Raw genomic sequence first — 72,089 nt, forward strand, 5'->3', positions numbered from 1 at the left:
TTGAAGTCTTTTTAATGACTTATTCTCTGACAAAATATAAGCCCAACTTAATATGTAAGGTTGAAGTAAAGGATAACATATAGCAGCCAAAGACATAAAAAAAGTTGTAATCAGGAGACTTTTGAAATAGCAGTTGCTATGGAATTTGATTTTGTAAAGCTTTCATGGGTAAATTATTGATAATAAAAGTAGTACAACAAAAAGAATCTTACTAAATATATCAAAGGCATATGAGCATGAGCAAGCAAACTAAAACGTACTTCAAAAATATGTTTATGTTTGTGCTCACCATGACCATTTTGAGAATGCAAATGGTAATGAAATTGAAATCCAGTTTTGGTAAGATAAAGCATGAAGGAACAATACTTACTATCCTAATCACCTCAAACAATCTTGATTTTTTTGTTAAAGTGTCGTTCAACCATGTTTGAAATTGAATGAACATAAGTAAAGCTTTCAATTTGAGTTTGGGAGGATAAAGTCATATATAATGAGTATGATCATCTAAAAATTAAATGTAATAACGAAAACCATCAACAGACTTAACAGGAGCTGAGCCCTATAAATCTGTACGTATCAACTTAAAAGGTGTCGAGGCTCTAAAATTAGAAGAGGGAAAGGAAATAAAATGCTATTTACCAAATTGACAAGCATCATAAAAAGATAAATTATGAGTGGTAAAGGCATAAGGATGCGCACAACGTGTTAAAATTTTGGAAAGATGGATGTCCATATAGTCGATGTAAAATATTAGTATTAGCATATACGTTAGTTGTTGAAAACGAGACCTAAATAATTTGAACTAATAGATGAGGAAATAGTAGGTAAAATTGAATTAATAGTATTTGCATTGATGTTAACAGAATTACATTTTTTAGGAGATTTATCATTATCATTAGACTTTGAAGAAGAAAAAGTATTACAATGTGAATCAGAGAGTTGATTACAATGAAATTTTGAACTAAAATTAGACATAGAAAAAGAAAATTTTGAACTAGCAGTAGACTTAGAAGAACGAGAATTATAGAACAAAATTTTATTGGAATTCAAAGTAAAAGAAGATTTTGTACGACAATTAGTAGCTACATTAGTGAATGTCTTGGTATCATTTCCAGAGGAAATGAAACTAATAGTTGAAGTTGGTGAAGAAGAAATTGATGAGGAATAGAGAGGATAGCCTTGGTCACAAGAAGGTAGAGATGATGAAGAAAACAAGCTCGAATAATGACCTTTTCTAGGAAGAATAAGTTTGTATAAGCCCTCATCAAGCACTCGTTGGAGCAGTATAGTCCTTTGATGATCCTTAACAACACAAGAATCAACAGTAAACTCAATTATCAAATGATTGTCTTTAGTCAATTTAGAAACACTAGGCATGTTGTTTGCAATAGAAGGAACAAATAGAATATTCAAAAGCTTCATGGGAATAGTACTAGTTGGAAGATAAAAGTTTCCAATATGAAAAATAACTAATCACTTCTAACTATTAACTTGTTGTTGCCTATATATTCAATTTGCTCTAAAAGGGCATTTGCATCAGCTGTTACATGATTTGTAGCACCACTATTGAGATACTAAGTTGGATCAAGTAAAGTCAGTAGTGAAGTAGACTGACAGTGTCCAGCAAATTTATCTGACACGACCACAAGTGGAGCAGAAATTTGAGGTGTTATGATTATTGAAATAAAGTATACCACATGGCTTTGGGCTGGTAGTGAAGTTGAAGAAGGTCTACTAGGTGGACCAACAAAAGTTGCAAAAGAAGAAATGGTTATTGCTATAACATCCTGCCTCCATTGTGGATTTGTCACTCTCAACCCCATATTGTTCCTAATTTGACCACCGCTCTCGGTATGAGATATTTTGTTCAAAGCTTCCGAAGAAATCACCCATATTAGGATTGCTCTCGTCTGAGCATGCTTAACTTTGGAGCTTCCTTAAACCTTGAAGTCAATCTCTCTAAAAAGGCCTCGGCGTTATGAGAATAACTATTATTATATTTAAATTATCCCATTATGAGAGTGATTATTATTATATTTAAATCATCTTTAATTATTTTGAAAAGGTTTCAGCATTATGAAAGTGTCTATTATTACATTTAAATCATCTCTTGATCTACACCTAAGTGATGTGGGATTGGATATCACGTAGCCTGTTAGTGTCCCGTACCCGCCCATACTGATCATCACAATCTAACCTCTTAGGGCTCAGTAGACCTTCAAGGTAGATATATTTCTGTTCCATTATATCTTCAAGGTAGCACTATATACTATTGGTTTTGCTAATAAATCTAACCCCTTAGGGTCTATAAATAAATAATCTTTTATATTTTTCATCCATTCTGCTTCTCTGAAATCTTGATGTGTAATCCGTTAGGAAATATCAAACCAGGCATTCGAATGGTGTCCCCTCCTTTGATCACTGTCCACCTAACAAAGTTTTGAAACATGTGAACAAAAATTAGAAACTAGGATAATAATTTTAAGAATTGCTTCAAACAATATTAAAATGAAAAATTAGAAATGAAGATTAATTATAATTTTGAAAATCTTAATGGCGTTTTGATATATATATATATATATATATGATTGGTTTATCTTTCTGCACAATTAATGTCAACTTTATTTGATTTATTTATTTAGATTGTGGTAGACTTTGGAATCAATGAAATAAATGTTATTTTGTGAAATAAATTATTAAAAAAAATTAACAAAATTATATATGTTTTGGAAAATTAATTGATATTTTCATGAAAAGATTTAAAATATAACTACAAGCACATGCTAAAAAATAATAATTTATTGAGACCTGTAATTTAAAACCAAGTAGTGAAGAAAGATGGCCATTTTGAGCTTTGCAAAGTCAGCCCCCACACAAAGTCTCACACCCCCACCAAAGGCCATGAAAGTCTTTGATCCTGCATGCAATTCCTTTCCCTATATATATATATATATATATATATATATATATATATATATATATATATATTTTTTTTTCAAAATAAACAAAGTTTTGAAATTAAATATTAATTTTATCTCTAAAATAAATTATATAAGAGAAAGATTTAATTGACATGGTAATTAAATTAATTACCTCCCATCGCCATGGATTAAACAAAAGAGGATCATCATATTTATCAGGATCCAAATGAGTAATTGCAGGAACTACCATAACCAGCCAACCTGCTGGAATTGTAAATCCTGCAAAATCCACACGTTATTTTTTTACCATCCTTCTTATGAAATTTAATTCGATCATATAATTTGGAGCTCGAAAAAATTAAATAATAATTAAATGTCAAGGCAACTCATCTTATTAGTAAAAGTCTATTTTAAGGACAATAACAAATTCTAATTTTGCTATCTAAAATCTATATGTTTGAACTATTAACAAATTTTTTCTATAAAAAAAATGTGCATATTACATTAAAAAAAAAAAAGTTTTCTGCTTTATCTCTATAATTTTGAACTTGCCATTCATCTGAACATCTTTCACAGCTTTTCTGAACATTCCGGGCACGATATTTGCGAGCCTGAGTGTTTCATTGATTACCTGCATAATTGAAATAAGTAAAAGGAACGAGTTAATTAGAAAAAAAAAATTAAATTTTCTAATATTTACAAAAACCCTAAAGTTTTTAAAGCAAACCTAACTCACCATATGAGTAAAAGTCATGGATTTGTATTCCTGCCATGTAATCTCTGAGTTCTTGCTCTCACGGCTTTTAAGAATTGCCTCGTGCTCTCTCTGCAAAATGAATTAGTAACTTAGTCTTTTCACTTTTTTTTTTTTTCTTTTTGTTTTATTCTTCTAATATATATATTTTTTCTTTTCATGGTGAAACATACAATATATAAACAAGAAAAAAAACTAAAACAAGTAATAAATATAATTAATTAATTGTTTGAATCTGCTGCCTACCATGAAAACATACAAATTCCCTCATTTTGTGTCAAATTCCTGATTGGTTTTCTACAATTTTTGACATTTTTGCCCTTGTAGATTTTATAATTTGCACACATAAACGGTTTTCGATAAGGTGACAACTCCATGAACAAGTACTAATGAAGAAGGTAACAACTCCATGAACAATTACTAATGAAGAAAGATAACAGACTGTGACTGCATCCACGTCGCCGAAATAATAACATATCATTTAAATATGTTTTAATTTCTTAATATATAATTTAAATGAAAAAAAAAACAACCCATAAAATTTCTTTGTGATCCACTAATAATTTTTATTAGTGGTTGATTAAACGTATAATTTTTTTTCTTCTATATATCTACATTTCCATAAGTTTGATTGAAATTCATCTTCATAAGTTCTCATAGCAGTCTTTAATTTTCATATCTAAACTGTATATAATTATATAAGTATTACTATTAAATGAATTTATAAAAAAGGGAAAATTTCGACTGTTCTAATTACAAGTAAACCTCACGTTTTTTACAAATCATTGCTTAAACTTATTTATTGTTTTTTACTAGTTAATTTTTAACAATTAAATGTTATAATTATATTTTAAAAATATTATTCAATCATCATTTTTTTTTTGGCCTACAATAAATAAAAGAACTGACAAATAATTTTTTTGATAAATATAGAAAATTAAAAGAAAGTTAATAATAATTTCCTAAAAATATGGAGTTTAAATGTCGTTATAGCAAAATTGAAAGGATTTATAATTGACTTTCCTTCTTGTTGGAAGATCTGGTAATTGATTTCGGGATCCACTGAGACTACCACTTTCCTCCCAACCAAACTTGTCCGAAACAACGATCCATACCTGAAAACAAACAAAAATATTGCCTAAAAAAAATAAATAAAGAGTTTCTAAGATTCAAAAAAATCAGTAGTCCCTTTGATCAGATCTTAACTCATAGATATAAGCATAATTTTAGCTATATCTAAACATACAGAGATTCAAAATTAAAAAATTAAAAATAAAACAAAATACAGAGATTCTCTTTATATATTCAGGAGGACGAGGACACCGGACAAGAGAGTTTTTGCCTAAACATGTAAATTTAATATGTATAATAATATAATAAATATATATATATATATAATCCATTTCCATTGAAGATGTCCATAGTTTAATAAAATATAAATATGATTTTGAACAATGATTTTTTAAAAAATTATTATAACTAGAATATTTTAAATGATGATTTTTTTAAAAACTATCATTTAAAGTGATGAAAACTGTCTCTAAAATGATGTTTTCATTTTAATAAAATATAAACATCCATATTAGAAAATTCTCAAAGATAATATATATATATATATATATATATAAACTGTACTATAATGTTGATGCATAGTTGCCCACAACATTCCAGATATATATCCTGTGAATTGCATTTAATTAAAATAATATATCCCATAAATTACATCTAATTGAATAGATTATCTACCATCTTATAAGTAACAACACTTATTATGGCAACTCTATATATATAAATATATAAACACACACACACACACACACACACACACACACACACACACACACACACATATATATACATACCTAGCCATTCTACTTCTGATAAAAGGAGGAATATCATAGAGTGAATTATTAGGGATGAAGAATTGGATGGTTTCCCCAATAAAGGGAAAACCCATTGAACCAGGAGGTAATTTGCCATGACACTTTGGATTCTTCCACCTATAAACACAATGACTCACCCAAACAACCAGTAAAGCCACTAGGCACAGTAATACCTCCCGGGTAATCATCTTTGCCTTGCTAGCTCTCTGCAACCTTCAGATTTTGAGTAGACCATCAGAATACATGGAAGCACTATATATATATGTAAGGGGAGTGTTTCAATCTACTAAGATATTTAACAAAGACTTTTTAACAAATTATCTTATCCAATTGAATGGCGTACACCTTTTTTTTTTTTTTTTTGGGGAACATTAATTCATACACCTATAGTATTAGAAAAATAAGGTTTCTACTGCATAATAATTCTTATTTCAGTCAAATCATATAAACATTAAAACACATAAAGCCGCATTATAAAAATAATAATTATAAATATAAAGTAGAGATTATAGAAAAAATTAATATAAGTTAAGATAAGAATTTAATTTTTTGGCTTTAAGATAATTTTTGTCCTGCACATATGCTAAAAAGTTTTAGAAATCTAAAAATAATGAATGTTTCACAAGCTACAACGATTTTCTTTTGAAAATAGTAACATTTCAAATCTCCATAAAAAGTGAACAAATTTTGTACACCTCTCTTTACGTAAACAAATAAATGTGAACGAAACTAATTATTTTTTCTATTTATCTTTTAATTAGAGAAAATCAGACATACACATAGATAAAGTTTGCACCTATTGGTGAAGAAGTACAAAGCTTCATGTTTCAAACCTTTGCCGTCCTAAAGTTGTCTTCTTTCATAAAAACAATATTTTCCGCTTTAAATAAATAACTCAATTAATTGGCAACCAAATAATTAATTAAACATAATAATTTTATTCACATAAAATTCTTGTATTTGGATCCATAAATTCAATGGACAAAATGATATTTGTCAAATATCTTTGTCATGCCACTAAATAATACTTTAGGCAATTCCAACTGTAGCTTTCGTTCCTAATATTGCTCACCGAGTGCTCAATGGCCCCTACAAGGAATATCATAGAGTGAATGATTAGGGGTGAAGAATTGGATGGTTTCCCCAATAAAGGGAAAACCCATTGAACCAGGAGGTAATTTGCCATGACACTTTGAAAGGTTTACAATTATTGTTGGGGACTGAAATGGTACAGAATACCCTTTAGGGAATTAGAAAGAATTCCAATCAGAATCCAAGTATGAATGCATTCTTCTTACTATAAACACAACGACTCACCCAAACAACCAGTAAAGCCACAAGGCACAGTAATACCTCCTAGATAATCATCTTTGCCTTGCTAGCTCTCCACAACCTTCAGATTTTGAGTAGACCATCAGGATACATGGAAGCACCATATATATATAAGGGGAGTATTTCAATCTACTAAGATATTTAGCAAAGACTTTTTAACAAATTATCTTAGCCTTCGATTGGATACATTCAATGGTGGACAAACATTTGAAATTTTTGAATATTTATTTCCATAATTCGTACACCTTTAGTGTTAGAAAAATAAGGTTTCTATTGTATAATAATTCTTATTTCAGTAAAATCATATAAACATTAAAACAGATAAAGCAACATTATAAAAATAATAATCATAAATATAAAGTAGAGATTATAGAAAAAACTAGAATAAGTTGAGATAAAAATTTAATTATTTAGCCTTAAGATAATTTTTACCCGCACATATGCTAAACGGTTTTATAAATCTAAAAATAATAAATGTCTCACAAGCCATTTTTTTTTAGAATAGTGACACTTTAAATTTCCGTAAAAGAAAAAAGGAACAAATTTTGTACACCTCTTTTTATGCATATGAATGAATGTGAATGAAACTAATTATTTTTTCCTATTTATCTTTTAATTATAGAAAATCAGTCATATAAATAGAGTTTGCAGCTATTGGTGAAGAAGTACAAAGCTTCATTTTCCAAACATGAAGAACCTTTGCCGTCCTAAAATTATCTTCTTTCATAAAAACAATATTTTCCACCTTAAATAAATAACTCAATTAATTGGCAACCAAATAATTAATTAAACATAATAATTTCTATTCACATAAAATTATTATATTTGGATTTATAAATTCAATGGACAAGACGATATTTATCAAACATCTTTATCAAATATCATATAATATGGAATGTGCCACTAAATAATATATCAATGTGCCACTAAATAATACTTTTGGATATACATCCTATCAAGAGAGGTAATTCCAACTGTAGCTTTTGTTCCTAACATTGCTCACCGAGTAATCAATGGCCTCTACAAAGTTATGCATTGGAAATCAATTAACCATATGACAGGTGATGAACTGATTGTTCGTATTGTCAATGTTGATGGGACGTATATACGAACTGTTATTTTATGAAATAAATTGTTAAAAATAATTTTTTTTTAACAAAATTAGATATGTTTTGGAAAATTAATTGATATTTTCATGAAAAGATTTAAAATATAACTACAAGCATATGCTGAAAGATAATAATTTATTGAGACCTGTAATTTAAAACCAAGTAGTGAAGAAAGATGGCCATTTTGAGCTTTGCAAAGTCAGCCCCCACACAAAGTCTCACACCCCCACCAAAGGCCATGAAAGTCTTTGATCCTGCATGCAATTCCTTTCCCTATATATATATATATATATATATATATATATATTTTCAAAATAAACAAAGTTTTGAAATTAAATATTAAGTTTATCTCTAATATAAATTATATAAGAAAAAGATGTAATTGACAAGGAAATTAAATTAATTACCTCCCATCGCCATGGATTAAACAAAAGAGGATCATCATATTTATCAGGATCCAAATGAGTAATTGCAGGAACTACCATAACCAGCCAACCTGCTGGAATTGTAAATCCTGCAAAATCCGCAAGTTATTTTTTAATGAACCTTACCATTATGGAATTTAATTCGATCATATAATTTGGAGCTTCAAAAAATTAAATAATAATTAAATGTCAAAGCAAGCAACTCATCTTAAGGACAACAACTGATTTTAATTTTGCTATCTAAAATCTTTAGGTTTTCAACAATTATGAAATTTTTTCTATAAAAAAATGTGCATATTATATAAAAAGTTTTTCATGCTTTATCTCTACAATTTTGAACTTGCCATTTGTCAGGACCCGTCCAGAATTTCTCCCCGGAACCCTAGACAAGCCCTGATCCCAGGGAAATACCACCGAACCTTCCAACGGAAAATCCGGCAGCACCTCCCCTAAGGGATTTACTTACCATAAATTTACCTGCACTGAAAACACACTTCAAAAATATCCCCTTATTCCTCCCACAATACTACAAATTGGTTGGTTCCACAAATTTCAGCACTTCAAAATAAATACAGTAATCCAGTGCATAATAAATACAACAAGAATGAAAGAAATAATACAACTGCAATAAAGAAGAACAGGGTACTTCACGAAGTAAAACAGCGATGAAGATCAAGTCCGCTCCGAATGAACACCGACAACCTGGAACCTAGAGGAACGGAATTTAAGAGTGTGAGATGCTAATCATCTCAGTGAGCGACCCTACTACTATACCATATAATATCACAGTAATAAGTATAAATAATAATTATTTGGAAATAATAATTTCTCTCAAAACCCTTACAATTCTCTCAGTTGGAAAGGTTTCCCTTTTAAAACATTTTCACAAAACCCTTTATTCATATTCCCCGAAAACCAAGACATCAAATAAATATCCGAACAGTAATAATTATATTTTTAATTCCAATACAGTTTCCAAACATTTTATTTTTAAAACACAGTTCTGAAAATCATTTGATGCACCCACTATATACCAGTGGCGCCAGAGTACCCAGCGTCCCGAGGTACTGCCAGACAGGAGGTTATAGAGAGAAACCGGCATACGGTCGCGTGGCGTCCCACTGCGCCGCTGCTAACCTGGTGTCCCGGCCAAAGGGGGGTGGCCACCCTCTCCGATGGCATCCACAGGACACCCTCATAATATCACCTGCGCGCTACTCACACCCACCTGTGCGCTAATCATATCCGTGTGCACAATATCCATATCACATATACCATATCACATAATCAGAACACCAGTACGTGCACGGTGCATCTAAAAATCATAAAATCCATAAATTTAAATCATAAAACAAATTTCACATTTTTCATAAGCATAGCGGGCATAATCCATCCGCTTGAACCGGAAAATTCTCCACAATTTCTTTATAATTCATACCATAAATTCCACGATTTTCAAATCCACCAACTTCCAAATCCATCAATTCAAATATCCATATTTTTTTCCAAGCATAAATAATTTCTCGAAATATCATAATCAAATCTCATAATATTCCATGGGCATATTTTATAAAAATTGAAATCACCAACATAACCAAATATTTTCCTTGAAATATTTGAAAATCAAATCGTGCCCAATTTACCATTAAAATCACACCAATTTCAAAATCCTCAAAACCATAGCATAATTTCACATGGCATAAATTTGTAAAATGCACATGTTCTTAAATCCAATAAATTCATAAATAATTCCACAATAAATTGAATAAATATTTGGCACATAGAAATTAAATTCCAAATATTTAAATCACACATAATATATTCACCAATTAAATTTCCCAAAATTAAATTGAAGGTGGGTCACTCACCTGGAGCACGCAATTAACCCACGATCCACTACGGGATCAATTCTACGACTCACCGGTGCTCCTAGAACAAAATTCACAGACAGTCAAATAAATTAATATTTTAATCGGGTAAATAATACCCGGTACCCGGGGGGTCAAAACACAAACGATATCTAGAATTTACGAGTTATATACCGAATCGAAGCTCGAGTGATGCTAATCACAGATCCGGTCCTAATTTTCGATGATCGTACCCGACGGGGTTTGAATTTCGTCGGGAAGCTTTTCGGGTTTCGGCTTCGCAATTCTCCCAAACCGTCGCGAATTGGCGGAAACGGATGCCGGATTCAGGTTCAGGAGGTCGAACACAGCGGACTGGAGCTGGCCGGAATTTCGGGTACTCGCCGCAATTCTCCCAAACCGTCGCCGGCGGCGGCGCGTGCGGTGGCCGTTGGCTATGAAATTTTGCAGTCTTGTAGATCTTGAGGAGAGCAATCCAAAAGGGACCGACGGTGAGCAAAACGGAGGTCGGACGGCGGAGAAATCACCGTTTGAAGATTTCCGACCCCTCGCCGGAAAACGCTCCGATCCCGGCGCGTCGGTGGTCCGATGGCCGTGATTTTTGGTGGGTAGGCCGGACTTGAGGAGAGGATGATGGGTGTACGGCGCGTGTACTGTATATCGGCCGGAATAGTGCCGATTCGCGGTGGCCGGCGGTGGAGGGGGAAAAATCGCCGCCAAACTTCGGACGTCCGATCCGGGCGCGTCCGGCGGCCGTTCGCCGTGAAATTTGCAGGTTTTGCCGGAAATGAGGTGGGCAATCTGGATGGCCGGCGCGTGTACAGTAACTAGGCCGAAAAACGTGAAAATGACCGGCGGCCGGCGGGTCCTCCCTCTCTCTTTCTCTCTCCTCTCTCTCTTTCTCTCTCTTCTCTCTCTTTCTCTCTCTTCCCCGAGAGTTTTAACAAATAAAAACCCTGTGTGACACTGTTCATGCCACGTGGACCAATCAGAAGCTGACACGTGGCATTTCACTGTTCATCGACCCAAAAACATTAAAATATTACGGTATCCGGTAAACTTCAAACGTCCATAACTTTTTAACCGGATGTCCGTTTTGAGCGTGCCGCTAGTCTGTGAACTCATATCGACGAGCACTTCACAACCATGCATGAGTCAAAGCTCAATTCCCCATAAACAAAAAGTCAACTCCGGCACCCCTTGGACAGTTTGGACCGCAACTTGTTTCGTCCATAACTTTCAAACCGTAGCTCCGTTTTCGACGTGCTACCAGTCTACGAACTCGTGGCATCGTGCACTTCGCCACGGTACCCTAGTCAACTCAAAATTCTCACCGAATCAAAAAGTCAACTTTTGACCCCCTTCGGTCAACGGTCAACCTCGGTCAACGTGCACAGATTCCGGTGCGATTTGGGACGGGGTGTTACACATTCATCTCAACATCTTTCACAGCTTTTCTGAAAATTCCGGGCACGATATTTGCAAGCCTGAGTGTTTCATTGCTTACCTGCACGATTGAAATAAGTAAAAGGAACAAATTAATTAGTCAAAAAAAAAAAATAAGAAATTAAAATTTCAAATATTTACAAAAACCCTAAAGTTTTTAAAGCAAACCTAACTCACCATATGAGTAAAAGTCATGGATTTGTATTCCTGCCATGTAATCTCTGAGTTCTTGTTCTCACGGCTTTTAAGAATTCCCTCGTGCTCTCTCTGCAAAATCAATTAGTAACTTAGTCTTTTCACTCTTTTTTTTTTTGTTTTTTGCCCTTTTCGTTTTATTTCATTATATATATATTTTTTCTTTTCATGGTGAAACATACAATATATAAACAAGAAAAAAAATTAAAACAAGTAATAAATATAATTAATTAATTGTTTGAATCTGCTGCCTACCATGAAAACATACAAATTCCCTCATTTTGTGTCAAATTCCTGATTGGTTTTCTACAATTTTTGACATTTTTGCCCTTGTAGATTTTATAATGTGCACACATAAACGGTTTTCGATAAGGTAACAACTTCATGAACAAGTACTAATGAAGAAAGGTAACAACTCCATGAACAATTACTAATGAAGAAAGATAACAGACTCTGCGACTGCATCCACGTCGCCGAAATAATAACATATCATTTAAATATGTTTTAATTTCTTAATATATAATTTAAATGAAAAAAAAAAAACAACCCATAAAATTTCTTTGTGATCCACTAATAATTTTTATTAGTGGTTGATTAAACGTATAATTTTTTTTCTTCTATATATCTACATTTCCATAAGTTTGATTGAAATTCATCTTCATAAGTTCTCATAGCAGTCTTTAATTTTCATATCTAAACTGTATATAATTATATAAGTATTACTATTAAATGAATTTATAAAAAAGGGAAAATTTCGACTGTTCTAATTACAAGTAAACCTCACGTTTTTTACAAATCATTGCTTAAACTTATTTATTGTTTTTTACTAGTTAATTTTTAACAATTAAATGTTATAATTATATTTTAAAAATATTATTCAATCATCATTTTTTTTTTGGCCTACAATAAATAAAAGAACTGACAAATAATTTTTTTGATAAATATAGAAAATTAAAAGAAAGTTAATAATAATTTCCTAAAAATATGGAGTTTAAATGTCGTTATAGCAAAATTGAAAGGATTTAATTGACGTTTGCCCTTTATAAAAATTATATAAGAGTACAAACCGTTAATTGTATTAGAACTTGAGGATGATCAGAAATAAACTTGATGGCTAAAGTAATGGCTGTAGAAGTCGTCTCATAAGCAGCAAAAAGAAGTAGAAATATCATGTTCACTGCAATTTCTTCACTCAAAATTGTATCTTCTTTCCTCACTTCCTCCACTAAATAATCCAAGAAATCTCCATGGTTAATATTGCAATTTTTCCTCCCTTCCATGGTATCCTTAATCACTTTCAGTGCATTTTTTCGACCCTGTCAAAATTTTTACGTACTTCTATTAATTCATTAAACATATGTAAGTTTTAATAACATATGAAAAAAAATTTAAAATTTATGCTGCCATTAATTAAATATAAAATTATAATTACGTACCTCTAAGCATGCATGGTAAGCAGTTCCTGGGATGTTTATAGGAAACGAGATAAGGCCAGACATAAATGCGTTATAATTATCCTTCAGTTTCTTGGAGGTCTTGCATTCATCATAGCTAATGAGCTTCTTAGCAAAATATTCAAAAACCATCTGCCAAATTAAGACCAATTATATATATATATATATATATAACACTTTTCATTGTCAATAAACAAATTGCAAAAAAAGCATCATTAACAATATTATATATATATATATATATTAGTAACTTCTTATAAACCATAATGCCATGTTTGGTCATTTTTAAGAGAAAAATATGAAATATTTTGGTTGTTTCAAATTCAAGAGAGTTGAGTAATTTTACATTTGAGGTAGCTTCTTTGATATCTACAATATTGCCATGAGAAGCCCATGAATGTAAACGTGTACGTGTTGATTCATCCATTTCATGAATCAATTTTGCCTTCAAGTTTGCAGGACCAACAAGGTGTAGAATGAGGTTTTTTAGGTACTTATGAGCCATTTCATGGTAAACAAGCAGGCTTTTTCGTCCAATAATTTCACTAAAACTCTCCGTGTAACAAATTACAAAAGACTTTCCTTCTTGTTGGAAGATCTGGTGATTGATTTCGGGATCCACTGAGACTACCACTTTCCTCCCAACCAAACTCGTTCGAAACAACGATCCATATCTGAAAACAAACATAAAAATTGTCTAAAAAAATATATATAAAGAGTTTCTAAGATTCAAAAAAATTAGTAGTCCGTTTGATGAGATCTTTAACTCATAGATATATGCATAATTTTAGCTATATCTAAACATACAAAGATTCAAAATACAAAAAAAAAAAAAAAAAAGAAAAAAAAGAAAGGAACATCCAGATATTCTCTCTTATATATCCAAGAGGACGAGGACGCCGGCCAAGAGAGTTTTGTCAGGACCCGTCCAGAATTCCTCCCCGGAGCCCTAGACAAGCCCTGATCCCAGGGAAATACCGCCGAACCTTCCAACGGAAGATCCGGCAGCACCTCCCTTAAGGGTAGGACTAACCAAAAATTACCTGCACTGAAAACACACTTCTATACTCATCCCCTTATTCCTCCCGCAAACTACAAATTGTTCCACAAATTTCAGCACTTCTCAAAAACAACAACAGTCCAGTGCATAAATAAAACATAAGTATCCCAATAGTATACAGAGCTTTAAGAAGTGCTAACCAACAGAAATACAACAAGGTTGAAAGAAATAATACACTGAAATGAAAGAGTACAGAAGTACTTCTCGAAACACAACAGCAGCGGAAAACTTGGTTTGCTCCGGAAGAACGTCTACCACCACTTGCACCTAAGGGAACGGAACTTAAAAACGTGAGATGCTAATCATCTCAATAAGTGACCCTAACTACTGAACACCTTTAGTGATAATAAAATAATATTAATAGCAATTAAGGAATAGAACAAATACCAACAATTAATAAATAAATAATAATAATTGTTGGAAAATAATAATTTCCCTCAAAACTCTTACCAATCGCTCCGTTTGAAATGTTCCCTTTTTAAAACCTTTTCACAAAACCCGATGTACGTACTTCCCGAAAACCAAGGGATTAAACCATTTGATAAACAATAATTAAATAAATACATACCCCAATATATAATTAAAATGTAATAAATTATAGTAAATAATTTTGAACACCTTTGGGGTTTAAAACATTATTTGCAATTTACACCGACGCACCACACCATATACCGGTGATGCCCTCCGATACCCAGCGTCCCGAGCACCGACTGGCGGAGGGTTAAAGAGAGAAACCTACAACGGTACTTCGGCGTCCCGACAGTACCGCTGCTAAAACCATCAACCCGGCCAAGGAGGGGGGCGGCTGTGCACAACAACAAACTTGCCTGCCCACGGTCCAATGCCAACTCACGGGTGAAGTAATAACCGCGGGCTAAACCACATAATAACCGCGCACTACCACGTGTCCATACACCATACACCAGAACACCAATACTGTATGAGTACGTCTAAAAATAAACATTATTAACCAACTGTACCGTTTTCCAAAATTACCGTGGAAAATACATTAAATTCTCACACTTACCATCCCACATATTTTTATTTAATAAACCGGTACGAAACATTGATAACCAACAAACCACAATTTTCTCGAAGTACGAGATGCAACCATAAAAATACCGCGGGTATAATTTATAAAATTTAAACAAATATTTCCGTAAAATATTTAACCCAATTATGCCCGAAAAATTAATACTGAAAACCACGTACAATTAATACCGAAATACACTTTGCTCATGCATAATAAATTAAACCACAATAAAACCATAATTAAATCACACCACATAAGCATAATTTAAATACCAATTTAAATACCAAATAAACATAATTAATTGCCCAAAATAATTTTTTGAAGGTGGGTCACTCACCTTGAGCGCATAAATCAACTAAGGTCCTCCTTGGGATCAACTCCACCACCCGTACGCGCACCTAAACAACCACAGTGTACCAACCAAAAATATTAATATTTTATTCGGATAATTCCCAAATGGGTACCCGGGGAGCGAACACCAAACAATATCTAAAGGTTACGAGTTATATACCGAATCGAAGCTCGTGTGATGAGGATCACGGATTCGGTCTTACTTTCCGGTGATCGGACCCGACGGGGTCGGAATCTCGCCGGAAAACTTTTCGAGTTTTGGCTCCGCAATTCTCCCAAACCGTTGTGAATTGGCGGAAACGGATGCCGGATTCGGGTTCAGGAGGTCGAACACAGTGGACTGGAGCCGGCCGGAAAACTGGGTACTCGCCGGAACAGTAACTTCCGGCGAGCCGCCGCGGTCACCGGCAACCGTCGCCGGCGGCGGCGCGTGCGGAGGCCGTTGGCTGTGATTTTTTGCAGAATTGAAGATCGTGGGGAGAGCAATCCAACGGGACCGGCGGTGAGGAAAAAGGAGGCCGAACGGCGGAAAAATCACGGTTTGAAGATTTCCGGCCCCTCGCTGGAAAACGCTACGATCCCGGCGTGTCGGTGGTCCGATGGCCGTGAAACTTGGTGGGTCGGTCGGACTTGAGGAGAGGATGAAGGCTAGCTGGCGCGTGTGGCTGGAAAATGGCCGGAAATGGGTCGATCGGCGGTGGAGGGAAAAACTCGCCGCCGCTCTTCGAACGTCCGATCCGGGCGCGTCCGGCCGATCGCCGTGAAACTTTGAGGTTTTGCCGGAAATGGAGAGGGGAACCTTGTTGGCCGGCGCATGTACAGTAATTCGGCCGGAAAATTTGAAAATCTCCGGTGGTCGTCGGACTTTCTCTCTCTCCTCTCTCTCTTTCTCTCTCTTCCCCGAGAATTTTATCAAATAAATGCCACTGTGTGACACTGTTCATGCCACATGGACCAATCAGAAGCTGACACGTGGCATTTCACTGTTCATCAACTCAAAAACATTAAAATATTACGGTATCCGGCAAACTTCAAACGTCCATAACTTTTTAACCGGATGTCCGTTTTAAGCGTGTCGCTAGTCTGTGAACTCGTATCGACGAGCACTTCACAACCATGCATGAGTCAAAGCTCGTTTCCCCATATATAAAAAGTCAACTCCGGCACCCCTTGGACAGTTTGCACTTCAACTTGTTTTGCCCATAACTTTCAAACCATAGCTCCGTTTTCGACGTGCTACTAGTCTACGAATTCGGGGCATCATGCACTTCGCCACGGTACCCTGGTCAACTCAAAATTCCAACTGGAGCAAAAAGTCAACTTTTGACCCGCTCGGTCAACGGTCAACGTGCACGAATTCCGGTGCGATTTGGGACGGGGTGTTACAGTTTTTGCCTAAACATGTAAATTTTATATGTAAAATAAATATATATATATATATATATATATCTATATAGTCCATTTCCAATGCAGAGGCATTGTTTTAGAGAATAGTTTTTGAAAAAATTTTAATTAATTATAATATTTTAAATGGTTGTTTCTTCAAAAATTATTATTTAAAGATAAAAACTGCGGTTTAAAATAACGTATGCATTCAATCAAATATGAATGTCCGCAACTAAAAATTCTTGAATATTATATATATATATATATAAACTATACTATAATGTGGATGCGTAGTTGCCTACAATATTTCAGATATACATCCTCTGAATTGTATATAATTGAGAGAATACAATATATCTCATAAATTATATATAATCAAACACCATTATATGCCATATTATAAGTAACAATTTTTAATATAGCGATTCTACATATATAAATATACAAACATATATATATATATATATACATATACATACCTAACCATTCTACTTCTAATAAAAGGATGAATATCATAGAGTGAATGATTAGGGGTGAAGAATTGGATGGTTTCCCCGATTAAGGGAAAACCCATTGAACCAGGAGGTAGTTTGCCATGACAATGTGGATTCTTCCAACTATAAACACAATGGCTCACCCAAAAAGCCAGTAAAGCAACTAGGCACAGTAATACCTCCCAGATAATCATCTTTGCCTTGCTAGCTCTCTGCAACCTTCAGATTTTGAGTGGACCATCACAGTACATGGAAGCACTATATATATATATATATATATATATAAGGGGGGAGTGTTTCAATGTACTAACATATTTGACAAAGTTTAAGCAAAAAAAAAATAAGATATTTGACAAAGACCTTTTAACAAATTATCTTAGGCTTTGATTTGGTACATTCAATGGTGGACAAACATTTGAAATTTTTGACTATTTATCTCCATCATTTCGTACACCTTTAGTGCTAGAAAAATAAGGTTTTTACTGTATAATAATTCTTATTTCAGTAAAATCATATAAACATTAGAAACACATAAAGCAACATTATAAAAATAATAATTATAACTATAAAGTAGAGATTATAGGGGGAAAAAAAAAACCCAGTATAATTTGAGGTAAAAATTTAATTTTTTAGCCTTACAATAATTTTCGCCCATACGGATGCCAAATGGTTCTAGAAATCTAAAAATAGCAACAATTTTTTATGAGAACATTGGCACTTTAAATCCCCATAAAAAGCGAACAACTTTTCTACACTCTCTCTTTATGCATATGAATGAATGTGAATGAAACTAATTATTTTTTCTATTATTTTTTAATTAGCAAATCATATGCATAGATAAAGTTTGCTCTTATTGGTGAAGAAGTACAACGCTTTATGTGTTATAAACATGAAGAACCTTTTCCATCCTAAGGTCGTCTTTTTTCACAAAAATAATATTTCCCACTTTAAATAAAAAAATCAATTAATTGGCAACCAAATAATTAATTAAACATTATAATTTCTATTCACATAAAATTCTTATCTTTGGATCTATAAATTTAATAAATAAGATGATATTTGTCAAATATCTTAGCGTATGAAATGTGCCCTATATAATACTTTTAGATATACATCCTATCAAGAGAGACAATTCCAACTCTTGGCCCCTATAAAGTTATGCATTGGAAATTAATTAGCCATATGATAGGTGATGAATTGATTATTCGTATTGTCAATGTTGGTGGGACATATATAAAAAAAAGAGGGAAAAATTATATTCATCATTGAATTACCATCTTTTCCAAAAACTCAAGTTAATGGGAAATGGACTACTATTTATTTTATATATTTTCTTTGATATTTCCACTCATATGTTGGTTCACATATTTTAGATTTATTTAGCTCTTTATATGTATTTTTTAATTTTTGAATGGAGGTGTTGAGTTTTGAAGCCAAAAACTCTTGTATCGCTTGCTCTAATACCAAATTAAATTATTATTTCTCCTAAAAATTTAAGTTAATGCAAAGTGTATTATTATTTCTTTTATATATTTTCTCTAATATTTCCACTCATATGTCGGTCCACATATTTTAGATTTATTTAGGTCTTTACATGTATTTTTTTAATTTTTGAATGGATGTGTTGAGTTTTGAAGCTAGAAATCTTGTATGATGTGCTCTAATACCAAATTAAATTATTACTTCTCCTAAAAATTTAAGTTAATACTAGGTGTATTATTATTTCTTTTATATATTTTCTCTAACATTTAGTATGCCATGGCTATGCTATACTACACTACCATATGCTAGGTTCTTTGATTCAAAGCTAATTTTAAACTATAGGATAACGGCTCTTCCTGCTCTATTGCATGAGTACTTAGCTTAGAAAGTTTAGTTTGTTGTCTATTGTGGAAATTATGGTTTGCACATGTCATATAAGAAAACGTTCTCTCTTTCTCTCTTTAGGCAAAAAAAACTTAATCCTTTTAAGATAATATAGTTGACAATAACCAGTAATAATGACAACTTTCAAATCTTGTATTTAAGATTTGGTGATGAAATCCTCCTCTCCAATAATACTAATAATAATCATAATAATAATAATAATAACTATGCAAAAACTAAAAATAAAAATAATCGCTTTGATGCACACTGTCTTTTAGGAGATAGTCCAATAGAAGATAATTAATAATTTTCAATTTCATGCAACTAATAAAGCACATTATTTATCCCAAAAAATTATTATTATTATTTTATCTATTTACTTTTGATGTGATGATCTTTATGAATTGTTCATTGCTGTTTTTTAAGTAGGATTATGGATCCCATTAGTGTGTTAGAGGAGAGAGTAGTACTATTCTTGGAAGTTAGGTAGATTTTTTCTATGATAAGAAAAGCTTGAAACTTAAGGGTGACAATTGTGTTTCTGGTCCATATTTGATGTCAACTCATTTTTTTAATGCTATTAATTGTGTTGAGATTTCTCAACCTTTGTCTACACATATTTAATATTTATATCAAACATGTTGACATATTTGGCCTATTTTAATAAAATATTATTATTTTATATTATTGTATTACGAATTTGTTATCGTTATTTTTTATTTTTATTTATAAATTTATCTTACTTGTATCAATTTGTGTCAATTTTGACTTTAATAGGTTAACTTTTTAGAGATCGATTTATGATTATAGTAATTATATTGAAATTAATAGGTTAATTAGCAAGTTGTTTTTTGAATTGAATTTTCGTTTTAAACCCAATTGCCACCCTAATGAAACCCATGTTTTGCTTAATGAAAACACTCAAATTAGTATTGGGTTCATCAATAAAAATAATATTACAAGCAACATCTAATCTATCAATATATCTATTAAGAGTATATGTGGCGTTATTTGATTAATTTATATTTAATAAATTATATATTATTATTATCATTATTTTATATTATTATTATTATTATTATTTTATCTATTTACTTTTTATGTGATGATCTTTATGAATTGTTCATTGCTGTTTTTTAAGTAGGATTATGGATCCCATTAGTGTGTTAGAGGAGATAAGAAAAGCTTGAAACTTACGGGTGACAATTTGTGTATTTTTGGTCCATATTTGATGTCAACACATTTTTTAATGCTATTAATTATGTTGAGATTTCTCAACCTAAACCCTGTACCTATTTAATATTTATATCAAACATGACGACATATTTGGCCTATTTTAATAAAATATTATTATTTTATATTATTGTAACATGAATTTGTTATCGTTATTTTTTTTTTTTTTTATAAATTTCAGTTACTTGTATCAATTTGTGTCAATTTTGAATTTAATAAATTAACTGTAACAACCCGTAATAAAATATTTCTATTGAACAAGTTTGATCAGGTTTGACGAAGTGGACTGTATATGGGTTCCAGGTTGACTTTTTCTATTATTAGGATTTTGATTTGACTGATGTACCATTGTGTAGAGTTCGTCAATACAAGTTTATAGATTGGCAGCACGCCAGATTCTAAGTTACAATTAAAAAATTATGGTTCTGTAAAGTTTCAAATATTAGTTTTATATCAGTATCCAAAGCAGTCCCAAATTTTCGCCTGTTAATAACCCAAGGCTCTATATAAATAATGGAAAGCATGCCTAGTGGGAAACAAGTTCTAAAATACTCATTTTGTCCCCCAAACCCGAGAAATTTCTCTCCAGACCCAAGGATCCGAACTGGATCATTTCGAACCCATTTTACGCTCAATCGAGTCATTGCTGTTTTGTCCAAATCTAGCCACCACCTTGATGCATGCGCTAACCACCCTTGTTAACCACCTCGAGATAACCTTGCCGGCCAAATTTCAAGCCAAACCACTGGCCGATGCGTCGGGATCTGCCGTTTGAAGCCGGCGGCAGAGGTTTTGCATATTCCGGCCATTTGGCTGTTTTTCGGTCGTTTTAGGCCAACCCATACACTCGTCTCCCTATTTTTGGATCCTCTGAACTTATTTCCATGATTCATTTGCCAAGATTCCTCACTGTTTGAGAGATACATCAATGTGGACTTTGACAAAGTATTGCGACAAGTTTTCTTGCCACCGATGACATATTTAGACCGAGGTGAGTACACCATTTAAAGGCTTCAAGTTTATTATTACAAACGAAGATAAATAAAGAATAAAAACTAAGGGTCTTATTTTTTACCGGACAAAAATGTTTACTTACACTTCCATTTTCATGTAAAATTACCAAAAACCTTTTTTTTTTTCCGTATACATTTTATAACTTTTTTTTCCTTTTTTAAACACCCCATTTTCAAACACACAAAACTCCCATTCTACTCTATGTTCAATCCCCTACAGTATCAAAAACCAAACATCAAAAAATTTCTTAGTTGCTACTTCATAATGGTATGGAACCTTGTATAGAAACCAATCTTTCCCCTCAATTTCTTACCTTAACCAATCAAGATTTTAGCCGATGACAGCAAAAGTGTTAGGACCCGTCCAAAATTTCTCACCGGAACCCTAGACAAGCCCTGATCCCAGGGAAACCCTACCGGACCCTCCTATGGAAAATCCGGCAGAACCTCCCCTAAGGGATGGACTTACCACAAATTCCTGCACTGAAAACACACTTCTATAAACATCCCCTTATTCCTCCCACGATACTACAAGTTGACTCCACATATTTCAGCACTCCAAAATAAATACAGTAATCCGGTGCATAACAAATACATAAGTGTCCCATACAGTATACAGAGCTTCATGAAGTACTACTAAGTATAGAATACAACAAGAGTGAAAGAAGTATTACAACTGCAATAAAAGAAGATCAAGGTACTTCACAAACTAAGACAGCGATGAAGATCAAGTCCGCTCCGGATGAACACCGACAACCTGGTACCTAGAGGAACGGAATTTGAAAAATATGAGATGCTAATCATCTCAGTGAGTGACTCTATCGACTATACAATATAATACCACGGTAATAAAGTAAATAAATAATAATAAATTGGAAATAATAATTTCTCTCAAAACCCTACAATTCTCTCGGTTGGAAAAGTTCCCCTTTTAAAAACCTTTTCACAAAACCCTTTGTTCGTATTCCCCGAAAACCAAGACATCAAATAAATACCAGAAACAGTAATAATTATATTTTTAATTCCAATACAGTTTCAAAATATTTATTTTAAAATCCCAGTTCTGAAAATCACTTGATGCACCCACTATATATCAGTGGCGCCAACAGTACCCAGCGTCCCAAGGTACCGCCAGACAGGAGGTTATAGAAAGAAACCGGCATATGGTCGCGTGGCGTCCCACTGCGTTGCTGCTAACTGGTGTCCCATCCATGTAGGGGTGGCCTACTCTCATCCGATGGCAACCACAGGACAACCTCATAAAATCACCTGCGCGCTACTCACACCCACCTGCGCGCTAATCACATCCGTGTGCACACTAATCATATCAAATATAAACAGAACACCAGTATGTGCATGGTGCATCTAAAAATCATAAAATCCACATATTTAATTTATATATCAAAATCTCAAATTTTCCATAAATATAACGGGTTTATTCCATCCAATTGAACCCGAAAATTCTCCACAATTTCTTTATAATCAACATCATAAATTCCATGATTTTCAAATCCACCAACTCCCAAATCCACCAATTTAAATATTCACATTTTCCCAATAGCATAAATAATTCTTGAAATATAATAATTAAATCACATAATATTCCATGGGCATACTTTATAAAAATTGAAGTCACCAACATAAACAAATATTTTCCTTGAAATATTTGAAAATCAAATCATGCCCAAATTAATGTTAAAACCACAAGAATTTCGCAATCCTCAATACCATAAAATAATTTTCACATTTGCATAAATTTATATAATGCATATTTTCTTTAATCAAAATAAATTCACCAATAATTCCACAATAAATCAATTAAATATTTGGCATATAGAATTTAAATTTCAAATATTCAAATCACACATAATATTCACCAATTTAATTCCCGAAATTAATTTGAAGGTGGGTCACTCACCTTAAGCATGTATCTCAATCAAGATCCTCCGTAGGATCGACTCCGCTACTCACACGTGCACCTAAAACATCCACAATACACCAAACCACAATATTAATATTTTAATCGGGTAACTCCCAAATGGGTACCCGGGGAGCGAACACCAAACGATATCTAAAATTTACGAGTTATATACCGAATCGAAGCTCGAGTGATGAGGATCACGGATTCAGTCTTACTTTCTGGTAATCGGACCTAAGGTGGTCGGAATCTCACCGGAAAGCTTTCGGGTTTCGACTCCACAATTCTCCCAAACCGTCGCGAATTGGGGAAAATGGATGCCGGATTCGGGTTCAGGAGGTCGAACACAGTCGGGAGGGATCGGCGGTGCAACTAGGTACTCGCCAGAACAGTAACTTTCGGCGAGCCGCCTCGGTCACCGGCAACCATCGCCGGCGGCGATGCGTGCGGTGGCTGTTGGCTGAGATTTTTTGCAGATTTTTAGATCAATGGGAGAGGAATCCAACGGGACCGGCGGTGAGGCAAACGGAGGCCGGACGGCGGAGAAATCGGGGTTTGAAGAATTTCGGCCCCTGGCCGGAAAAAGCTCCGATCCCGGCGCGTCGGAGGTCCCGTGGCCGTGAAATTTGGTGGGTAGGCCGGACTTGAGGAGGTGGTAAGGGGTGGCTGGCGCGTGTGGCCTGAAAATGGCCGGAAAGGGGTCAAACGGCGGTGGCCGGCGGTGGAGGGAAAAATCCGGTGGCCAACGGCCGTGAAATTTTGGGGTCTTGCCAGAAATGGGGAGAGGCGTCCATCTGGCCGGCGCGTGTAAGGTGAATCGGCCAGAAAATTTAAAAATTCCGGCGACCTGTCGGTCTCTCTCCTCTCTCTCTTTCTCTCTCTTCCCCGAGATTTTTGTCAAATAAAAACCAGCGTGTGACACTGTTCATTCCACGTGGACCAATCAGGTGATGACACGTGGCGTCATTGTGCACTTAAGCCAGATATAATAAAATATTACGATATCCGGCGAACTTTAAACGTCCATAACTTTTCAACCAAATGTTCGATTTAAGAGTGCCGCTAGTCTATGAACTCGTATTGACGAGTACTTTACAACCATACAAGAGTCAAAACAAAATTATACAACGAAAAAAAGTCAACTCCCGGCACCTTTTGGACTGTTTGCACCTCAACTTGTTTTGCCCATAACTTTCAAACCGTAGCTCCATTTTCGACGTGCTACTAGTCTACGAACTCGGGGCATCATGCATTTAACCACGGTACCCTGGTCAACTCTAAATTTCAACTGGAACAAAAAGTCAATTTTTGACCCGCTCAGTCAACGGTCAACGTGCACGATTTCCGATGTGATTTGGGACGGGGTGTTACAAAAAGCCTTTGCAACTTCATCTTGATATGGAACACTGTATAGAAACCAACGTTTCCCCTCAATTTCGTACATTATCCAGTCAAGATTTTAGTTGACTACAGTGAAAACCAACCTCCATACCATAAAATTCCTTATACTATATTTGTAAACTGCAACTAAACAATTTTGAACCATACAAGATCTAAAGACTTGCTGCTTCACTATAATCAATGTATGTGTGATAATGGTGCTGTAGTCTGATCCTTAGTACAAATAAAATAACAACCAATAGAAGTTATAAATCGAAGATAAACACCTGTACAATATTAAACTAATCTCTAACTAACAGAATGTTAGAAGACTATAAGATAATAGTAAAAAGGCCATGTCATTTAAACAAAAGCATGTAATAGTAAAGACCAAGCCAATACGCCCATGCAAAGTTCTTCCAGAAAACTACCTTAACCTTTTCTTCAATTACTCACTCATAGACCAAACCGATACACCCCTACAAAAGCAAACCTCTTCTAGAAAACTACTTCAATTTCCATGAAATTATTATCCTGCTAAAGAGTTACGCTGTAGTATCTGAAATATTGAGCTTACTATGAAGGGCAAGAAATCTATTAGTAAAAAAAGGTTTGGTAAAGATATTAGCTACTTGATCTTCCATTGGTATGTACTTGATTTTTGAAGTCTTTTTAATGACTTATTCTCTGACAAAATATAAGCCCAACTTAATATGTAAGGTTGAAGTAAAGGATAACATATAGCAGCCAAAGACATAAAAAAAGTTGTAATCAGGAGACTTTTGAAATAGCAGTTGCTATGGAATTTGATTTTGTAAAGCTTTCATGGGTAAATTATTGATAATAAAAGTAGTACAACAAAAAGAATCTTACTAAATATATCAAAGGCATATGAGCATGAGCAAGCAAACTAAAACGTACTTCAAAAATATGTTTATGTTTGTGCTCACCATGACCATTTTGAGAATGCAAATGGTAATGAAATTGAAATCCAGTTTTGGTAAGATAAAGCACGAAGGAACAATACTTACTATCCTAATCACCTCGAACAATCTTGATTTTTTTGTTAAAGTGTCGTTCAACCATGTTTGAAATTGAATGAACATAGGTAAAGCTTTCAATTTGAGTTTGGGAGGATAAAGTCATATATAATGAGTATGATCATCTATTAATTAAATGTAATAACGAAAACCATCAACAGACTTAACAGGAGCTGAGCCCTATAAATCTGTACGTATCAACTTAAAAGGTGTCGAGGCTCTAAAATTAGAAGAGGGAAAGGAAATAAAATGCTATTTACCAAATTGACAAGCATCATAAAAAGATAAATTATGAGTGGTAAAGGCATAAGGATGCGCACAACGTGTTAAAATTTTGGAAAGAACTTGAGAAGATGGATGTCCATATAGTCGATGTAAAATATTAGTATTAGCATATACGTTAGTTGTTGAAAACGAGAGCTAAATAATTTGAATTAATAGATGAGGAAATAGTAGGTAAAATTTAATTAATAGTATTTGCATTGATGTTAACAGAATTACATTTTTTAGGAGATTTATCATTATCATTAGACTTTGAAGAAGAAAAAGTATTACAATGTGAATCAGAGACTTTATTACAATGAAATTTTGAACTAAAATTAGACATAGAAAAAGAAAATTTTGAACTAGCAGTAGACTTAGAAGAACGAGAATTATAGAACAAATTTTTATTGGAATTCAAAGTAAAAGAAGATTTTGTACGACAATTAGTAGCTACATTAGTGAATGTCTTGGTATCATTTCCAGAGGAAATGAAACTAATAGTTGAAGTTGGTGAAGAAGAAATTGATGAGGAATAGAGAGGGTAGCCTTGGTCACAAGAAGGTAGAGATGATGAAGAAAACAAGCTCGAATAATGACCTTTTCTAGGAAGAATAAGTTTGTATAAGCCCTCATCAAGCACTCGTTGGAGCAGTATAGTCCTTTGATGATCCTTAACAACACAAGAATCAACAGTAAACTCAATTATCAAATCATTGTCTTTAGTCAATTTAGAAACACTAGGCATGTTGTTTGCAATAGAAGGAACAAATAGAATATTCAAAAGCTTCATGGGAATAGTACTAGTTGGAAGATAAAAGTTTCCAATATGAAAAATAACTAATCACTTCTAACTATTAACTTGTTGTTGCCTATATATTCAATTTGCTCTAAAAGGGCATTTGCATCAGCTGCTACATGATTTGTAGCACCACTATTGAGATACTAAGTTGGATCAAGTAAAGTCAGTAGTGAAGTAGACTGACAGTGTCCAGCAAATTTATCTGACACGACCACAAGTGGAGCAGAAATTTGAGGTGTTATGATTATTGAAATAAAGTATACCACATGGCTTTGGGCTGGTAGTGAAGTTGAAGAAGGTCTACTAGGTGGACCAACAAAAGTTGCAAAAGAAGAAATGGTTATTGCTATAACATCCTGCCTCCATTGTGGATTTGTCACTCTCAACCCCATATTGTTCCTAATTTGACCACCGCTCTCGGTATGAGATATTTTGTTCAGAGCTTCCGAAGAAATCACCCATATTAGGATTGCTCTCGTCTGAGCGTGCTTAACTTTGGAGCTTCCTTAAACCTTGAAGTCAATCTCTCTAAAAAGGCCTCGGCGTTATGAGAATAACTATTATTACATTTAAATTATCCCATTATGAGAGTGATTATTATTATATTTAAATCATCTTTAATTATTTTGAAAATATTTCAGCATTATGAAAGTGACTATTATTACATTTAAATCATCTCTTGATCTACACCTAAGTGATGTGGAATTGGATATCACGTAGCCTATTAGTGTCCCGTACCCACCCATACTGATCATCACAATCTAACCTCTTAGGGCTCAGTAGACCTTCAAGGTAGATATATTTCTGTTCCATTATATCTTCAAGGTAGCACTATATACTATTGGTTTTGCTAATAAATCGAACCCCTTAGGGTTTATAAATAAATAAACTTTTATATTTTTCATCCATTCTGCTTCTCTGAAATCTTGATGTGTAATCCGTTAGGAAATATCAAACCAGGCATTCGAATGGTATCCCCTCCTTTGATCACTGTCCACCTAACAAAGTTTTGAAACATGTGAACAAAAATTAGAAACTAGGATAATAATTTTAAGAATTGCTTCAAACAATATTAAAATGAAAAATTAGAAATGAAGATTAATTATAATTTTGAAAATCTTAATGGCGTTTTGATATATATATATATATATATATATGATTGGTTTATCTTTCTGCACAATTAATGTCAACTTTATTTGATTTATTTATTTAGATTGTGGTAGACTTTGGAATCAATGAAATAAATGTTATTTTGTGAAATAAATTATTAAAAAAAATTAACAAAATTATATATGTTTTGGAAAATTAATTGATATTTTCATGAAAAGATTTAAAATATAACTACAAGCACATGCTAAAAAATAATAATTTATTGAGACCTGTAATTTAAAACCAAGTAGTGAAGAAAGATGGCCATTTTGAGCTTTGCAAAGTCAGCCCCCACACAAAGTCTCACACCCCCACCAAAGGCCATGAAAGTCTTTGATCCTGCATGCAATTCCTTTCCCTATATATATATATATATATATATATTGTTTTTTTTTTTCAAAGTAAACAAAGTTTTGAAATTAAATATTAATTTTATCTCTAAAATAAATTATATAAGAGAAAGATTTAATTGACATGGTAATTAAATTAATTACCTCCCATCGCCATGGATTAAACAAAAGAGGATCATCATATTTATCAGGATCCAAATGAGTAATTGCAGGAACTACCATAACCAGCCAACCTGCTGGAATTGTAAATCCTGCAAAATCCACAAGTTATTTTTTAATGAACGTCCTTACCATCCTTCTTAAGAAATTTAATTAGATCATATAATTTGGAGCTCGAAAAAATTAAATAATAATTAAATGTCAAGGCAACTCATCTTATTAGTAAAAGTCTATTTTAAGGACAACGACAAATTTTAATTTTGCTATCTAAAATCTTTTGGTTTGAACTATTAACAAATTTTTTCTATAAAAAACATGTGCATATTACATAAAAAAAAATAAATAAATAAAGTTTTCTGCTTTATCTCTATAATTTTGAACTTGCCATTCATCTGAACATCTTTCACAGCTTTTCTGAACATTCCGGGCACGATATTTGCGAGCCTGAGTGTTTCATTGATTACCTGCATAATTGAAATAAGTAAAAGGAACGAATTAATTAGAAAAAAAAAATTAAATTTTCTAATATTTACAAAAACCCTAAAGTTTTTAAAGCAAACCTAACTCACCATATGAGTAAAAGTCATGGACTTGTATTCCTGCCATGTAATCTCTGAGTTCTTGCTCTCACGGCTTTTAAGAATTGCCTCGTGCTCTCTCTGCAAAATGAATTAGTGACTTGGTCTTTTCACTTTTTTTTTTTTTCTTTTTGTTTTATTCTTCTAATATATATATTTTTCTTTTCATGGTGAAACATACAATATATAAACAAGAAAAAAAATTAAAACAAGTAATAAATATAATTAATTAATTGTTTGAATCTGCTGCCTACCATGAAAACATACAAATTCCCTCATTTTGTGTCAAATTCCTGATTGGTTTTCTACAATTTTTGACATTTTTGCCCTTGTAGATTTTATAATTTGCACACATAAACGGTTTTCGATAAGGTACCAACTCCATGAACAAGTACTAATGAAGAAAGGTAACAACTCCATGAACAATTACTGATGATGAAGAAAGATAACAGACTGTGACTGCATCCACGTCGCCGAAATAATAACATATCATTTAAATATGTTTTAATTTTTTAATATATAATTTAAATGAAAAAAAAAAAAAAACAACCCATAAAATTTCTTTGTGATCCACTAATAATTTTTATTAGTGGTTGATTAAACGTATAATTTTTTTTCTTCTATATATCTACATTTCCATAAGTTTGATTGAAATTCATCTTCATAAGTTCTCATAGCAGTCTTTCATTTTCATATCTAAACTGTATATAATTATATAAGTATTACTATTAAATGAATTTTTAAAAAAGGGAAAATTTCGACTGTTCTAATTACAAGTAAACCTCACGTTTTTTACAAATCATTGCTTAAACTTATTTATTGTTTTTTACTAGTTAATTTTTAACAATTAAATGTTATAATTATATTTTAAAAATATTATTCAATCATAATTTTTTTTTTTGGCCTACAATAAATAAAAGAACTGACAAATAATTTTTTTGATAAATATAGAAAATTAAAAGAAAGTTAATTATAATTTCCTAAAAATATGGAGTTTAAATGTCGTTATAGCAAAATTGAAAGGATTTAATTGACGCTTGCCCTTTATAAAAATTATATAAGAGTACAAACCGTTAATTGTATTAGAACTTGAGGATGATCAGAAATAAACTTGATGGCTAAAGTAATGGCTGTAGAAGTCGTCTCATAAGCAGCAAAAAGAAGTAGAAATATCATGTTCACTGCAATTTCTTCACTCAAAATTGTATCTTCTTTCCTCACTTCCTCCACTAAATAATCCAAGAAATCTCCATGGTTAATATTGCAATTTTTCCTCCCTTCCATGGTATCCTTAATCACTTTCAGTGCATTTTTTCGACCCTGTCAAAATTTTTACTTACTTCTATTAATTCATTAAACATATGTAACTTTTAATAACATATAAAAAAAAATTAAAATTTATGCTGCCATTAATTAAATATAAAATTACAATTACGTACCTCTAAGCATGCATGGTAAGCAGTTCCTGGGATGTTTATAGGAAACGAGATAAGGCCAGACATAAATGCGTTATAATTATCCTTCAGTTTCTTGGAGGTCTTGCATTCATCATAGCTAATGAGCTTCTTAGCAAAATATTCAAAAACCATCTGCCAATCTGCCAAATTAAGACCAATTATATATATATATATATATATATATATATATATAACACTTTTCATTGTCAATAAACAAATTGCAAAAAAAGCATCATTAACAATATTATATATATATATATATATATTAGTAACTTCTTATAAACCATAATGCCATGTTTGGTCATTTTTAAGAGAAAAATATGAAATATTTTGGTTGTTTCAAATTCAAGAGAGTTGAGTAATTTTACATTTGAGGTAGCTTCTTTGATATCTACAATATTGCCATGAGAAGCCCATGAATGTAAACGTGTGCGTGTTGATTCATCCATTTCATGAATCAATTTTGCCTTCAAGTTTGCAGGACCAACAAGGTGTAGAATGAGGTTTTTTAGGTACTTATGAGCCATTTCATGGTAAACAAGCAAGCTTTTTCGTCCAATAATTTCACTAAAACTCTCCGTGTAAGAAATTACAAAAGACTTTCCTTCTTGTTGGAAGATCTGGTAATTGATTTCGGGATCCACTGAGACTACCACTTTCCTCCCAACCAAACTAGTCCGAAACAACGATCCATATCTGAAAACAAACAAAAAAATTGCCTAAAAAAAATAAATAAAGAGTTTCTAAGATTCAAAAAAATTAGTAGTCCCTTTGATCAGATCTTAACTCATAGATATAAGCATAATTTTAGCTATATCTAAGCATACAGAGATTCAAAATTAAAAAATTAAAAATAAAACAAAATACAAAGATTCTCTTTATATGTTCAGGAGGACGAGGACACCGGACAAGAGAGTTTTTGCCTAAACATGTAAATTTAATATGTATAATAATATAATAAATATATATATACAGTTCATTTCCATTGCAGATGTCCGTATTTTAATAAAATATAAATATGATTTTAAACAATGATTTTTAAAAAAATATTATAACTAGAATATTTTAAATGATGGTTTAAAAAAAACCATCATCTAAAGTGATGAAAACTGTCTCTAAAATGATGTTTGCATTTTAATAAAATATAAACATTCATATTAGAAAATTCTCAAAGATAATATATATATATATATATATAAACTGTACTATAATGTTGATGCATAGTAGCCCACAACATTCCAGATATATATCCTGTGAATTGCATATAATTAAAATAATATATCCCATAAATTACATGTAATTGAATAGATTATCTACCATCTTATAAGTAACAACACTTATTATGGCAACTCTATATATATAAATATATAAACACACACACACACATATATACATACCTAGCCATTCTACTTCTGATAAAAGGAGGAATATCATAGAGTGAATGATTAGGGATGAAGAATTGGATGGTTTCCCCAATAAAGGGAAAACCCATTGAACCAGGAGGTAATTTGCCATGACACTTTGGATTCTTCCACCTATAAACACAATGACTCACCCAAACAACCAGTAAAGCCACTAGGCACAGTAATACCTCCCGGGTAATCATCTTTGCCTTGCTAGCTCTCTGCAACCTTCAGATTTTGAGTAGACCATCAGAATACATGGAAGCACTATATATATATGTAAGGGGAGTGTTTCAATCTACTAAGATATTTAACAAAGACTTTTTAACAAATTATCTTATCCAATTGAATGGCGGACAAACATTTGAAATTTTTGAATATTTATTTCCATGATTCGCACACCTTTTTTTTTTTTTTTTTGGGAACATTAATTCATACACCTATAGTATTAGAAAAATAAAGTTTCTACTGCATAATAATTCTTATTTCAGTCAAATCATATAAACATTAAAACACATAAAGCCGCATTATAAAAATAATAATTATAAATATAAAGTAGAGATTATAGAAAAAATTAATATAAGTTGAGATAAGAATTTAATTCTTTGGCTTTAAGATAATTTTTGTCCTGCACATATGCTAAAAAGTTTTAGAAATCTAAAAATAATAAATGTTTCACAAGTTACAACGATTTTCTTTTGAAAATAGTAACATTTCAAATCTCCATAAAACGTGAACAAATTTTGTACACCTCTCTTTACGTAAACGAATAAATGTGAACGAAACTAATTATTTTTTCTATTTATCTTTTAATTATAGAAAATCAGACATACACATAGATAAAGTTTGCACCTATTGGTGAAGAAGTACAAAGCTTCATGTTCCAAACCTTTGCCGTCCTAAAGTTGTCTTCTTTCATAAAAACAATATTTTCCGCTTTAAATAAATAACTCAATTAATTGGCAACCAAATAATTAATTAAACATAATAATTTTATTCACATAAAATTCTTGTATTTGGATCCACAAATTCAATGGACAAGATGATATTTGTCAAATATCTTTGTCATGCCACTAAATAATACTTTAGGCAATTCCAACTGTAGCTTTCGTTCCTAATATTGCTCACCGAGTGCTCAATGGCCCCTACAAGGAATATCATAGAGTGAATGATTAGGGGTGAAGAATTGGATGGTTTCCCCAATAAAGGGAAAACCCATTGAACCAGGAGGTAATTTGCCATGACACTTTGAAAGGTTTACAATTATTGTTGGGGACTGAAATGGTACAGAATACCCTTTAGGGAATTAGAAAGAATTCCAATCAGAATCCAAGTATGAATGCATTCTTCTTACTATAAACACAACGACTCACCCAAACAACCAGTAAAGCCACAAGGCACAGTAATACCTCCTAGATAATCATCTTTGCCTTGCTAGCTCTCCACAACCTTCAGATTTTGAGTAGACCATCAGAATACATGGAAGCACTATATATATATAAGGGGAGTATTTCAATCTACTCAGAGATTTAGCAAAGACTTTTTAACAAATTATCTTAGCCTTCGATTGGATACATTCAATGGTGGACAAACATTTGAAATTTTTGAATATTTATTTCCATAATTCGTACACCTTTAGTGTTAGAAAAATAAGGTTTCTATTGTATAATAATTCTTATTTCAGTAAAATCATATAAACATTAAAACAGATAAAGCAACATTATAAAAATAATAATCATAAATATAGTGTAGAGATTATAGAAAAAACTAGTATAAGTTGAGATAAAAATTTAATTATTTAGCTTTAAGATAATTTTTACCCGCACATATGCTAAACGGTTTTATAAATCTAAAAATAATAAATGTCTCACAAGCCATTTTTTTTTTAGAATAGTGACACTTTAAATTTCCGTAAAAAAAAAAAAAGGAACAAATTTTGTACACCTTTTTATGCATATGAATGAATGTGAATGAAACTAATTATTTTTTCCTATTTATCTTTTAATTATAGAAAATCAGTCATATAAATAGAGTTTGCAGCTATTGGTGAAGAAGTACAAAGCTTCATTTTCCAAACATGAAGAACCTTTGCCGTCCTAAAGTTATCTTCTTTCATAAAAACAATATTTTCCACCTTAAATAAATAACTCAATTAATTGGCAACCAAATAATTAATTAAACATAATAATTTCTATTCACATAAAATTATTATATTTGGATCTATAAATTCAATGGACAAGATAATATTTATCAAACATCTTTATCAAATATCATATAATATGGAATGTGCCACTAAATAATATATCAAACATCTTTATCAAATATCATATAATATGGAATGTGCCACTAAATAATACTTTTAGATATACATCCTATCAAGAGAGGTAATTCCAACTGTGGCTTTTGTTCCTAACATTGCTCACCGAGTGATCAATGTCCTCTACAAAGTTATGCATTGGAAATCAATTAACCATATGACAGGTGATGAACTGATTGTTCGTATTGTCAATGTTGATGGGACGTATATATGAACTGATTGTTTTTTTTTTTTTTTTTTTTTTTTTTTTTTTGGATAGAGGCAACTGATTGTTCGTATTGTCAATGTTGGTGGGACGTATATAAAAGAAAAAATTAACGAGTCAATGTTGGTGGGACGTATATAAAAGAAAAAACCAACAAGATCCTTACCTCCCATTAAAATTAGTGGGATGTATATCTCCAACTTTATGATGGCTGATGCCTCCACTATAACAAAAGTATATTATATTGGATGCACATATTTCACATGTATATAGATTTTATGTGATGGGCTATATGCATGCAACTCGTGTTCAATAAAAAGATAGGGCAAATTTTAGTTTAGGGACGTAGATTTTTTTTTTTTTTTTTTTTTTTGGGTATCAATACCCTTTTAAGTTTAATGGTTATTTTTTATGATCAAAATATATTCATAATATTTTACTCAAAAAAAAAATCATATTCATAATTGAATTATAACCTCTCTCCAAAATTTAATGGGAGGTGGACGATCATTTCTTTTATATATTTTTTCTAACATTTTTACTCATTTGTTGGTCCTTTTTTTTTTTTAGTTTATTTAGATTTTTACATATATTTTTTAAATTTTTAAATAAAGGTGTTGAGTTTTGTATCTAAGGATTCTTGTATCACTTGCTCTAATACCAAATTAAATCATTAAACCTACTAAAAGTTTAAGTTAATAGGAGATATATTATTATTTCTTTTATATATTTTCTCTAACATTTTTTATGCTATGGCTATGCTACACTACACGACCGTATGCTAGCTTCTTTGATTCAAAGCTAATTTTAATGTATAGGATAAGGGCTCTTCCCGCTCTATTGCCTACTTAGCTTAGAAAGTTTAGTTGATGTCTATCACCCCATATTTTAGCAAATTTGAGGTCCTTTTCCTATTGGTGATTATTTACTGTTAATTTTCAATTCTATCAATGACTGCTTACCTTGAGCTAGGCTCCTTTCTGCATAAACTTTCCTTCAGATTTCAAGTCTATTGTGGAAATTATCGTTTGTACATGTCATATAAGAAAACATTCTCTCTTTCTCTCTTTAGGAAAAATAAAATTTAATTTTTTTTAAAACGATAGAGTTAATAATAATCATTAACATGACAATCTTTAAATCTTGTATTTAAAATTTGGCGATGAAATCCTGCTCACCAATTAATAATAATAATAATAATAATAATAATAATAAAAACAACAACAATAATTATGCTAAAAATAAAAATAATCGCTTTGATACACAGAAGATTAGTCCAATAAAAGATAACTAATCATTCTCAATTTCATACAACTAATAAAGTATATTATTTACCCAAAAAAAAATTATTATTATTATTATTATTATTTTATCTATTTACTTTATGTGATGATCTTTATGAATTGTGGATCCCATTAGTGTATTAGAGGAGATAGTAGCACTATTCTTGGAAGTAGAGTGGATTTTTTCTATTATAAGAAAAGCTTGAAACTTGAGGGTGACAATTCGTGGTTCTGGTTTAAGCCAAAAAAAAGACAATTCGTGGTTCCGGTCCATATTTGATGTCAACTCATTGTTTAAAGCTATTAATTGTGTTCAGATTTCTCAACCCTTTTTTCGCTGAAAGAGATTTCTCAACCTTTTTCTATACCTATTTAATATTTATATCAAATATGTTCACATATTTGGCCTATTTTAATAAAATATTATTATTTTATATTATTGTATTATAAATTTGCTATGTTATTTTTTATTTTTATGAATAAGTTTAATCTATTTGTATCAATTTGTGTCAATTTTAAATTTAATGGGTTAACTTTTTAGAGATCGATTTAAGATTATAGTAATCATATTGAAACTAATAGGTTAATTAGCCAGTCGTGTTTTTGAATTGAATTTTTGTTTTAAACCCAATTGCGCCCTAATGAAGCCCATGCTTTGCTTAATGAAAACACTCAAATTAGTATTGGGTTCATCAATAAGAATAATATTACAGATAATATCTTATCTATTGATATATCTATTAAAAATATACATATTATTATTTAATTAATTTATATTTAATAACACTTATGTTTTAAAAAAATCATTATCTATTTCTAAATTATATTAATATATTAACCACTATACTAGATATATTAATAAATTAAATAGTATTTATAGCATTACTCCATTAATAAAATATAGAGATTACTTATAACCCTATAGTTGGCCTTCTAGGACATGCTGGTAAAGGCTAGTTATAGACCTAAAGGTGACTTTCTTGGACTTGTTTTATTTGACTTATATGTTCTTTACTAAAACATTAATTTTATTTGCAGCTTTAAGATTTGGGCTAAATGGAAATTCATTCCTCATGTTACCCAATATCGTTTATAGGTTGTTTAGTACTTGTCCTTCTTTAACTCATATAGCAGTTTAAATTACCTATATACATTTAAATTTTTAATTTGTCAAATAAACTAAATGAACTGTTTTGGAAAAAGAAAAAAACTAAATTGATTAAAAATAAAACAAAATTTTGAAAAAGTGAAATACGAAGTAAATATGTAATAAATTTGTATTCTATTTTAGGATTAAGCTTAAAAAGTTTTATTTTATTTTTTAAAAAATATTTGTTACATTCATTTAGTTTAAAATATTTCATATCAGATAGGCACAAATAAATGAATTAAAAAATAAAACTTTTTTGATAAAAAAAATCAAAACTTTGAAATTTCAAATTTTAAAATATCAAATTTGTTTCCTTTTCTTTCCGTTCTCTTTTCTTTTTCTTTCTCTCCCGGTTTCCACCTTCTTTCTACAATCTTTTTCTTCTTATGCAAAATTTATTTTATTTTGTCAAGTAACATAAGCTATATGTCTAATATTAATAGAAATCAAACAAATTTCCATCTATTTTTGTTCATATATTTTGTTGGTCAATGATAACTTTACAAATTTAATTTATATACAAAATTTATAAATTTAAGATGTTCACAATATACAATTTCTAAAATTTAATTATTATATTCTCTCTCAAAATAACAATTTTTATCTATTTTAAAATATTTTTTTATGTTTTTAAGTTATTTTTTTTGGTTTTATACAAATTATTGTAAAATAATTATTTTTCTTTGCATTTTTTATTATTAATTCAAATTTTTTAACCATACTTTATGAAGAAATTATGATATATTATATGTACCAAGCCATTATTTTATTTTATTTTTTTATAACCAACAATTTTAGATATTTTAAAATCAAATACAATAATACATCCTAAATCCACAAAATAATCTCACACCAACCATGATACAACAAAAATATAGGATAAGTACAGAATATAATAAAAATAGTTACTAATTTTTATTTGGCATAACTTTTGATGGGACTAAACATATGAACCACAAACTAAGAATAAATCCATGAAATATATGAATTAAAATATGTATGTGGACAACTTGAGGGAGGAAAAAACAAAAGAAAAAAAAGAAAGAGAAAAGCTGTTAATTTCAACTGCAGTTCTTGAGGATTTGATGATAACAATTTTAACCTTTGCACTTTGAAATAATTCAATTTCAGCCCATACTTTTTATATACCTTACAAACCTCTAAACTCCATTTGAGGTTATGGCAGCTAGAATTACATTAACTCCCTCATTTGCTTTAAATAATATGGGCCCACCTTTAGATATAATAAAGACTTTTATAAACTTTTTAACATTTAGATTTTCTCACAACCTAAGCTTTATTTAAATTTTAGAAGATTGAATTACACATGACAAATTGGTTATCAATGACCATCATTATATTTCATTTATCATTCCATTTTTCATTTAACCTTTTGCCTAATCTATTGCCATTCGGCAATTAATAAATGAAAGGTTAATATTCTTCTTTTTATTAATTTTTTATTTTTAAATTTAATCCTATTAACTCTATAACATAGTCAAAAATAAATGAAAATTATAATACACTAAGAAAATCTAGAAAAAAAATAGAAAAATAAATATACCATTGACCAAATCAAGCAAAGAGTTTCCCCTCGAGGCTTTGACCAAAGCACCAAGTAATTTTCTTTTTTGCTTTTTTTTTTTGGGCCCAAATCACCAGTCCATTGCATTAATTGTTATTACTTTACAAACAGAAGGCTTTATTTGATTAGTTTCTAAGACGAATACAAAAGGTAAAGTCCACTAATAGTAGAATTTGTAAATAAAATTCCAATTCTGATAAAGATTTACAAAAAGGTCTAACCTAAAGAAAAAAAATAATAGTAATAAAGTCGATTTTGAAGATGAATTCAATAATTATTATGTACACAACTTCCTTAAAGGGGTTTCAATTTAAAAATAAATCCTAATTTTCCTATTCATATGCTAGACAAAGGAAGAGCTGTAAACAATTGTTAAATTTTTCTTCCTATCAATTTTCGTATAAATTCCAAGAACTATTAAGTTTCATTTAGTTGGTTTAATCGGAAAGCAAACTATGATACAAAGATTGCAGAGACACCATATATATATATATATATGTGTGTGTGTGTGTATTTTAAGTAAAATACATAAAGGAAATAATATTTCGTGATTTTGTCGGAATATACCTAAACTCGTCATTGTTGAAATTTTCCTTTCTGAGATCTTATTTTTTCCCCCTCTAAAATAGGGAAAAACATTGTTGAAATAAAGAAGAAAATTGTGGAAAAGAGCTGAAAAAGAAGAAAAGGACAAAGGACGGAATGGAAAGAGCTCGTATGATTTAGTATTCTATTTTGATGGAATTATTAAATTATAAATTTTTAAAAATATGAAAAATAAATCATAGCCATTGATATTCAATTCGACAAGTGTCATTGTACCCTTTAAAGCTCACATAAAATTTAAATTAGGAGATGATCCAAATCATTATTTTTATACACTTACTAAGTAATTTTCTTGTTTTCTTTATTTCTTATACCTCTTTTTTCAAGATTATTTTTTTTTTCTTTATAATAAAATTTAAATTTAATTTATATATAAAATTTAGCAAAAATATCCACTCTTTTCTACATTAAAAATTAATTTTAAATAATTAAATTAATGAAACCCATAACGATCAATCAACAAAATTTAATTGTTAAATATAAATTTTATAAAATAAAATTAATAAAAGCTAAAGAGATAAATAGGCAAAATTTAAATATGAGTTTTATATAATAAAACTTATTGATATAAATGAGATAAATCAATAAGATTTAATTATTAAAACAAAATAGATAAAATCATTTATAAATTCAAAAGCATAAAAATCAAATCCTTTATAAAGATTTATAGAGTGGTGCTAAGGTCTTGTCCCTCCTGACCAGTATCATCCGAATAAAAACATGCGTAAATTGTTGGCCATTTGATTAAAATAGACGGTCCAGATTAGATTGCCCTTTTCCCCTCTCAATCCCTTCCTTTCCCACCCAGTTCGACACCCATCTCCCAACGTGTTTGAACAAGCGGCCATCAGAGATGCCATTGACAAGGCTCTCGTCCGTCGATTTAGTCGTGCTTCCAGTTTTGTTTGTCTCCTTCTCGACGATGTCATATGCTCCCCTCCCCTCTTTTTCTTAGGGTTTCTCTTTTGCTATTACATTTATAAAATTGATAGCTTTGCTTGGTTCTATGTAATTTGTGAATTTTTGGTACTATACAGCTCTCTATTTCTAACTTCGCAACCATCACACTTGTTGGTATCGATTCGGAGGACGCTCAAGTTTATGTCAAGTATTTCGACATTACACTGATTCCTTCTACAATTTTCTTCTTCCATGCTCATCACATGAAGATGGATTTTGAGTATTGTTTCTTTTTTTTTTTTTTTAAATTCTACGATTTAATCTTTTTTCCCTGTAATTTGTTTCACTATATTTTTTTCTCTTTAAACCATCATATTTGAAAAACCCCCCATTAAAGCCCATCTTTCCACTTTGCAAATTAGTTTTTGATGCAAATGAACATCAATGGATTTGAATTGAACTGATTTTTCTATAATTTCTTATGCGACTACAAAATGGAAAATTAATTGTAAAAGTGGAGAAAAAATATGACAAATATGGTTGATGAGAAATAAAAGTGGAGAAAGAGCCTCGTTTCCATATTTTGCAAATTGATTTTTCTCTTTTACAAGTTTCCATATTTTGAGCAAGCGCCTCCTTTGTAATTTTTGTTGATGGAGGGAGTTGGGTACTCCAAATTTCGGGTTGTGGTGTAAAAGATAGAAAAATGGTTGAAAAAAATTGTTTCTTCATCTGAATTTGTTCTTTGTTTCTTTTGCAACAATGTTTGAGTTATTTTATTTCTCTTTCTTTAGTAATGTAATTTGTTTTGGATGTCTAGATATTAGTTTTAATATTTAATATTATTAATATAATAAATTAATTAGATAATTTCAAAAAAAAGATTATTGATACCAAACATAAAATTGAATTATTTTTTATTCTATTTTATCCTGTAATGTCCCATTCTATTCTGCACATCAAATAGGATATCAAACAAATCGTAATAATTTAGCACATGTATAAAAAGTAAATCCAACTACTATAAAAAATAAAATAAAAATAAAAGGCAAATCCAACACTTAAGACTCTTACAAAGACCTTATTACTAGTGCGGAGAGTACGATTTTCTATCGTAAAGACCAGGATGGGCAAAATCTAATCCAATCATTTCAATCCATCTAATTCAATCAATTTTTAACAATTTAGATTGGATTTTTATATAAATTGGATTGGACTCTAAAATATAAAAAATTGTTTGAATTGGATTGGTTTAATATATAAATCCAATCCAATCCAATCCAAACTATATATTATATAATTAAAAAATTATATATTTTTTATATTTCTTTTTATTCTTAGATATTAATTTTTAATTTTTTTAATATATCTCTTAATTTTTAATATTTTTGTAACATATCTCCAATTTCTAAATGAAATATGAAGTTCTAAACATGCTTGCCGCCGTGACAACCAAGTTCATTCTCTACTCTTCAAGATTCAACATTATTGCACAGTCGTGTCAAATTTGTATTATATATTATTAAACTCATAAATTTCAAACCGATTAATCAATCTGAACTAAATCTATTATAAATGATTTGCTTTGGTTTGAATTTATAGTTTTCAATGGTTTTGATTGTATTCTATATTATATAAACCAAACAGTATGGATTTGATTGCATTTTGATTCAAAATTGAACAAATCGAGTCTATGCCCACTCCTAGTCCACGCTCTCAAGAAAAAGATCATTGTTTTTATTATGATTATAATTATAATTATTAATTTTGTTTTCCTTTATATGTAAATAAAAATAGAAAAAACCTAAAATAATATTTCTATTATAAAGTGGGTAATTTCAATGTTCAACATTTTTGCTTATTTATATTCAAAAAATAGATTCGAATTCATAGCAAAAAAAAAAAAAAAAAAAAAAAAGGAAAATAGATTCGAATTATATGAATTCGATATATGAAATATAAAAGATATATGAAGCTCCAATCATAAAAATAAAAAGTAATGAGAAACGAATGTGGTGGCTAGTTGGTACAAGCACCAACATCCAAGGCTTATGACGGGGTTCCAAAAAAAAAAGTAATGACTTGTTGTAATATTAAAAAATATATATATATATATATAGATAGGATTTCGGTGGGAAAAAGGTTGAATAAAGGCGCCGAAGCCGTTGTGCTTACAGCTGGCCGTGTAATATACGTGCACGGTGCAGACATACATATATACAATTACCCCTAAAATTCACCTTCTTTGCTCTCTCTCTCTCTCTCTCTCTCTCTCACTCTCTCTCTACGAGTTGTTTCTCTGAAACTTCGACGGCAATGGCGACGCCAAGTAGGGACGCGATCCAGACTTACATGGCCATCACCGGCGCCTCCGAGTCGCTTGCTCTTCAAAAGCTGGAGGTTCACTTTTCACTCATCAACCTCGCATTTTCATTTGTGCTTTTTTTTTTTTTTTTTTTAACTTTCTTGCATCGCATTTTCTTCTTTTGGTTAAATTTCGCTGTCTTTTTCCAATCCCTACTGCATTTGTTTTCCTTTTCTTTTTTTCTTTTAACTTTATTTTATTTTATTTTTTTTGGGAGACAATGATGCTGTTTCTTTATTAGAAGCCTTTCGTTCTATTGTTGTTGCTCACAGATTGTTCGGTAACTGTGCTGTTTGTATCTATGCAACCATTTAATGCTAATTTTTGTTTATCTTATTTTTGGTTTGATTGTTCTTTATTGTTTTCAAGATTGGGAATCACTGTCACTGTTTTGTCTAGGGTTTTTGATGACATTTCGTTTAAAATTTTGATTTTAAAAGAAAATTGTGCGACGGTGATATAATAATGTAAAATGACCATGCACATTGCGCAAACAAGATCATATTTTTGGAAAAGAACAACTTATATGTAGGTTTTTTGAGTACAAAGTATCAATATTTATGCTTTTTTACTTGCCTTTGGAAATTGTCACAATTCTTTCTGCTGTAAGACTAATAAAAGTTGGTTAATTTTCGTCGAAGTGAAGTTAGAACTAGTAACGCTTGAGCAGAATATCTTGGTTGTTATTTACAAAAAGAAGAAGAAGAAGAAGAATCTTGGTTGTTTTTCTCGTTCTCTCTGTGTTAATTACAACCACATTCTTGAAGGAGAGTGTAGAGGTATAAGAGCAAAATGACGAGACCTATACGGTTCTGAAAAATTATATGGTTTTTGGATTCATGAAGTTCTGAAAAATATAGTTTATGCATGACATGCAATCAAAGTCTTGTGAATTAGATTATTCTCTGTTTATGTTACTTTTTTTCGCTTTCTCCATATTTGCTTATTAGTTTTCTTGTTGCTGAGTTGTTTATTATGTTTTGATTGATAAGCAGGAATACGGAGGCAACCTAAATGAAGCCGTTAATGCACACTTCGGTGGAGGAGACATGTAATCATATTGTCAGTTTATTTGATTCTTTCTATGTTTTTTTCTCATCAAGTGTCCAGTTTGCTTTTGGCAACTTGAAATTTGTATGACGTAACCTTTTATAGTCATGTCATTTCTTACTCTGACTACTGTTTTACTTTTGTGCTTTCAGTAGAAATCCAACATCTTCTTCCCCACGATATGATTCATTTAATATGAATAATCAGAGTCATTTAGGCCAAGGTGGACTTTTACCAATGCTGTCTGCTGTTAGAAGTTTCAAGCCTTCATTACTGCTTGACCCGAATTACAGGAGAGGCCTCTTTAATCAGATTGGTGCATTTGGGTTTCCTGCTCGTGCACCAGTACTTTCACAACCAGGAGAGGTCACAGGGATTCCTGTAGGATTCAATAGCAGAGATGAGGCGCTTCATCATTCAGGATCAAGGCCTAACATTGAGGATGTGACTGGGACTTCAATGCCTCACAGCCAGGGGATCCATAGGGATGCAGGGGTAGCTGAGTTGAACAGATCACATGCATACGCCAGTGATGTAGAGGAAGAAATGATCCAAGCTGCTATTAAGGCTTCAACAGAAGAGGCTGAAAAGGATTATCTGAATAAGCAATTTAGTGATTCCATGGTATAAGAAACATTCTTTGGTTTTTTCCCTGTCTTTCTTATGCTTACATGGAATAACATTATGATACATATATTGTTGTAGGAATTGTCTGATAATGGGCTTCCGAAAAGGCAATTTCACCAAGAAGATGAGGATTATGCTCAGGCAGTTTCATTGTCCCTGAAGGTTATAGAACTTGGTTTTACTGTATCAACTTAAGCTTTTCTCACCTGTTTTGTCCTTGATTTATTTTTAAATGAAAGGAGTGCAGACAGCAGAGCAAGAGGAAGCACTCCGTGAGAAGCAAGTGAAGTACTTCAATGAAGAACTGGGAATTGATGGTAGATGGAAGGTGTGTACCTTGTGTTATGTTATCCAAAGTCAAATACATATTATCATGCACAACACAGACCAAGGTAAATTCCTAACTGTATGGTAGATACACAGACACTGACATGTGCGATGTAGTGCCCATACGGCATCTACAAATAACATCACTGCACATGATCTTTAATGTGGGAACAGAAACAGCAGGCACCATTTTGTGTATGTGTAACCAATAAACTATATATTTTGTTTGAAGTTGGTCTAGGGAATTTAAGGTTTAACTGGAATATCTTTGGTTAATTTTAACTGATTTAGATGCAATTTTTGAGTTGATTGGGCATAAACCTACCTACAGTAGGTAAAAATTTGTTTGTTTTTATTTCACTTTTTTGACAAATATTCAATTTTAAATTAAAGCCTGGAAGTTTATCCCACAAAAATGGAGCTGGGAATGCAGAGCAGCAGCATGAATTGAGGCATGAGCCTAACTGCAGTGCTGGTAGTAGGGAAGCTTATCATTTTGACGAGGTATAATTGATTTGTCAATAATTTTTTTGAATTGGGCGATATATAAAAGAAATGACAGGTTTTCTAATAAAAAATATTTGTTTCCTTTCTCAATGAAGTGGGGTGGCATCTCTTCTAAAGAGCTTGATGAAGCAGTAATGCTTGAAAGTGCACTTTTTCATGAAAATTCTCAAGGAGCTTCGCATAGTGGTCCAGATAGAATTTCGGGACCTAATCACCAGCATGTACACCACCCTCAATCACCCTCTTTAGCAGCACGCCAAATGCTTAGAGAACAACAGGTTTGTTTCCTTTCAGATGTTATTTGTACAGATACTATTTTGCATCAATTGATTGGACAAGTTCTATCTGCAGGATAAAGAGTATCTTGCATCTTTGTTGCTCGACAAAGATAAAGAAAGGAGTGCTTATTGTGAAGCTGAAACTCATCACTCAAAAGAAGAGTCTAAGAGCACACTGCTTGATGAAGTGGTAGTATATCTTTTTGATATTGCAAAACTAAAGATCCCAATATTTGAAGAGAAATAATCCTTTGTTAAAAAATTATATTTGATTCCATTATGTGAAATTTGTGTTGTTTGGCTTTGCATTTGAAATGTTGGATCTTTGATATATATGATAAGTTATAGTTGAAAGAGTGGTGTTTTTATTATGATTGTAAAATCTAAGCCTATTTTAACTATTTTTTCTTTTAAATTGTCTAGTGTCCACAGGAATATGAGAGAAGGCTGGCTGCAAAAAAAGCTTCCCTTCCTTGCGAACCAGCTTCAGATGATGAGAATGCAGTGAATATTCTTGTCCGGATGCCGAATGGCAGTCGCATTGGCCGTCGGTTTCTCAAGTCTGATAAGCTTCAGGTAAAGGTCAGAAATGAGTTGAAGTTTGAATGCATTTTCTTTTGTATCAACTAACAAAGCTATTGTTTGTTTGCAGCTTGTTTTTGACTTCATAGATGTTGGTAGCTCAGTGAAAACAGGCACTTACAGAGTGGTAAGCTGTTTTCTTTATTCAATGCTTTTTGGGTTAGGATCTTGTGCACTGTTAATGGATATGCATATTGCTTCTCTTATCGGTGAACAGAAGGTTGGCTTGTTTTTATATATTTTCTTCTTCTCTTTTCACATAATTGCAAATAATTGGACTTCCTTGGGAGTTGGGAATAGCAGTAGTGTTTTCTGTTTAGTTTTGGCATGGGTTACACCTTGATAATCATAGTTGTTGGACATGATTCTGATGCACCTAGCTCTTTTTATATGTGAATTTAAGGTGGATCTGAGCAAGTGAGTTTGTTACTACTTCCTGATCATTAACCACTAATTTGATGATATTAGCTTCCATTTATACGAATATAGTTGATGTCAGATTGCATGCATCAATTGCATTGAATTTGTTTTACTACAATCTCATCTCTGTTTCGGTTAAGATAGTACAATCAAGTTGCTTTTTGATTTTGTATATCCAAGGCCAGTTAGGGCATCTCGATACCATTTAATACCAAGTTTTGTGCAAGATATTGCAGTCGTATATGCTTGTTATGTTATCCTTTGTGATTTCTTGTGTTTTTCCTCTTCTTGTGGTGGGAATGGTTACTACTGGTGCATGTTAGGGTTAGAACTTGAATTTAAAAACTATGATTTACAAGTAACATCTTAGCAATAATGTGATTAACTTATCATGGAAAATTACTTCCAAAAAAAAGAAAAAGAAAATAATAATAAAAATAAACTGCCATGAAGTGTTTTACCTGAAAAAGAAAATAATAATAAAAATAAACTGCCATGAAGTGTTTTACTTTCAGTAACTGGGTAATGTATTTCTTTTCTTATAATCTAGGGGCTGAATATACTCCATTGAATTGAAGTTTGATGTATTGGTTTGATTTTATAATTTTTCAATAATATGATATTTGTTGCTTATTTCCATGATTAGGCAAGGTCATACCCCAGGTATTCTTTCGGTGTAGATGACAGCTTATCAACTTTGGGTGAACTAGGCCTTACGAATAAACAAGAAGCCTTGTTTCTGGAATTGATATAGCCTTTTAACTCTCTCTAAGAGGTTGTATGTCTGATAATGCTCAAACCCAATGGAACTAGAACTTGTCAATTCAAGTGAGCATATGAAGTTGTGTATGTGATATTAGACTTTTTCAGCTTGGAAGATTAGTAGATATGAATGTTAATTTTGGTTTTTGTTATTGGTAACAAATACTCCTCTTCTTCTTTCCACTTCTTTTTTCCCCCTCAATAATTAATTTTAAAAAAAAAGGTCAAATCAGAGATATTGGCCATGATATAGATTGTATTAAACACACGAAATCTGATAATCTTTCATAAATTTTCTGTATGGACGATTTAGAATGCAATTGATACACGTTCAGTAAGTGAAGTCACAAAGAAAAAGTTTTGGTACATAGAGCGCCTCAAAAAATGCCTATCACAGATATTTCTTAAATCTATTCAATCGAGACATCCACAAGAAACGGGATGTATTTCTATATATGAAAAAATAAAATCAATTTTTTTGATAAAATAATTAACAAAAATATTTTATAAAAAAACAAAAGGAAAAAAAAAAAAAAAAAAGGGCAGTCTTCTAGATCTGTGAAATATTTTTGGTTGCTCCTTGACTATGGTTTGGTGATGGTGATGTCCAATACCTCTTGACTGCCAATAGTATCTTCTCTCTCTCATAGGGTCCATTCTCATGGTCTGCAATCCATGTATCATATTCCATTGCATTCATCATGCTCCTGATCTCCACCAAGAAATCTACATCATCCCTGAAAATTATACTTCCTTCTGGTCTTAAAATCCTATCCATCTCCAGTAGTATATCTTCCATTTTACACCTGCAGATTATATTATATAATTTTTAATACAAAATTCTAAGGGTAATTTTTAAAATTTCCACAATAGAAAATTGTGGGAATTGTAAAGTTTAATTGATATTACCTGTCTTTGTAGAGGCTAAAAACTGAATCAGAGTGAATGAAATCATAGGTTCTTGGGTAAGTAGACATAGCTTCACACCTGCAAGAAGACATTCTGGAGTCAGAAACTTTTTTTTTTTTTTTTTTTCCCCTCTCTGAGAGTCAGAAACTTATCTGTGATAAAAAGTTGGTTGTCTTGCCCAAATAAAAAAATCTTATCGATACAAGCAAGAATCTGATTCATTTGGAAGTTAGCAATAAAGTAGAGTATGTTTTAAAAAAGGTAAAACAGTTTTCATCCAAATATCTTATTTTACCTAGTGGGCAGTTGGTTTGGTTGAACGGTAGGATCTTATGTTGGATTTTTTTCAATTCCATTAAGGAATTAAAAGAAAATAGAAAATGAAAATGGAAGTTCTAATATTTCTATGAAAACGAAATTCAAATAATTAAATTTTCATAATCTAAACTTGAACAAATAAAAAAGTTTGTGAAATGAAAAAATGCATACCAATTTTGATAAGTTCCAATCAATCCCCTTTCATAAATGACACCAAGAGTGTTACTTTCGGCTTCCACAGGGACAATGTTCATAACCCAAACAGGATCATCAACCAAAGCAGCTGCAAATCCTCCCAAGAAAGAATTCATATCAAGCAAATTCCTATACCTCCCAGGCTCACCCAACTGATGGTCTACTTTTTTGTAATGTGCTACTCTCTGCTTCCATAACTCCGTGTTCTCTATGAAAATCTCTGCTGTGATTTCTTCCAAACTTCCACTACTAATCCTTGGAGGGATTGAATTTAGCCTCTCTGGCCATTTTGCCAATTCCCCACCTGCTATTTCCTTTATGTGGGCCACTTGAGGAAGTGGGGTCAAACAATCCTCCATTTTAGTGTACCTACACGCAAAGTAAAGCTGTTTTTTGGGGGTAGATCTTCAATTGGTAGAAAATATATTGAACTCATTTATTGACTTTCAGTACAAACTATGTTTTTAAAAATAAGATTTTTTGGCATTAAAAAATAAAATAAAATTAATTAGTAAAGCTTAAAGCTTCATCCAAGTGAAGCTAAGAAGGACTTGACTTCAGGAGAGAGCTTTGTTGGGACCCATAGGAAGGTATCTTTAACAACCAAAAAAGGGGTTACATAAAGAGAAAAAGAGCATCAAAAGAACAGCAGTTTAGGGTACAGTTGGGATTGATGGTTTAACTAACAGAGTGAGTATCAAAGAAATAGTATTGCACCTACTGTTCTCTAACTTTATCATCTAATCGGGTTTGGTATCACTGAAAAAAGTATTCTCTAGTGTTTGGAAGAATATGTTTTCTTATGCTTTTTGATATGCCACAAAAGTTACTTCAAGTTGCAGAAATCAAGATTATTGGCTAATGGAAAAAATAATTTATTCACAATCAAATAAGTTAATGTCCCTTTCATAACACATTCTTTTAATTTAACCCAAAAAAACTGACCATTATTAGTCCACCACTGAAGTAGTTGCATATGTTTTTGCTATTGAAATAGCTTTTGCTCAAAACTTTTTGGACCTTTTATATGGGATACATCACCACATAAGCAATGTTCCACTTTATCACTAATGGCAACAAATAACATTTCTTTAAAGAGAAAATTTGAGCTAAAACCTTGAAAGAAAGAAGTGAAAGAACACATCGAAAATCAAACATTACTTACCATGCTCTGTCTGGATCTTGAGCTTGACAAAATTGTGGCTTCTTGAAAACTTTCCTGTTGGCGATACAATGGAGATGATTAGTGGGTTTTTGCCAAATAGCAATATCATTCTTCTGCTTCAATTTTTTCCAGCATAGGCTTCTTGCTACTGTCTCAATCACAGATTGTTCAGCTTTGAGATCTTCTGGTGTTCTGTCCCAACCTTTCCAGTGATTCTCCCAGTTTATTGGTGGCCCAGATAGAATCCAGTAACCACCCGGACGTAAAATCCGATCAACTTCAATTAAGTAAAGCCCATCTGCATAATCAAATTACAAATGCACTTAGTCTCAAAGGAAAATAATTACAGTAATATGACAGCCTATGTAGTTTTCCAACTTTTATCTGCTATTTCATTATAAACCACATCAATATTATCTAATCTACCACAGTGATAAATAATATTTTTAAAAAAAGTGTGATGAAAAAGCTGAAACTAGGATGGATGGACGGGTAAATTACCAAACTTGCCCCAGGGAATGAGGCAGCGAGAGCAATGAGCCATGTCAAACGCCCTTGAAGGGTAAGGGAGTCTTTTGGAAGCAAGAATTCCAATCAAAGCAGGGACTCCTCTTTCAAGGGCAAATTGGACCTGAGCCTCATGTGTGTCTCTTGGAGCAAATGACACTGTTAAGATGTTCCTCGACAAAAGGTAGGCACCCCAACTTGCTACCTAAATTTATTGCAAATCATGAAAAATAACTTAATATAGGATTAACATAAAAAAAATGTAAATATTATGTGAAATTTAATACATATAATTAATATTTACTTGAACAATGATCTAGTTTGAATTCCCATATTTTTAAAAAAGAAGAAATAATTGACCATAATGCACCATTACATAAGAGAAAACATGATTAATGATCATTATAATAAGACACAAGAAATGTGGTTACCTAAGTGGTAGACATTAAAAATTCATTAATATCAAAATTAAAAATGAATTGTGAGATTTGTGCACATGAGTGGACAAAATAGTATCGCTTGGGACTGTCGCTGCAAAAAGTAAGAGAGATTGACTTAAGGACTAAGAGAGGTAAGTCAATTCCAAAGAGTTTATGCCATTATTGAGGGAAAGATTGATTGTAACCAAACTTATATCTTTCATTGAAAATAACTTCATCCTTTGATATTTTAATTAATTTCCAAACTACATTAATTACTAAAATTATGAAAAAGTACATTACAAGAATTGCTTTAACAAATAATAATTAATGCAAGTTTATTCCAAACAGAGACAAAAATATAGCGTCTTCTTCACCTTTATGAACCTTTACTTCAATTTGAAGAATGATAAAAGTTTGGTGAAGACTGGTTTCCGTTCATGTTTAACTGATTTTTTTTATTTGTTTCCTTCAAAAGGCAATTTCTTCATATTTTGGTTTTGCCTTTTGGGTTTGACAAAGAGATTTGAACTGCAAATCTAAGAGATAATGATGGATATTATAGATAGTATTTAATCATTTTTAAATTGGGTTACGACTTCTAACAAAAATGGCCAAATTTGAGATATATATATATATATATATATTTTTTTTTTTCCTCCATTCACCAATCACCAAGTATATACGTAGAAAAGGAAGTTAATGCTGCAGATTTCTTCTTTGGCACTTACCAATCCTTGCCTAAATTATTAAAAAATACATATAATTTTTTTCTCCAATTCTATAACAAATCCCACCTACTTATCTCTACCCAAAAATTCGGTGTAAATTCAAATTCAAAAATTAAAAAATAAAAGAACCCAAAGAGCCCGGTTCAACCTTTCTACACTATAGTTTCGATCGATTATTAACTTATTATTATCCCTAATTCTATACAAATAGATTTACGAAAAACTATATATATAAATTATATATATACAATATGAACCAGAAAGCGGTTCCATGAGCTAACCGGATGGCCCGGTTCAATTCCATTTTTGCCAACAAGACGAATTCGAAGAAATATAAGGGAAAGAAAAATGTTACCTACCCCACAACCAGTATCAATGGCGGTTCTTATAGACCCATCACTCAGATTGATCAGCTTTCCGATATCGTCGATATACTTATCGGCGCCTTTGGGAAACATGGTTCCGCCGCCCGGGAACCTGAACCGGTCCTTGTCGAACCGGACCCAATTCTGCTTCTTCTTCTCCACTGTTAACTCCTTGTGCGGCACGTTTGCAAACCAAACCGACTCCCTACTCTCCGGCCACCGGAACGGCACTCTATACCCGTTCGGAGCTGGAATTCGACACCTCAAAACCTCGCCGGCCTCCGGGCAATGCCTCTCTCTGTAAACCAACTTTTCCCTATCGAACTTCAACGACCTCCGGGCGTCCTCGCACGGCGTGTACTCGCTCAGCTCTGGCGAACAAGCGGGAAAGTGGTGCTGACTCGCCGCCACGCCGGGTGGGTCCTGCTCCTGGTGGTGGGCAGCGAAGTCGAGGTGGACGGTGGTGGTCACCGCCACCGTCGACGTCGCCGGCGCCATCGAGTTTGTCTGGGTCGCCAGCGAGCACGATAAGCCGCTGCCGGTGAGGGAATGGGAGGTGGTTCGGGTGAAGGAGCGGGAGGAGTGTTGCCAAATTCCGGCGAGGTAGCAGAGCGAACAGAGGACTGAGGCCAGGGTCATGCAGTAGAGATTGGCTGATAATCTTTTGGATTTGAATGAGAAACTAAAAGGGTTTGAAAAAGCCATTGTTGTCTTCAAAGTTCAAACCCAGAGAGAAGAAGAAGAAGAAGAAGATATACGCATAAAGAGGTTGTATCTATAGGTGTTATATATACATATTTCAATTACATATATATTAATTTAATATATAATATATATGTATGTATGTATATATTGAAAGTGAGGTTTTCAACTTTCAAGGTTGATATGGATGAATTATATATATATATATATATACAAAGATGGGGTTGATGTGTAATTGGCTTGGCTTTTAGGAGATAGGGAAGGAGACGAGTGGGGCTCACGCTCCCACGCGCCGGGACTCGTGAAGGAGTTCAATACTTCAAAAATTGTTGAAGACAAAAGAAAACGGACTTTCTTTTCTCTTCTGTTTCAAGACTCTTGTGTTTGTGTTTTATAGAACATTTTTTGCTTTCCATATTTTGTTTTTTTTTTTTAATGAGAAATTTATTAATTCAATAAATTTGTTTTTTTCAACCACAATTTTGTTTGTTTTTCATAAATGGAATGTAATTAAATCATTACCCTTTTTTTGAATCTTTATTTTGGGCATTCCTGTGTGATAAAAATTTTTTAATTTTCGGAACCTTAATTAAGGGGTTGCGGAGGATTCGATCTCCTAATTAAACGAGTATAGATAGTATTTATTGTAATTTAATAATATGTACACGTTGTTGGAATATTTATTACAGTGCATTGTAAGCAAAAGATCACCTCTTAATGTATAGTGTATAATGCTGTGTAATTACCAATTAATATATAAATAATACCCACTAAAGTGTTTTTTTTTTTTATTATCCAAAAAAAATCAGTTTTTTTTTTTTTTGAACAAATGAGTTTAATTGGTTGGTACATAGATGTGATTAGATTATTATTTAGGATTGGATATGACTGAATTGAAGTTGATAAAACTCATTCTAACAAACCATACACATCCACAAATTGAAAATACTTAAAGGACCACATTTTTTTAGCTAAATTTCTTTTAGCACACAGATAATTATACTACAAAAAACTTCACCATCTTAATAAAAAAATAAATAAAAAATTAAAAAAGGGCCTTAACCATGAGCAACAACGCCCTGTTACCAAACCATGTAATTTTGTCTGCCAAATGTACATAGGAACTCAAAAGCTGTTTTCTGTTTTCTAAAATAATATGTATATTTTTTTTGGACAAATAAAATAATATATATGCATTAAAGAAACGTTGTTTCCAGAAACAGAAAAACAATTGTGGTCAAAGAAAACTATTTTTATTATTATAGTTATTATTTTTTTACCAATATACACACACACACACACACATATATATATATATATATATATATATATATATTTGATATTCAAGTGCGAAAATTCCAAGTTTCAACCTTTGCTAATAAAAATAAGTCAGCTAGTGTAACCCATGGATTGCAAGAGATAAATTACCCAATCTTTTGTTTGATATATATATATATATATATTATATTTTTTGCAAGAAATCTTTTATTTGATATTTAAAATCTGGGATTTGGATCCTCTAGCCCCTTATAACGATATAATAACAAAATTTGTGATGTATTATAATGATTAAAAAAAAATAAAAATAAAAATTGGGATTTTGGACACCAAAAAGGGGTTTTGGTCCCATTTGGTTACGGAAGTGCATTAAAACCATCCATTCTTCTACTTCTACACGTCAAATAAGAATTCATAGGACCTCAAAAGGCCTTTGTACCCATTTATATTTGTATAATAATGAATCCTAAGTATATATATTAATTATATAAATATTGCCTCTTTTCCCATAAAATATATTCAGATTATAATATTTATGTGAAAAATCCATGAACATTTTATGAGCACTTTATAATGTGTGTTTTTTCTTTGACCATAATTAATTTATTATATATGTATAAAACACTATAAAATATCCAACATAAACGAAAAATAAATATAGAAAGTTTGTGGACAGAGACTCATTAAAGAAAAAGGGCCCAAAAAGGTAATAAAAATAAGGCATATGCATGTGAATTAATGTACTTATCTCCGATCCTAAATGAACATAAATTCTTCCCAAATTAATGTCACATCACATGCATATATGTGTAAAATTAAATTCCTCAAAGTTATAATGTGGGTCTCGAGCGAAAAGCATTATAATAGGGTAGATTAATTTTACAAATAAACTATCCCATTAAAAAAGTTTATATATTTATTAAATAAACATAGTTTTAGTCTTTTAGATACACATTCTATATGCTGGCAATTGTGACACATTTGCACATATCCCTCTAATTTCGAAAGCTAATATTTTAATTAAAACACTTTTTTGTCAGCTTTAATATTGGTGTTTTATGGTAACATATTGATTCGGCTTTATTCATCTCAAAAGGAATCGAAATTGAATAATGTTTTCCTTATATTTTAATTTTAATTTTGAAATGTATTGCGTACGTGCTATGGAATTGGGTTGCACGATATGTGGATAGTTCATGCTAGTAGTCAAGGCCAAGTTAATTAATCATGTTATAAATATATTATTGCAGCTAAGCTTCGGCAAAATATATATAAATTTCCCGACCAAATATATATATATATATATGTTATATAAATTTTATATTGTTCTAATTATTTTTCTTTCCCCCTGGTGTTAAAAATCTAGATATTAATTAAGTAGGAAAAAAACAAACTACTATTATGTATATGAAAGGAAATATTGAAATATTAATAGTGGTGACGATCACTTTCAATCTCAACAATTGGGAAACATCAACATCGCAATCATTAAAAATGGACAAGTTAATTAAAATTTTACAGTACTACAAGACTGGGTAAATTGTTTTCATGTCCTTCAGTTAGAATCCACTGTAATTCCTTTTACCTGTCTTCATCTACTATTTTCTTTTTTACTTTTTACTTTTTCCTTTTTTTATTTTCTGTTAAACTTAGTTGATCTTGTTTGTGAAGCTCAATCAAAATATCGGTCACAAAAAGTGTTTTTTTTTGTTATATAATTTAAAGTGTATATATATATGCATATATATTGCTATGCTATGTGATTACCCTATTTAATTAATTTGGTAGTTTTAAGGCAATAATATGTATGTAGCTTAGTCACTAAGATTTTAGAGGCCAAAATGGAACACCGGCTGGTGGATGGATAACGGATGTGTACGTATTTGTTTGAACTTTAACCAACACAAAACCAATTCTTCCTTCTTGTCTGTTTGGGACTTGGGAGTACGTGTACTAAATTATCTCTCATCAAAATATAATAATAATAATAATAATAAATCCCTTCATTGGTTCTCTCCAAACTAGTTGTTACCAATATAGCAGCTGTATATAATATGAGACAATTCCTCTATAGAGGAATTGAACAAAAATAATTAAAATGTATGAGAAAAAAAATTAAGAAAACTAAAAGCAATATATATAATTCTTTTGAGCTTATGGTATACTAAATTACTATTTGTATAATTATATATCCATAACTTCATAACCAATCTAAATCAAAATTCCAACTCCCAAATGCAATCATACTTTGCAATTTCAAAATTCCAGTTAATGGGTTCAATCTTATGATGTTATAGCACTCAAGTGGAGTGAAAACCAATTAAGACATGGGTACCAAATTTGCGAGCTTTATGGACCTATTCAACCTATATATATATATATATAATCAATTTTAATTAATTAAATCAAGCACATAAACCACCAGATGGCCTTTTCTACTTCTGGATCAATGAATAAATGACATATATATATATATTATCTATCAAGGCAATTTAAAATATATATATATATATATATATATATGTATAATATTTTGTCAATTTGACAAAAAGAATAAATGAAATATATATTATCTATCAGAGCAATTTAAAAAAACATATATATATATATATATATATATATATGTATAATATTTGACAAAAATAAGGGAATCTCTTTGGTTGTAAGTTCAATACTAAGCAAAAGCTGTAATTATAAACAAATAAATGATGAAGATGTGTACAACAAATTTAAGAACCTTTTTCATAATTTAATAAATAAAAATATTTTTATTGATGATTTGTATATAGTGTAGTTTTGATCAAGTGGTGGTGTTTTTATTACACATTAGGGACTTATTGTGAGGTAGGCTTTAATTGAGATGGGACAAAAAGAGTTGGTTACTTGTTAATTACTAAATATTGGTGACATTTGACTTTAGCAAGCTGCAAACTCTATATGCACATAGAAAAATAAATCATATTTTAAAAAATATAAATAAAATAAAGCTTTAGGTGAGTTGTATCAGCTGATTTAACAAGGCATCTTTACACATGATCCTGCATGTGCCATTGTCCAATAAGTCATTGTACAGATACACCATAGTTTTCTTTCTCCATGAAATTACATCCATTTGTCAAGTATAAAAAACATGCACATTCATAAATAAATAGCAACGCTTGGACTTCTGAGCACAAACCAGGCAAATTCATTATTTTCTTGGATAAAATTACCATTTGACTTCACCCTAAATATCCAAAAAAGAAAAAATCCTTAATAGAACCCAGCTATTGCCATAGTTTCCACTAAAAAAAAAATGGAACCAAAAAAAAAAAAAAAAACCACTATCGCCATACATTCACTTTTATATATCTAATTGTGAAATCAGTTTATTATTGTTATTATTATTATTTTCATTTTTGGTTATATTTTATGTTAAATAGCTCCACAATATATATATATATATATATATATATATATTGGTAAATAATTCCATGAAAATATTGTTTGCAGTTAATGTATGTATTAATATTGGGAAATGAGGCTTAGAACTAAGAAATTAAACTTGACTATTTCGAATTTTTACACTGAAAAGAAATAAAATAAATATATGACTATCATGTATTGCCCAATAGTTAACATAGAATCTTTACTTGTCAACCACTATATAGAAAGAACTAAAAAAAAACAATAAAAAATGTAAATACTGAAATTTACTATCAATTTCTGTAAACCTAGCCATCCTCTAAAATAACCCCGTTTTGGAAGCCAACTTTTGTCACCATTTCTATTATCACATCTATTCACATTTTCTCTATCCTTTCCATTCCTTCTAGATAAAGTTGTTTGTTTCCTTTGTGAGTGCTTGTTACTCTCTCTCTCTCTACCTTTACCTTTTATATCTATATATATATATATATATAAACACACCAAAATATTTTAGGTTAAACTAACGCCAGATAATATATCATGGAAGTTTGTCTCTTAAAGATATGTTGTGTGGTAAGTATCCTAAATTTATTAAAATTAAAATATTATAATATTAAATAGATTATATATATATATATATGTATATATATATATAAAGGTATTTATATATACAGTCCGTATATGGTGCAGACGGTTCTCATGTGGACCACAATATTGGTGACGGTTTTTCATAGTATTGGTGACAATTTTTCAAAAAATCATCGTTAATACTATGAAAAACCGTCACTAATACTGCGATCTTCATACGGAGCGTTCTCATCATAGAATTTCCGTTTATATGTATATGCTTATGATGAGAGTAGAGGATATTTTTTTTTTAAGATTTTAATTAAAATTAAAATTTTATATTATATATATAATAATGGTTTTATTAATCATTAATAATGAAAATGGTAAAATAGAATGAATAATAAAATAATAATAAAAAATAAAACGAGCAAACCAAAAACAGCATATAAATATAAAGAATATAGATGATATTTATTCACATCAATCAACCATGGCATAAAATTCAGTTGAAATAATCAAACAAATAAATCATGCCTGTTTCATTTTTTTTGAAAAGATAGAATGAATTTGACAACTTGAATAGAACCCATAGCCAAAGGACGTAATACAATTTTCTTGGTAAAGAGAAGTTATGTCTTATTTGCATATGTCTGTTTGTTGGTTTATGGAGGGTGACAGTAAGTTGCACAAAGACAGAGACTTGAACTTTGCACATTGAAATAATCCCTTTAGGATGTATATATATATATATATATATAGCGGGAGGCACATGTTGTCTTCAATTTGACATCTTTATTGAAGCCTGCCTATATATATATATATATATATATTAGGTGATTTCAACTTGGATTTTAGGCATTTAAGGGCTGCCCTACAAGGACATATTGAAATAGACCCTATCCCAATTTTTCAAAACTGCATATTTATGGCCAATAAGTACCATTTTTTTTTAGAGAAATATATCGATATATATTAATTAAAAAGATGAAAATAAGAAATAACAGAAGTAATCTTTTATTTGTATTCATTTATATAATTTTCTTTCTAGACTGGTATTTCGAATCATAACCTTCTAATAGTAGAAATTAACCTTCCTTGACAAAGTAACCCCATTTTGCCAACTAAATGGATACATTATTATAATCCTAATTATTTAGATAGCACGGGTACTAAAATAATTTCCTTTCACTCATCTAATTATTATCAGATAATAAATAAACCATATGGTTGCAAATTTTTGACCTTACAGTCGTTAATCACTTTTTTGTCCGTAACAGTTATGTTATTCAATAGCTTTTTGCTTTTGTATTGCAAAATAATACTAATAATAATAAAAAATAAATAAATAATATATCTTTAACATTTTTTTTAAAAAAAATATATGTAATTTATTTATTTTAATAGCCTATGGATAGTAGTTATCACTTATCATGTCTATCAACTATAAATATAAAATATATATAAACAAAAAAGAAAACACAATTAAAAATTGTATTTGTTTATTTTTTTTATAATTGTAATTAATTAATATGCTTAACAAATTTTAAGTATTGCTAATAATATTAACAAAATAAGCAAATTATATATAATTTATAAGGGGAAAAAAAAAAAAAAACTCGCGCACCAACTTTTTTAATTTTAGTTTTCATTTTAGTCATAAGCTATTCCTACGCGCAGTACTTTTGCGTGGAAAATGCATCCTTGGCATCAATCCATTTCCAGCATGCAGGGAATATATTTACACCCAAAAAAAAAAGAAAAAAGAAAAAAGAAAAAAAAGAAAAAGAGAAATTAGATGAATGTTGCTTTGTTGGAAAATCAAAGACATGCTGATCTAGGATAAGAAACTGAAAATAATAATTATATAATAACAAATAATAATCACAATAAAAATAGAAAAGGGTAAAAAAAATCAATAAAAAAAAAGAAGCAAAAAAGGCCGATATCCAATAGATGAAAATTGGAATCACCCATTTGTTGATGCAAATTCTTGTAGAAAGGAATAAATATTTATACTTTTCTTTAGTTAGGGTTCATATTTATGTATGGGTTTCAAAACATTTGCACTGAGTGACTACATATATATAGTAATAATTAAAAAAAAAAAAAACTATTTGGTGTCTAGTTCATTGGATATACATAATTATAATATTTATATTATAATATATAATCATAATCAAATAAAGTCTAATATGAGAACTAATATAAAATTTTTATTTTTAATCTTTAGATTTATCAAATGTTGAGATTTAAAATTATATTTATTAATCATTAAGTTCCAACATGTTTATTTTTTTTAAATCAGATTTTGGTATGTCACTAAACCCATATCTGACCAATTTTTGAATTTTAAATTTTAATTTTTGATGATTCAATAGTTATAAAAAATGAATATTAGTTTAATAAAGTAAGGTGGATATTACTTGATATTGACTATATATATAATTAAGTTTTATATTCTATAAACCCAATGATTAGTTTGTAAAATCATTTTAAAAGTTGAGATTTAAATGTTAAAGAATTGATTAATATAGATTTAGAGGCATACTCAAATACTATTTAGTTAAATTAAACTCTATATGATCCAAAGAATTGCCTTTCAACAATTTGAAAACTTATAAAAAAAAGGTTTTAAGAGTTCAATATGATATTATATATATATATACTGTTTTTATTTATCAGCATTAGTGATGATCACCAATTTAAATAGTATATTTTAATTAGAATATTTAATTATATTATTTTTTATATTAAAATTTTAAAAATAAATTATAATATATAAATTTGATTGATAATTGTTTACCGTGTGAAAAATATCATTTTATATATATATATATATATATATATATATATATATATATATATATATTTATATAAATGTAAAGAAATGTGTGTCCCATGCATTTAGATTGGGATGGGCATAAACTTGATTCCAGGTTTTTAGTTTTGATGTAGTTTGCAGCCAACTATCTTATCATTGTGAAAAATAAGCTCCATTTGGAGTGTAACAGACATGCGCTTGTCCAATTCATTGAAACAAACATACCATGTCATGGGGTCACATGCAATTTCCTACCCACATCTCCATCTTGATTTTCTAGTTTATTATTATTATTTTTATTTATATTTTTGTATTCAATAAAATTATACATATATATATATATATATATATATAAACATACATCCTGTAATACTACCAGCTAGCTAGACCCTATGTTCCTTCATGCATGTTACAGTTTATTCTAGTTGGACTAGGAGTTGGTAATTTTCACATATCTCTCTCTCTCTCTCTCTATATATATATATACACGTGTGTGTGTGTGTGTAGCTCCCGAAACCAGGTTGTCAACAATTTCAACATATTAAAAAGATATAGATCACTATAGCGTGTAGATATCATTACCGAATCATCTTTAATTACACAAAAGGAATATGATGGTTAAAAATACCAACATCCCAATCTATGAACTGGGTTAGAACCTCATCAGCCCAAAAAAAAATATATATATATATAAATAAATCTATGTTCAAGATAAATAACTTAGAAAACCTTTTAAAAGTTGAGAAGAGGAAAACTACATTACTTCAGTTTGATCCAAAAATATATTTGTGATATTCAATTAATTGATATCCCAAAACTCCTTGGCCAACTAAGCGAGAAGCAACATCTGATTTCCATATTGTTTAGCATAAATCTAAACCTAGATATTACTTTTATATAGTGACCTATATATTTTTGTCACATTCATATGCTCCATATTGTAGGAATGTTATAGTTCATCAAAAAAAAAAAAAAAAGAAAATAAAAAGAAAATAAAAAGTAATGTTACGTGACGATAACGTTGTAAGTTGTTGTGAAAGACTGACTTTTATCATGATTGAGCTATCTGAGGATTAAAAAAAAGAAAAAAAGGGTTATCTGAGGGCTTTTTATTTGGTACCAAAAGTGACAAGTGTCAACACTCAAGGCCAATATGTGATGATATACAGTGTAAAAGATTGATGGTAGCTAGCGATTGCTCCCATGCTAGTTTTAATCATTGTTTCAAATCCACTTGATGTTTCATATTGCCAAATGTTAGCTGTAAGCCCCAAATTACTACATTTAAAGAAAATAAGTTCTTTTTTTTATTTTTTTTATTTTTTTTATCTCTCTGAAAAATTTTAACTTAAAAAACCTAACACCAAACTCAAAGATTTATGAAATTTCAATTTTATGAAATTAAATGGGCATTCATTGTGGATACACCTTTCTTTACAATTTTTTTTTTTTTTATATAACAAAAAGGCTTCATTTTGTAATAACGTTATGTGAAAAATGTTGTAATTTGATGTGAAAGAATGACTTATTTTATTTTGATTGAGTTATCTGAGGGCCTTTATTTTTTACCAAAACATGGCAAGTGTCTACATTTCAAGGCCAACGGGTGATATGATATATAAGGAGTGTAAGAGATTGATTCTAGTTATTGCGCTCATGCTAATTTTAATCATAATTTCAAATCCACATTGTAAAATGGAAGTTTTAAAGATGAAAAAAATTTCAAGTTAGGAAATCTAACATCCAACTGAAAATTGTCTAAAATTTTCTGTTTTATGAAATTAAATGGCATTCATTGTGGATAAAACCTTTCTTGAAAAATAATAACAAAATCAAATTTAAATCAAATTTGGAACTTGGTAGGCAACTAGGAAAGTGTGATGCATTTCTCATTGGTTTAAGCAACCCAAAACAATGGACTTTCATCCACTAAGCCCAATATGATTTACTTCAAATTGGCCAATTTAGGACTTTTGAGTTTTAAACGACAATTTCCATCAAATGATCCAACGCCCTCTCTAAATGGGCCTACAATTGATTTTTTCAGCCCATTGGGTAGCATACTAGGGGATTCGTAACTGTTTTAAAGCCACAATTTTCCTTTTTTTTTTTTTTAAAAAAAATAATAATAAAAATTCCTCTGCGGGCCTGCACGTGTCTCACCTATTTTGTGGGATTTATGTTCTCAATAAACGAAAAGATATATTTATGACTCAAAACAATCAGAATCATCAATTATTTGCATTTTGAAGCATTTCAAAAATACAAAAATGAAAAATAAAAAATATTATGGAAAAAATTTCCAAGACTGCTGCTCCTCTCTTTTTGGTCGTGTCCAAGGGTATTTCAGGCTTGTTTAAATTGCAGTTTACCAAATAATAATTGCATCTTTTTGTTGGAAGTAAAAACATTGAAAAATTTTTTTTTGCAACTTGATAGACCAAAAGATTGCTGAAGTTATGATTGCTTAAGTAATAACATTTTAAAAAATACATTCAAAATCACTCGAAATGAAACATTTTAGTTTTTATAGAAATAACATTTAATGTATATATATGTTGGGAAAAAAATTTTGATATAATTTTTTTTATTAGATATAATTTGTGAGATAATGATACAATAGCAGAAATAAAAGCACTCTTTGAGTTAGTGCCAAACTCCACACAAAATTTTCTTCTTCGTTCACTAAATTTATCTAATACAATCCCTCTACCATATATACTTTCCTTTAAAAGAAAATAACAAATTAACAACAAAAATAGCATAAAACAGTCAAAGAATTTCGAAAAACTTTCAACATAGGCCTGCCAATACAAATTCCTTGAGCCAGCGTGGCTTCACATGTTTTCTGACCTCACGGGATCTGCCTGACTCTTCTGCAATGTTCTTCTTGCTTCCCTCAGCTTCAGAACTACCTCCAATTGTCTTGGGTCTTTTCCTCATGGGCCTCAGATCCCACCCATTTGCCCATCTCTTCCTGGATTTCAGCCCACTTGTCCATCTGCTCTTGTATTTGGATGTTGTCCAAGACCACTTCAACCTCATATAAACAATGATTTAATAGTATAAATATATTATTGTCTGCAAATTAATATATTTTGAAATAGATATACGTAATTTTTGCATAAAGAAATAATAACATTTTAAAAAATCAAGAAATTTGATTAATAATCCATACCAAATGGGCAACATTTAAGTGAATGTCTGGTATGTAAAATATATGTAAAAAAAAATAGTTATTTCATATTACCATATTTGATAAATTTTAAATTTTAGGAATATCTATTCGATAGGAATACTTATTTTTCCATTTAAAAGAATAATAATTTTTTTCAAAAAGTTAATAATTGTTAACCTTCGTTTAAAGGATAAATATTCTTGATATATTTAAAATATATTTAAATCAAGATTGATTATTTTAAACTAAAAATTCACATATAATTATAAAATTTGATGTTTAATAAATTTTTATCAAATTTAATATTTTTGGAAAGAAAAAAATTATTTATAAAGACTAATCATTTAACCTATTTAGAAATAATAACCAAATATATTAATAAAAATATCTATTACCTTTTTCCTTTTCAATTCCTACCAACATGTATTCCTATTCTGTTGAAGACAACTATTTTACACATCAAATGTAATCGGAGTGATTTACAATTCCAATGGCAAAGCATGAGGGAAAAACAAATCTTTGATTGGCAAGGATTAGGACATATTAGGAAATTGCCAATGCTTATGGAGATTCCTTTCCCTCTCTACAAAAAGATGTGTTAATGAAAAAAAAAAATCTACAATACTCCAGAAGTACCAACTCCCTTTTCTAATACACTAGTAGGATTGCCAAGGCTAAGGGAGCTTCTTCTCCCTCTCCATAAAGAGAAGTGTTAGTGGAAAAAATTTACAATACTCAGGAGTATGAACTCCCTTTTCTAATACACTAGTGGAATATTGTCAGGATCCGTCCAAAATTTCTCACCGGAATCCTAGACAAACTCTGATCCTAGGGAAATCCTACCGGACCTTCCAACAGAAAATCCGGCAGAACCTCCCCTAAGGGTAGGACTAACCAAAATTTATCTGCACAGAAAACACACTCCAATAATATCTCCTTATTCCTCCCACCTTACTACAATTTGTATCCACAAATTTTCAGCACTTCAAAATAAATTCAGGAAAATAAATGCATAATTTAATAAATACCAATCCAATCAGTATACAGAGCATTTTGATAAATTCAGTAAATATGAATTTAATACAATAATAGAATAAGAAATGATACAAAATGGAGAGGAAAGGAGTGAAATGGTTCTTGGGCTTCAGCAACAAATCGAGACGTTGAGCTCGCCCCTAGACGATCAACGTCGACTAGCCCGAACCTAAGGGAACGGAATTTAAAAACGTAAGATGCTAATCATCTCAGTGAGTGACCCTATCTACTGTACAATTATCATGGCAATGATAATTATAGTACACTTGATTAATTAAGAATAAATAAGTAAATAAATAATAATTAATTGAAGATAATATCTCTCTCAAACTCTCACCATTCACTCGGTTGGAAAAGATCCCCTTTTAAAACATTTTCCAAAACCCGCTATTTGTATACCCCGAAAACCAAGGAAAACAATTAATCAACTAAATATCGATTAAAGCATAATAGATCAAGGATGCAAAATTTATAATGAAAATAAAATAGGAATAGAAATAAAAATAATTTCGTAATAATTACTAAACAATTGATAATGTCATAAACAAATAATATAAGAATATTAATGAAACTTACATTTAAAACAATTCAGGAAATAATTAAAATAATTAGAATGAATTAATTAATTGAACAATTAAATAAAGGAATAATTAAACCAAATTAAAACCTCAATTTAAGATAAATGGTAAAAACATAGTAAGATCTCTTTAAAATCACCAAATCAATGTAAATAGTAAAATCAAGATGAAATGCATTGTTAAAACACTAATATAAATAAGTAATAAAAAACATAATAAAATTCCATAAAATTTGTATTAAGTTTTCCAATTGAAATAAATAATAAAAACAACGTTAAATACATTCTAATTTAATTACTGCTTTAAAATTTTAGGATTTGAAATTTATCTCAGAAAAATAATTACTTGACGCACCACACCATATACCAGTGATGCCCTCCGATACCCAGCGTCCCGAGCACCGTCTGGCAGGAGGTTAAATAGAGAAACTTGCATACGGTCACTTCGGCGTCCCAAGAGCGCTGCTGCTTAAACTGTCATCCCGGCCATGGAGGGGGGAGGCTTATGTGTACTATATAAAACTTGCCTATCCTCGGTCCAGTGGCAACTCACAGGAGACATTATAACTTGCGCGCTCATCCACATATACAGTATAGAACACCAGTACTGTATGAGTGCGTCTAAAATCAATTATTAAAATACCAAATTTTCCAAAATTCACCGTGGAAATTATACCACTTTTCAAATTCACATCCCATATTTTTTTCTTTAATATCACCAGCATGAATACTTCGATAATATATATAATTTTCTCATATCACAAAATCCATCGATACAATTATACAATTTTCAAATCCATCAACTTTCATTTCCATCAACTCAAATATACAAATTTCCAATGGCATAAATATTTTTGTAACATAATTCTTTAAAACAATATTTTTCTCCAATCCTCAAAATCCATTTAAATCAACAACTCCTTAAAACCATATAAATTTCATATATAATTTATTCATATAATTGTGCACAATAATTGAATAATAACCACTGAAGCAAATGTCGACGATACCGGCGAAAAATTGCCGATTCTGTCGGTTGTCGACCACCTCCGACACCGAAAAGGGGGGGGGGGGAAGTTTCTGTCATGGGTGTCGCCGGATTCGATGGATTTCATCTGGAAACGCAGGAGTCGGTTGGGATTTCGTTTTTTGGGTGGATATGGTGGAAATTCCGGTGGAGAAGTCAGCAAGAAGTCGCCGGATTTCGGTGGATTTTTTGGGGAGATATTGGTGGCTGGCTGTGAACTGGCAGAGAAGAGAGGGAGGAAGAAGACGAAGGGAAGAGAGGAAGAAGAAGAAAGGATTTCTTTTCCACGTGGGGGGGGGGGGAGGAAAGAGAAAGAAAAAAATAAAATAAAATATGATAATATTTTATAATAAAATAATATAAAATAATAATATGATAATATTATATTATATAAAGGATAATACATTATTTTTTTTATATGTAGTATTTTAATACGCATCTTTTTATTTTTTTTATCTTAGTGTTTAATTTAATTTTATTTATTTTTTTAATAAATTTGATTTTATCTATTTAAAAATAAATAAATAACATTGTTAGTTTTTTTGTTATATATTATATAAAATTTTAATATATATGTTTAATTGGATGAGTATTTTATTATTATTGTATTCTAATTATTGAATTTTTATATTATTTTATTATATTAATTATTTTATATCTCAAAATTTGTATTCTAAATTAAAAATTTACAGTTTCCGTAAATTTATCGATATTTCCATCGATATTTCTGTAAATTCATACCGTCGATATTTTCATCAACATCGATATTTTCCTCACTGATAATAACCATAGCAATAATTAAAATAAATCAAAACCACAATTTGTTTAAATTCCCAAATATATTTTTTTGGCACCAAAACATATATTAAAAACATTATTAATTAGCAATACAATTTATATGGATATTCTCTTAATATCAAATATATAAAACATATTTATCAATTATTTAATTATGAAATATTCCAACAATGAAATTTGATAAAATTTACCAAAATCTCAAATTCCTTAAAACCAAAATATTTTATAATGCACAAATATTTAATTCCATTCAATTTTGGCATCAAAAATTCCAAATATAAGTTTACTAAATATTCAACATATTAAACATATTTTTCAAACAACCAATTTACACAAAATATATATGTTTTAACATCCCAAATTAATTTTGAAGGTGGATCACTCACCTGGAACACACAATTAAACCACGATCCACCATAGAATCGATTTGTCAATCCACACGTGCTCCTAAAATAACAATTTACACATAGTTAAATAAAATAATATTTTATTCGGATAAATAATATCCGGTATCCGGGGGGACTAACACAAACGTTAACCAAAATTGACGAGTAATATACCGAATCGAAGCTTGAGTGACGAGGATTACGAATCCGGTCTTACTTTCTGAAGATCGGACCGGTGGTGACCGGAATCTCGTCAGAAAGCTCTCGGCCTTTAGAGCCTCGATTCTCCCAAACCGTCGTGAATTGGAGGAAAAGGATACCGGATTTGGATTCAGGGGGTCAGAATTAATGGGGAGAGGTTGGAGACGTGACTGGGTACTCGCCGGAATTGGATTTTCCGGCGAGCCGCGGAGACCCATCGGAAACCGTCGCCTCCGGCGGTGCGTCCGGTGGCCGATGGTTGAGATTTTCGGGGATTTTGTAGATTGAAGGGAGAGGGTCTCAACAGGACCGGTGGTGACAAGAATGGAGGCCGGAATGAGGAGATCTCGGCTGTTGAAGAAATCGGTGCCGCCGCAGGAAAAAGCCCCGATCCGGGCGCGTCGCCGGTAGGTTGGCCGTGAAATTTTGGAGTTTTGCCGGAAATGGAGAGGCGCTCCTACCTAGCCAGCGCATGTGGCAAGATTCGGCCGGAAAAGTTTGCAACTCCGGCGGCCGGTGGTTCTCTCTCTCTCTCTCTCTCTTTCTCTCTGCTCCCCCCTCCTTTCACACCGGTTTAAGGCCATCGTGGGTGGCACTGTTCACCCATGTGGACCTCTAAGATGTCGACATGTGGCATCACTGTTCATGCACTGTGTATAATTCGAAAATAGAATAAAATATTACGGTAATTGGAAAACTTCGCATGTCCATAACTTTTAAACCACATGTCTAAAGTGGACGTGCCGCTAGTCTACGGACTCGTATCGACGAGTACTTCATAACCATGCATGAGTCAAAGCTCAACTTTGCATGAATAAAAGGTTAACTCCAGTACCCCTTGGACAGTTTGGACCTCAACTTGTTTTGCTCATAACTTTCAAACCGTAGCTTTGTTTTCGACGTGCTACTAGTTTATGAACTCGTGAAAATGTGTACTTCGTAATGGTATCTCGGTCAATGTGAAATTCTATTAGGAACAAAAAGTCAATATTTGACCCCTTCTCGATTAACGATGGTCAAACCCGGTCAACCTTGGTCAATTTGAAAAATTCCAGGTGTACTTCGGGACGAAATGTTACAAATATATAGATGTGAATCCCATTAATGTATTAGAGTTTAGAGTTGGTACTTCCAGAATACCAGAAAATTATTCTTTTTATACTGATGACAAAGAGTGCCACATGTCTTTCAACTGAGTCAGCTACACACATGGGGCACTGGCTGTACGCTAATGATCATTGCTACACTTGTTAATAAAACCTTTCACTAACTTTGGAAGAGTACAAAGTTGAGAGTATCAAAATCAATTAGATTATACAAAAGAATTAAGATTTTATTTGTTTTTTTGGTCTTAGATCTTAAAAGATATAGTCACATTTTGAAACTTAATAGACCTCAACTAAAACAACTTTAGATGATATGTTTGTTTTATTATTTTGAACATCTAAATATGAAAATCAGACAACATTGTATACCATATTGAAAGACGAAATTACCCTTAATTTTTTTTCCCCTACTTTGGAAATTTTGGATCAACCAAACACCAACTTGTCAAAGTTTAGCAAACCCTATCTCTTCATTGCCTGCTTCCCAAGAACCGCAGCAGCCACAATAATCCTTTTGATTGCGTTGGCAATTGTAGTCGATCTCGGTCCAAATGTAGCCAATAGCCTCCAGAATTGAAGACCCAATAGACACAGAGCTTAAGTGTTTTGCCAGGCTCGACAGCCTTAAGGCCTTCGATGAAGCCCTTCACTACATTGATGATCACATGGGACAAGTAATCACAATTGGTGTAGTAGTAGAGGTTCAACCGGAGCATGATGCTATCGTCTTTTGGATTTCTATAATAGATTTGAAAGGGTAAGAGGGTTTGAAAGGGAAGAGAGGATTAAGGCATTTAATAATTGAGCAAGGGTAATGTCGGAAAGTTTTATTGAAAAAAAGGTTATGACATTTTTGGATTTATATATTAGTTTAAAAAATTAAAAGCTTAATCAAATAAGACTGTTTTTTTCTTTAAATGTTTTTTAAAAAAAATCAAAATAGGACTTTAAAAAAAAAAATCAACAAAATAGGACTTTTAAAAAAAAAAATCAACATGCCTTATGATTTAAAATAAGTTACATTAAGACACAAGATAAAAAAACAAACAATCAATCATCCATTTAATTAACTGAAAAGAAACAATGTTTTTGTTGCTTTTTAATTTTTTTTTAATATAGAAAACTAGCAATTTAGAGGAAAATTAAGGTAAAGCACCATTACATTTGTCTCCTAGGAAGTTATGGGGACCCAAAAAAAAAAAAATTCACTTTTCTTTTCTAATTTTTTTATTTTTAAGAATAAAATATATTGAAAGGTGAAGATGTGAACCTTTGCTTAGCATAAGAAGATAATTTAAAGAAACTTTAATGGCTTTGTATATTGTTGGCTAGACAATATAGGAGTTAAAAAAGACTTTCGGTTTATATGACATAAATGTCTACTTAATAAACAATTAAGCTAAAAATTACTTTTCAATGATTCTATTTAAATTTCAATAAATTAATAATATGTTAATTATTTTTCTTTGTAAAACTAATTTTTTAAATAAGAATTGTTTTTCATAGAATTCTTTTTTAACAATTGTGTCATTAAATATTTGTTCCATCTATTAGATACTTTACAAATAGACGCTTAGAGCATCTCCACAACTTTGTCCAGTGCTAGATTTTTTTTTACAACATTTGAAAAATAAACAGTCATTAAATTTTTTTTTTTTTTCAAATGGGACTGTCTAAACACCTTATAAACTTGATGTGGTAAGAAAACAAAATAAACACTATCAAGGTAATTCTCTACTTCAAAGGGCTTTGTAACATATTGTGAAATTTCCCTCAAAGCAAAATCAGTTTTTTTTTTTTTTTTTTTTTTTTTTTTAAAGAAAAAATTTAATAAAATATATAATTTTTAAATAGTCGTAAATAACCATATTACACATTACAATTGGAGAACAATTTTAAAATATATTGTACTTTTATTTTATATAAATTTAGACGATATCAATTTTTATGTCAAGAGCATCTCTAATAGCTTTGTCTATTGCTAGATTTTAGTTTTTTTTTTTTATATATAAAAATAAAAATAAAAATAAACAGTCACTCAAAAAAAGAAAAAATCTTAAATGGATTTGTCTAAATATCCTGATAAGTTGATGTGGAAAGAAAGAAGTAGATACTATTAAGATGACCCTCTATTTAAGAGGATTTGTTAAGCAGTTTGAAATTTCTTAAAGAAATAAAATATTTCTTAAAGAGTCAATTATTTAAAAAAAAATAATTTTAATTAATTAATAGTCATAAATAACTTTTATGTATATTATTATTGAAAAAACAATTTTATAAGTGACAGTGTATTTATGCTATCTAGAAATAAACGGTGTCAATTTTTAAACTACATATTGAGCAATCAACATGGAACATTAGAAATGCTCTTACATTGACAATGAGTAAGTTTTATTATTTTTATTTATATATTTATTTTTTTACTACATCCAAAATCCATCATATGGATTTTTATGAATAACTATCTATTTATTAATGTGACAAATTTTTTTTTTTTTTAGCAATGATCAAAACTATTGAAGATGATAATAAAAGTCAAATTTAACACCTTTTCTTTTTAGATAAAGGGCATGATGGATGGTTTAACCTTGTTCTATAAGCTAACTGAGCTTAATTTTAATGGATAAGTTTTGGTATATATGGAATGTGATTGGTTAACTATAAAAATAGTCTATAAAAATAGTTTTCTTTGATTGTCAACTTAAGACAAATATTGATTGATGGAATATGACAACAAAAATTCACAAGGAATGCAATAGATTCTGTGCCTTATTTGGATGCCTACATTGGGTTCAAATATTTCCTATTATATATATATTTTAAACACAAGTGGGGGAAGTTTCTCAAAACCTAGATTGGTTGCTAATATTATAATATCCAAAAAAAAGAAAAAGAAAAAAAAAAGAACAATTTTTTTATTGGGATATAATTCTAAGAATAGTATCTCTACCAGTGACCACTAAAAATCTCTATGATTTAATAAATATATATGTATGTGTATATATATATATATTTACAAATCAATTTAGAGGTACAAGAAGCTTATCAAAATGTTTACCATATATACATATATTATTATTTTAGAATGCATGCATATATATATATATAT

The 72,089-nt window shown here is 30.9% G+C and overlaps 4 protein-coding genes and 1 long non-coding RNA gene across 8 annotated transcripts; 1 reads left to right on the plus strand and 4 right to left on the minus strand.

Annotated features, from left to right (window-relative positions):
• Window positions 1–1,156: 1,156 nt before the first annotated feature.
• On the minus strand, window positions 1,157–13,957 carry LOC132803208 (cytochrome P450 87A3-like). The gene is made up of 8 exons (XM_060815535.1): window positions 13,734–13,957; window positions 13,370–13,519; window positions 13,001–13,249; window positions 3,658–3,747; window positions 3,474–3,552; window positions 3,094–3,200; window positions 2,809–2,936; window positions 1,157–2,429 (listed from the first exon to the last, which is right to left on the minus strand). The coding sequence occupies exons 1-8, from the start codon at window positions 13,890–13,892 to the stop codon at window positions 2,333–2,335; spliced, it is 1,059 nt and encodes a 352-aa protein (XP_060671518.1). The 5' UTR covers window positions 13,893–13,957; the 3' UTR covers window positions 1,157–2,332.
• LOC132803209 (uncharacterized) lies at window positions 3,771–6,406 on the minus strand. The gene is made up of 3 exons (XR_009638233.1): window positions 6,355–6,406; window positions 5,538–5,771; window positions 3,771–4,790 (listed from the first exon to the last, which is right to left on the minus strand). It is a non-coding gene; the product is annotated as an uncharacterized LOC132803209 (long non-coding RNA).
• Window positions 13,958–26,710: 12,753 nt separating the features above from the next.
• Window positions 26,711–33,233, minus strand: LOC107433410 (cytochrome P450 87A3). 2 transcript variants are annotated; one of them, XM_060815247.1, is made up of 10 exons: window positions 33,173–33,233; window positions 32,315–32,548; window positions 31,286–31,613; window positions 30,900–31,049; window positions 30,532–30,780; window positions 29,452–29,541; window positions 29,268–29,346; window positions 28,868–28,974; window positions 28,604–28,731; window positions 26,711–28,222 (listed from the first exon to the last, which is right to left on the minus strand). In XM_060815247.1, exons 2-10 carry the CDS (start codon window positions 32,521–32,523, stop codon window positions 28,126–28,128), a joined length of 1,437 nt encoding a protein of 478 aa, XP_060671230.1. In that variant the 5' UTR covers window positions 32,524–32,548; window positions 33,173–33,233; the 3' UTR covers window positions 26,711–28,125. The 2 variants fall into 2 exon arrangements, with proteins under 2 accessions (XP_060671230.1, XP_060671229.1); XM_060815246.1 differs by having other exon boundaries at window positions 33,154–33,215.
• Window positions 33,234–42,504: 9,271 nt separating this feature from the next.
• Window positions 42,505–47,467, plus strand: LOC107433439 (plant UBX domain-containing protein 8). 3 transcript variants are annotated; one of them, XM_048476765.2, is made up of 11 exons: window positions 42,505–42,766; window positions 43,727–43,782; window positions 43,934–44,405; window positions 44,487–44,570; window positions 44,656–44,736; window positions 45,129–45,239; window positions 45,338–45,520; window positions 45,594–45,710; window positions 45,953–46,096; window positions 46,173–46,229; window positions 47,169–47,467. In XM_048476765.2, exons 1-11 carry the CDS (start codon window positions 42,683–42,685, stop codon window positions 47,274–47,276), a joined length of 1,497 nt encoding a protein of 498 aa, XP_048332722.1. In that variant the 5' UTR covers window positions 42,505–42,682; the 3' UTR covers window positions 47,277–47,467. The 3 variants fall into 3 exon arrangements, with proteins under 3 accessions (XP_048332722.1, XP_048332721.1, XP_048332720.1); XM_048476764.2 differs by having other exon boundaries at window positions 42,506–42,766; window positions 43,937–44,405; window positions 45,944–46,096; XM_048476763.2 differs by having other exon boundaries at window positions 42,507–42,766; window positions 45,944–46,096.
• A 187-nt stretch (window positions 47,468–47,654) lies between these two features.
• On the minus strand, window positions 47,655–53,011 carry LOC107433438 (probable methyltransferase PMT16). Its single transcript, XM_060815614.1, has 6 exons — window positions 51,884–53,011; window positions 50,373–50,579; window positions 49,872–50,169; window positions 48,683–49,075; window positions 48,194–48,271; window positions 47,655–48,090 (listed from the first exon to the last, which is right to left on the minus strand). The coding sequence occupies exons 1-6, from the start codon at window positions 52,596–52,598 to the stop codon at window positions 47,835–47,837; spliced, it is 1,947 nt and encodes a 648-aa protein (XP_060671597.1). The 5' UTR covers window positions 52,599–53,011; the 3' UTR covers window positions 47,655–47,834.
• Between the last annotated feature and the right edge of the window lie 19,078 nt (window positions 53,012–72,089).

This window comes from Ziziphus jujuba, chromosome 3 (assembly GCF_031755915.1).
Source record: "Ziziphus jujuba cultivar Dongzao chromosome 3, ASM3175591v1".
NCBI classification, from domain to species: Eukaryota; Viridiplantae; Streptophyta; class Magnoliopsida; order Rosales; family Rhamnaceae; genus Ziziphus; species Ziziphus jujuba.

Coding starts and splice junctions, on each gene's coding strand:
- LOC132803208 (XM_060815535.1), bottom strand. CDS start 13,892: ATGGCTCATAAGTACCTAAAAAACCTCATTCTACACCTTGTTGGTCCT. Junction 3,553..3,657: donor CCATGACTTTTACTCATATG/GTGAGTTAGGTT, acceptor TCAATTATGCAG/GTAATCAATGAAACACTCAG. Junction 3,201..3,473: donor GAAAGATGTTCAGATGAATG/GCAAGTTCAAAA, acceptor TGGATTTTGCAG/GATTTACAATTCCAGCAGGT.
- LOC107433410 (XM_060815246.1), bottom strand. CDS start 33,200: ATGAAGCTTTGTACTTCTTCACCAATAGGTGCAAACTTTATCTATGT. Junction 32,549..33,153: donor GGTGCAAACTTTATCTATGT/GTATGTCTGATT, acceptor CAAAATCTGAAG/GTTGCAGAGAGCTAGCAAGG. Junction 29,347..29,451: donor CCATGACTTTTACTCATATG/GTGAGTTAGGTT, acceptor TCAATTATGCAG/GTAATCAATGAAACACTCAG.
- LOC107433439 (XM_048476763.2), top strand. CDS start 42,683: ATGGCGACGCCAAGTAGGGACGCGATCCAGACTTACATGGCCATCACC. Junction 44,571..44,655: donor CAGTTTCATTGTCCCTGAAG/GTTATAGAACTT, acceptor AAAGGAGTGCAG/ACAGCAGAGCAAGAGGAAGC. Junction 44,737..45,128: donor GAATTGATGGTAGATGGAAG/GTGTGTACCTTG, acceptor TTTAAATTAAAG/CCTGGAAGTTTATCCCACAA.
- LOC107433438 (XM_060815614.1), bottom strand. CDS start 52,598: ATGGCTTTTTCAAACCCTTTTAGTTTCTCATTCAAATCCAAAAGATTA. Junction 50,170..50,372: donor CATTCCCTGGGGCAAGTTTG/GTAATTTACCCG, acceptor TTGATTATGCAG/ATGGGCTTTACTTAATTGAA. Junction 48,091..48,193: donor TTTAGCCTCTACAAAGACAG/GTAATATCAATT, acceptor TATAATCTGCAG/GTGTAAAATGGAAGATATAC.